Source organism: Hydra viridissima, unplaced genomic scaffold (genome assembly GCF_058129835.1).
Source record: "Hydra viridissima isolate aposymbiotic clone 2 unplaced genomic scaffold, HvirCarnegie_v1 scaffold_1, whole genome shotgun sequence".
NCBI classification, from domain to species: domain Eukaryota; kingdom Metazoa; phylum Cnidaria; class Hydrozoa; order Anthoathecata; family Hydridae; genus Hydra; species Hydra viridissima.
The window spans coordinates 27,284,417-27,339,743 of record NW_028324300.1 but is presented as its reverse complement, the minus strand read 5'-3'; the positions used below and the strand labels follow the sequence as shown (position 1 = coordinate 27,339,743).

The window sequence follows — 55,327 nt, the reverse complement described above, 5'->3', positions numbered from 1 at the left end:
GAATTTAAGATTTTATTGGTATTATTAATCGACATTATTTTATTCAGTGAAAAAAAAAAACATGACACGTTCGGAAAAGAATACATCTTTTAATCAGTAACTTTTTATTACACAGTTATTAACCTATCTGTAATGAAATATTATTTTTATCATTAATTATTATTGTTATAACCTTTTTTTTTTTTTTATAACCTTTTTTAACAGCAATATTTCACGAGATGACCCTCACAACAATTTCATTAAAAATATAGAAAGATGCAATTTTTCTGCCGTGTTGCAAGCAGGTCAAACAAGAAGCGATTTGTTTAGCAAATGAGATAATATTGGAGGTAGTTTTAGATATAGCGATTTTACTAGTTTCCAGAGATAATATTGGAGGTAGTTTTAGATGAATCGAGTGTAGGGGAGAAATACTCCTATTGAATTATAAAAAAACCGTATCCGCGTCCCGCATTGCGCATAAATCTGTGATAATTTTACATAAGTTATTTTTTGTAAACAACATGCGTAATTTATTCAATGATATATTAAGAATATCCTTATTCTTATTATATCATTTATTTAAAATATTTTTCAAAATATAGCCTAAACCATAATAGTTCTTTAATTATAAAAAATATCCACATTTATATTGGATATTTTATTGAGGAGATTTTTTAGAATTAAAAAAAAAAAAAATGCAAAAAAACTTTTTTTCTCTATTATTTTGTAGAACCTTTTTTTAAGAGATTATTTTTTCTTTAGGCAAAAGTTTTGTTTATTTGTTTGTTAGAAGGGGTGGATAGGGGGGAGATAGGGGCGAACGTTATACCGTGGATACTCTACTTTTTGTAAATCTATAGAAGAGAGTGGTCTAAAACGGGCCTCTCGGTTGAGACAGACCCCCATCTCATCTAATCTTATGCTTAGCCAAATATTATTAAAATTTAACATTAGTATGTTGTTCAGCTAACCATAAGAAAACTATCCCCGGAAAGAAAAAAGCCCTGTTCCACCCTCACTGTTAAAAATTTTTTTAATCTATTCTTTTATTGAAAATATTGTCTTTAACAAAATGTTGATCAGATATTATAAAAAGGTAACAACTAGAGGAGTACCGGATATGATATCCGACCGGATAATCCGCTCAAAATACCGAATAATTGTATATCATATATCTGGCCGGATATATCACTATAATATCCAACCGGATATATCATATATCTAAGATAATCTCTCATCCCACCTGTACACCACAATGAACCACAGTGACCGCCAGGTTTGAAGTCTCCCCACATCAGATTTTGTTTTTATAAATACTTAGTTGTGTATATGAAAATAAATATTTGGTTAGTAAAAATTTCTAGGGGAATGGAAAAATGTATGAAAATCAAAAAATAAAAGTTATAATTTTTAGTTAGAAAATATCCGCCTTTTTTAAAAAAAAAGGCTATAATATGCTAATCAAATACCGGTGTTGCGTTAAAAAAGTTAGTCGTTAAAAAAGTTACAAATAGTTCTGCGCATGCATTACGCATGCGCAGTATGGTCAAAAAGCGTTCGTTAGGGAATGAAATTAGACGTTAAAAAAGTTGCATTGTTTCATTAGGGTATGTAAAATATTAAAAATTAGTTTATACTTTACATTAAAAATGGCTGTCCATGTTTACTCAGTTGCTGAATTCATAAGCTTTACTACTGATATATGGACCAGTAGTTCAAATGAAAGCTTCATGAGCCTGACAGGTCACTGTTTAGACAACACATTTAATCAGAGAACTGTTGTACTTAGAGTAGCTCCATTTCCTGAGAGGCATACAGCAGCAAATATTGCTGAATTGATTGAAGATATTATGGCTGAATTTAAAATATCACCTTCAAAAATTCATTTAATAGCTAGATAATGGCACAAATATTGTTAAGGCTATTAAAGATAGCCCATATGATAGTATGGCTTGTTTTTAAACACACTGCAAGTAGTAATTAATGAGTGTATTTTTGAACGAACAGTTGTCAAGAATGTCATTGCAAACTGCCATTCAATTGTTGGGCATTTCAGCCATTCTCCCCAAGCCTGCCCTAAACTTAAAGCTCTTCAAGAAGCAAACAATTTTTCTAAGCACAAAGTTATTCAAAATGTTCCAACAAGGTGGAATAGTACCTGTCATATGTTAGAACGAATTTATGAACAAAGGAAACCTCTAACCATATATGCACTTGAAAATGGTAAGCTTCCTTTATTAAATGCAAAAAAATGGATGATTATTGGACAGTTTTATGTTTTGCCAAAAGATTTCTACAAAACAAGAGTTCGCTTGAGTGAAAAAAATTCTATTGCCTTAGATATTATACCACAGATACAGCTTTTGAAACATTTCATTAATAAAGCTTTAATTGATGACAACTAATTCAATGGAGAATAGTTCCAAACAATATACTGATAACTATAACATCATCTTGTCAACATTTCTTGATCCCAGATTCAAATTAAAAATGTTCAAAAATGAAAACACCTTTTCAGCTGCCAAAACAAGTATTGAGAACATAACCATTCAACTTATTAAAACACATGAAAATATAGCTTGTGATATTGAAAATATTGACTCAGAATATGAAAATAATGGTACAGTACTAAATGATTACAAAGATATAGTAGAAATGGGTTTTGACAATTGCTTCGAAGAACTTGTAGGATTTAATTCTAAATAAATTGGTCAACCACAAACTTTAATTTCAAATGAAACTTTATTAAACAAAATTCAACTCTACTCAAATGAAGACATTATTGATAAAGGAAGCAATCTTTTGTTGTGGTGGAAATCACAGAAAACCAAAATGTGACTATTAGCAAAGCTTGCTTTAAAGTATTTAAGCTGCCCACAGTCTTCTGTGGAGAGTGAAAGACTTTTTAGTATTGGTGGAAATATATATACTGCAAAGAGAAATAGCTTAACAGGAGTTCATGGTGAAATGTTAATATTTCTGAACTATAATATGAGAAATTAAAAATATTTGATTTTGTATATATTATTACAATTAGTATAGTATAATTCTTTTAGGAGTATCCATGTTCTATTTTTTCATGAAATATAATTTATTTAGGAGTTTAAAAGCTTTGATACTATGAGGAGGTCAAATGAAAAAAAAAAATGTCATGAAAATTTTATAAATTTGTAGAATTAGAAAATTACGGGGAAAAAAAATTTGGAAAAAATAATTGAAACTCTCTTTGAGAGCTTTTGCTCAAAAATAAAAAAAGAATGCCTCCCAATGCCTTAATCAAAATTTCAAAGCACATTCTGTTGTGGATTTGAGGGTTGCGCAAATTAAAGAGTATTGTTAGCCAGGGTAACTTTGGTCAGTTTTGGCAGTTTTTCTTAAACATCTCTGAATCTTATTTTTTACAGTTTTCTCTTGTGGTAATAACATTGTAGGTCTTGGCTATAGGCCTCTATATTTATTTTTTTAATTTTTTTATTACAAATATTTATTTTTAAACACAGAAAAGTGACCAATGTTACCCCAGGTTTTTATCATGTTTGATCAATAATACCCCTGCTATGGGGTAACATTGGTCACTTTTTGGAGTTTTAAAAAATCATCAGTTCTTAAACACTTAGAGAAACAAGAAAAAAACATTTAAATGGATAAAAAACTTTGCAACTAGCTCCTTGTCATTTTGCAAAAGTCATTAAAAGTCATTTTCTAGTAGGTCATTATCGTCATCTGAGGATGATGAGACTTGTTCAACTCTTGCCCTTTTCTTGTTATTCTTGGTATTACTGTTATTCTTTGATGTGGTAGGAGTTGTGTTACTCACCAGATCTTGCGGTGTTATTGCTTTGCAAGGTGTGATCTTTTTTCCTCTGGTGCGTTTTGTTTTCCCATCCTGTCCACAATGTTTCACTAATAGACCTGCTATATCTTCATTGAATACTTCCTTAACAGTACTACCGGTACCTCCTCTAATGTCTTTGTTAACCTGAGGCAAACGCTTCATGACCATTTCGTTATCGAAGGGAAATATTCCACTAGCCTTGAAGTCAGATCTCAAATTATCGCTTTTCAATTGACGTTCCAGTAGAGCAAGAAGACCGAGGAACTGATTTTTTGGTATTGATTCTTTGATGCGCGTTTCTATCTTTAGCGGACGGAAAACAGCAACGTCCAGCGGTTGAAGCAAATGGGAAGCGTATATTCCGAACTGTCGACTAGCCTTTCTCACGCTCATTCTTCCAGTTAAACATTCTTTCATAGCATTGGAAAACGTTTCTTGACTGTATGAAGTTGCATATGCTCTTGAACCACGCTTTCGCTTATATTTCCTCGGCATTTTTACCGGCTAAGAATTCAAATGGTTCAATAAATGTATCAGAAATGTCAAAAAATGCCAAAATAAACTCAATGTAGTTTACGAAGTAACTGTGCTATATTCACAAAAACTGTTGATATACCAAAACTGTTGATATAATAGTCGATATATATTGTTGGTATCTCTAACAAAATTAAAATATGTTAACTTTTAGGAATTTAAAAAAAAATCAACAATTGACCAAAGTTACCCCGTAGACCAAAGTTGCCCCGGTTGACGGTACCATTTGGAATACTTTTTTAACGGGCAAACTTTTTTAACGCCGTAAGGCGTTAAAAAAGTTGTAATTATTTCGCGCATGCGCAGATTTCACATTTAATAAACTTTTTTAACGACTAACTTTTTTAACGCAACACCGGCGTATTTTGATTTTAGACATACTCTGGTACACAACGACTTGAGTTTTATTAAATGGCGGTCAGCAATTTATGTGCTTTTTGTTTTAAAATCTTTGGTAAAAAGTCAGCAAAGCTTCATAAAATATCTAAAGCTATTGAAGAAAAAAAACAACCTTTATTTGGGATAGCTATGATCAAAATTTAGCAAACCATCCTAAAGTTATTTTTAATTTTTAAAAAAGAAAGAGCTGTGTCTCAATGAACTTTAATAAACTTGAAAAAAAAACAACATTTAAACAGCTTGTTTTAGGAACTAATATGTCATCGATGTGTTTATTTTTATTGTGTTATATTTTTTTATATTACTAATTTATATAGTTTTAGATTTTTTTTTTGTTTAGATAAACCGTCAAGATATCAGAAGAACTTCAGATGTTTCAGAAATATTATGAGATATTAACATTATTACTTCTGAGTTAAATGAAGATAAAAATGAAAGGATGTGCTTAAAATGTTATGGAGTTGTTAAGTCAGGCATTATTCATCTTTGTAGTGATGTTCAAGCTGTGAAAAAATTTAGTTAATGCAGCATATGCATTGGGATCAGCAAGTGCAGAACGTGTCGCTTCAAGTATTTTAAAAACAAAAATGGAAAAGGAAAATATTTTTAGAGGTGAAAAATTCACAATTGCTACTCATGGGAAACCGTTAACTATTGTTGCCTGAACTACGGACAATAAATGTGACTGTGCTAATTTTAGTCAAGTATCTTTTGGAACAATCATTAAGCTTATAAAATATTTAGAACTATCTCAGTGTAAAACCAAAAAAATGTGTTCTATATTTAGAAAAAGTCTTGGCTTTCAAAGTAGCATTGAAGGAAATATTGTTAAAAAATTAGAGGCTTTAAAAGCAGAAATGAATGAATATTTTTCATGTAAAGAAGAAGAATTTGTTGAAGCTGGTGATATAGTAAATAAATCAATGCTTTATATTAAAGATATTGATGAATTTATACATGATATAATTACTGAAAGGAATATTGACCCTCTTTCTACAATTGTAAGAGTTGCTGTGGATTCTGGTCATGGTTTTTTAAAGGTCACTATGAATGTTTTTAATCCGCATGATAAAACTAGCAACCAACCTGACCTTGATGATGCTGGAGTTAAGCGTTGTTTTATTGTTGCTATTGTAGAAGGAGTGTCTGAACACAATGGAAATCTTAGAAAATTAGTTGATACTCTTAATCTTCAAAATATTAAGTATTCTGTTGCATTTGATTTAAAGTGTGCAAACTCAATGTTTGGCATTACAAGCCATGCTGGAAAATATAGTTGTTTGTGGTGTGAAGGAGAGAGCCTTTTGGATGGTGGAGAAAAACAAACTCTTGGTTCCCTCATTATCATTACAGTAAATACACAGAAGCTGGAAAACCAAAATCAAAGATGGCTGATTATAAAAATGTTATTAATCCAAGATTTATATATCTTGAAGAGGATCCAGACACAATTATTGAAAATTTAGTTCCAGTACCTGAGTTGCATACATTAATCGGAATAGTTACAACTTTTGGAAAACTATTATCAAAACTATGGCCTGGCTTTGAAAAGTGGTTAAACTCAAATTACATATTTTTCAGAGGTTACCATGGCATTGGATTTGATGGCAACAATGCCAACAGACTTTTAGATAAGTTAGATGTTCTTTCTCGTGATATTGCTGATCAAGGAAAGCTTGATTTACTACCAGTAATTGAATGTTTAAGAAAGTTTAAATCAATGAAGCAAGCCACCTTTGAAGAAAAAATTGGTGATATTGAATCTGTTGCTTTCGAATTCAAGGTGTCTTATGCTAATTTAAGGGATTATATTAATACTTACTTTGAAAACATTTCTTTGAATATACTGTGGAAAGTTCATATTGCAGTTAACCATATTGTACCATTTCTAAAAAGTACCAATACTGATAATGGGCTTGGAATTTACTCTGAAGAAGCAGGTGAATCTGTTCATCATGAGTTTAAAAAGACATGGAATAAATATAAGAGACGACAAAGCCACCCAGACTATGCTAAACGATTAAAGTCAAGTGTTGTGGAATTTTCAACATTTAATAAATAGTTAACAAGTTTACTATTCAATTTAATATATTTTGCTACACAACTATGTCAAAATTATTATTTACAAAGTATTTTAATAGCATGAAAAATACTTTTAATTGAGTATTGATAAAATAGAATGCTATTTTTGTATTTCAAAGCTTAGTCAAGATATTTTTCACATTAAATGCATTTTGTTGTTGTTTTTATACCTACATTCTTTTTCTTTGTAATCTGTTATATAAATGTTCTAACACTTTTTTAATGCCTTTATATTATGGGAGTACACAAGTACAGAGTAAAAATTAGGTTTCTTCATGAAATAATGTGAAATATATGAACTTCAATAAAGTTAACAGTGTACCGCCCCTCCCCTTTTATCTAAAGTTTAGATGTGTAAAAATTTTATTCTAGCCATTCCTATGGAGGTTCTTAATACCTTTACTTAACTTATATACTATGTTACTTCTTAATAAGAAAAAAAAATTGGATGTGGGGAGACTTCAAACCTGGCGGTTATTGTGGTTCACAGTGGTTATAACACTTTAAAATAATAATCCAAAGGCTGATGGAAACCAGGTTTTTTTATTGCGCAATGTAACGGTAATTAAGTCTCGTTAAAAATGAAAGCGTTTTGAAAAAAAATGGCGAATATTAGGGTTTTTACACTGATCTCAAAATATAACTGGATAGCGGATTCAATTGTCTTTTTTAAAAAAATTTGAAGCCAAAATTGGCCTCCCAAGATGGCGGCGATCGGAGCCTTTAGCGGTGATCAATGTACATTTTTTAAGGCTTTTTACAGAAATATGAAAGAAAATAAATAGAGTTTTGAAAGAAAAACTAGACTATGAAATAAAGTTTTAAAAATTTTAAAGAGATGAAATGATTTCTAAAAAAATCAGACAATTAAAGTAATTATTTAGATACTAAGGTACAAAATACTCGAAATACTTTTCAAGTGCAATTTACGATTAAATAATATTTATGTATAATCTATGTACCTTTTAGTTCTTAGTTACCTAATACAGTGTGCTAGAAGGTTGATAACATAACTGTATGGTAAGCGGCAGTAGTGTCTACTTACAATTTTGACAAATTTTATATTTTCAATTTTTGTAGCAAGATACCAGATATGTACATGCTGCATGAACTATTAGCTGAGTGCTGTGAGTACACACAACTCAGGGGTTCCTTCTAGGATTATTTAATACATAAATGTAATTAATGGATTAGTATTTAATAAAAATATTAAATACAAAATATTATTTTTTAATGTTATTTTGCTTATATATTATTCTTTGTAATATTCCAGCTCTCAATGATTGAGTCAATTGTTTTTGACTTGTTATTCAAAACGATTAAGGGAATTTTTTGATAACATATATTTTGTATCTTATCAAACATTATCAACATTATGTATCTTATCAAAAAATGTATGATTTACAATAAACCATCTGCATTAAATGTTGGAATGCATTAGTACTTTCTTATCATTTTGAACATACCAGTTTTTTAAAATTCAAAGACAGAGAAGGAAACCAACCAAAAATGTTGCTATCATTTGCGAAGAAACTGAAAGATGTTTCCAATGGTTGCTTGCCTCAGTAAATGGCCACCTTCCATATGAAATAGGAATTCAAATGCCATTTCTAGTGCTGTTTTGAGATTAGTTATTACTCAAAAATATTTAATGAACAAACTTCTCATATGTTCAAACACGAACAAACTTCTCATATGACTCAGCTATAACTGATAACCATTTATTTGCACTGATTAAACTTATTTCAGAAAACTATGAAAAAATACGTTTTTATCACCTGGGTAAAGAACAAACTGCCCAAATAACTGGAAAAAAGCTTAGGAAGCAATTAACAAAGCTTATCCTATTCAAAAACCAATCAAAAATATTTTTATATGATATATATATATATATATATATATATATATATATATATATATATATATATATATATATATATATGTATATATATATATATATATATATATATATATATATATATATATATATATATATATATATATATATATATATATATATAATAATAATAACTCTAGAAGGAACCTCTGAGTTGTGTGTAATCACAGCGCTCAGCTAATAGTTCATGCAGCATTTATAATTTTGTAGTGCCTATCTGATAAACTAATGCATAAAAAATATTTTATCTTAAAAATAAAATCAGCTGCCTACCATGCTGTTGTGTTATTAACCTTCTAGCACACAGCATTGGGTAGTTAAGAACTAAAAGGTACATAAATTATATAACAAATGCTGACCATTTGAAATTTGAGATTTCTACACAACCAAACAAATACTTTTTCTACACTATTAATAAACAAACTAAATTTTAGCAAATTAAAATTTTTACTTAGTTTTACTGAGAATTATAGAACAACTTATTGTAAGAATATGTTTTGTTAAATAAAAAAATACATATATTTGAACTTTATGTAAATTGTAATATTCCGTTATTTTTATGAAAAAGATATATGTTTAACAAAAAAAACTAGATTTTTATAAGAAACTTATATATTAGAAATAAAACTTGATTATCATCAATTCCTTAATTTTCATGTAACCATTCGTTAATTCCGCCGCCATCTTGGGAGGCCAAAACTGGCTTCAAAAAATTTCCCGAATACGCTATCCAGTTATATTTTGAGATCAGTGGGGTTTTTAGTGGGATTATTTTCAACTTTGACTTCGAAATAGAGCACTTTCCGTTAATTTTCAGGTCCATGTTTTTTTATTTTTCTGAATCAGCATAAAATTCTCTATCATAATCAAAAATAAAAAAAGGGGGGAGAAACTGCAGTAGCGCCGACAAATGCCACTGAAAACCTGAACCAGGGTGCATTCCATATTTATAAGATAAAAAAAAATTTGTAAGGTAATAAAAATTTTATACACCAAAAATAAAATGAAATCAATTAATAATTACATAAAATAACAACATCAAATAAATAAAAATTTTTGTAAAAATATATAAATTTATTTAAAGTCGCTAAACACAGAAAGTTGCTATATTTGAAGATGTATAAAAAGTCTTAAAGTTAACATTCTCTCTTCCTAATTATTGCAATGGTTCCATGAAAGGATTTAGTCATTTTATTTGCTTAGGCTGCATGGGCTGCAGCACACACAGCCTAGCCATGGCTTTATTCTAAAACTCTCCATTTACATTAAAAATGCATACAGCCAGTCTATTCAGACCAGTCTTTTAGCCTGTCATATCAAGTAATGCACTGCAAAAAATGCTGCTCTGGCAGTTTAGCTCTGGCTACCATCAGAAATGGAGCACATTGCCAATAAAATTGGCACAAGTAGAGAGTTTTTAAATTAGGAACATTCTACATTACTGTCTAGTCTTATTTTCATTTCAACTAAGGTTGGGGCCTGGGTTGGTTGGTAAAACTTCAATAGCTATACTTTTAAAGTTTTAATTTTTTGTTTATAGATTTTTCAGTGTGTAGAAGACATACCTTCATCTCTTAAAATGATTCGTAGATTTGTTAAAAAAAATGTATTCACCCATACTGAACCAACCCATACATATTACTGTCATGATTGCTGCACAGCTTTAGTTGACACATGTAATCTAAATCTTCATTGTTCATCACATATCTTTATATTGGATATTATTAGCCAAATGAAACTTGTTTTATCTCAAAATTTGTGAGCAATTAAATCTTATTAAATGGAAATTATATTGGGTAAACGAAAGAATGAATTAATTTCGAGACAAAATTTTGTTGAAAATGTGAAATCTAAAAATGTTTTACATATTCATTTATTGATGTCAACCGATGGTGAAGAACCATACACAAAAAAAAAGACTACAATGTGGCCATTTCATGCAATTATTTTGGATTTACCATCTTATAAACGGTTTCTAATTAAAAATACATTACTTCTTGGTTTATGGTTCTCATCATTAAAACCTAATTGGCATGCTTATTTGAAGATAAATCAATTATTTATAGTTATTTTTTATATTAAAATTATAGTTAATTGATTTTCCTATAGCGGTAGAATTCTTTCACTGTTCCAGCTGTGAAACAGTGAAAGAATTCTACCGCTATAAGTGATGATAATAAACAACAAATAAACAACAATTAGGCATAATTACTATTTTACTATTTTTTAGGAGTGCATTAATGAAAAACTGTTTGAAATACCCCTTGAAATTAACAATATCCAAGTTGTTATTCATATTGTTGGTTTGGTTTTCGATTTACCTGCAGTGGCCTCAATTATCAATCACAAGCAATATAATGGTGAATTTGGATGTCATTATTGTGAACATCCTGGTAGAACAATTGAGAGAAAACATGGTTCATCAAGAATTTATTCACATTCAGATACAAAATATAATCTTAAAACATCTGAAATGTATGCCAAATATGCTAGATTAGCTGAAAAATCAAAAGTATCTGTATTTGGAATTAAAGGCTTGAATATCTTTAGTGAAATGTCATTTATTAAAGTGCCAGATATGATACTTATTGATGTGTTACATCTGTTTTACGAAAATTGCTCAAAAAAACTTTTAACTTGTTTATTTTCTGTTATCAATAAACATGAAGCATTTTTTATTGGTAGTGGTGCAAAATTAAATGCTCTGGAAATCTTACTTGCTGATCAAAAAATGCCACATAACATGCCCAAGCCACCAACTATTAAATCATTTATACATTGGAAAGGCCATGACTTTAAAAACTTTATTTTATACTTAGCAGTTCCATATTTTCTGCCATATTAGAATCCTGACTGCATGATGATGATCTATTCTCTAGTCACTGGCATGCGATTGTCAAGTAGTGAAATATGTTTAGATAAAGTATCAGTTATTAGCCAGCTGTTTAATTTTTATCAAAAATCATTGTCTGAGTTGCTTCCTTTATATATGAATACTATCAATATTCATCTACTTGGTCATGTTAGCGATATTATTAAAATGCATGGAAGTGTGACAAATTACTCAATGTTTTGTTTTGAAGCTCGGCTTAGTAATTATAAAAAAATGATGAAAGGAACACATGGTCACCCACAGCAGATTGTGCAAAAATTTCTTGACTTCAAAACAGCTTCTTGTTTTTTGCAAACAACAGATCATCCTAAAAAATCTGAAATTTGTCAAGCATTAAATATTGGTATTAGTGAACAGGAAGAATTGCAATTGCTAAATCCTGGCAAATTGTTAAAACATGGTATTGTTTATCATTCAAAAACTTATGGCAAACATAACAGCTACACTTGTCAATTTGGACATAATAAGTTTGGTATCATATTGGATTTTCCTTTAGTTGACAATGTTATACATGTTCAGTTACAACTATTAAATGTGGAATGCAAGTTAGTATCTACTTTTGGTGATATGATTGGAAATGTGAAAGTTAACATTGATGATGACTTATTTTTTATTGTTGAACAAACACAAAATATTGTTGTTATTCCGGCTGACAATCTAGTTTGCAAATGCATATTAATTAAAAGTAAACTACTCACAAAAGAAGTAATAATTTTAACACCATTAAAAGAACTTTTTGAATATGCTTAGGGTGGCTAAATGTAAATTTTGTGATAAATAAACATAAATAAATCATGCATGTGTGTTTTTTTATACAAGCATTTTATACAAATTTAGAAATTAATTTTATAAAAATTTACATTATATTTTATATAAAAATTTTACAAAATATTTTAATAATAATTTACAATACTAACAAATTATTTTTATAAAAATTATGCAAGCATTTTATACAAATACATTTTTATCAATTTTATATTTTGATATATTTTGTAAAACTATCGTGATTGTGTTGTTTTTAATTTTTTTTATAGATTTATATTATTAAATAATGGCTTATCCTGGTAGAAATAGAACCAAGAAATTGGATTTTGTAGACACTCAAAAGCTTTCTTCAACATTTGTTCTTTTATGGTACAAGGACTGTGAGAAACATAAGCGTCATACACCTCCTATATCACTTTCAAATACACTTTTTAAGCAATATTCATCCGTTGAATGCCTTGAGTTTCAAGTAGTAAGTGCATTAAAATACAACTACAGATGACAATTACGGTATATACTTTAATAAGTCCACCCTAAAATATAAGCCCCTTATTTTAGATAAGCCCACTTTTTAAAGATGTTGAAAAAATTGAAGCCTGGTCTTCAATTATACTATTTATGGTATGTAGATATATAAATTTAATGTTTTTTTACTTAATAGAAAAATGTAGTGAATGTATTCATTGCAAATAAACAACATTCAGCTGTCATAATATATAAGGGGTCTATTACCCAATGTTGTAAATTTGAAACATCATTGGATAACTTTATGGACGAATTTGGTGATGAAAATCCTAGCAGTGATGAAGTGAGTAAGTTTGCCCTCAATTATATTGAAGGCAATGCTGTGGGAAAAAGAAAACATTATAATGAAGACCCATCTTCAGGTAACTTGTGACAATTACAAGTATAATATTATATTAATTTTGTTATAAATTTACTATTCTGTGTATGTAACTACAACTTTTAATTGTTCTTGTATTTTTCTATAGATTCAGACAATATGGCACCAGTCTCAGAACGTATAGGCCTAAATGGACCTAAATACAAATCAACTCCTAAATCAAAGGTGCTGAAAAAAAACGCATTAATGAAGACCATTCTTCAGGTTATTTTAATAATATTATTACAATTTCGTTGATGTACTTTCTTGAATATATTTTTATTGTCCGTTTCATTTATAGAATCAGACTCCTTTGCATCAGTTTCAATCCATCAAAAAGGATCGTCTAAAAAAAGTGAAGTAGAGATTATGGCTTTGGAAAAGCGCAAGCTTGACATGCTTGATGACAATGTTGATAATGATGCTCCCAAAACCAAACGCTGTGGTACACCAAAGTTGAGCAATCTGTCTTGTTTAGAAGGTTAGTTAAAATGCTGTATTTTTTGAAGCTCTAACATATTGTACTTGTACATAGAAGTACTCTATTGTTTTTAACATTAGCAATTTTGGTTGAACAAAAGAAACTTCTCGTTGAACAAAGGAAGACCAACAAACTTCTGGCTGAAATTTTACACCCAATAGAAAATGAATCTATTAATGATAATGTAAGTCCAATTTAATTTTTGTACTTTAGTTGGAAAAAGCTCATCCAATGAGTGCAGCACTAGCTAGTATTGACCGAATTAAAAAAAGGAAATATTGATTGCTTCAGGAAAGGGTGGAGCATTAAGGTGTTGACTTTTTGGTAAATTTTTGGTATCTCCAGTTTCCAATATAAAAAACAGATGAACTTTGGTTTGAAAGTAAGTGAAAAGTCATTGGTTTTATTTAATTTTTGAAAGGTCACCCACCATGACCCTTGATTACAAACTGGCTCCTATATATCATTGAATTTTTTTTTCTTCAAAAGTATATTAACCTGGGTCTCAAAAGAACTAGTATTTTAAAGTGTTTTCAAAGTTCGTAATCTTTTCTACTGAAAGTTTTAATAAAATAATATTGCAAACAAAATGTCATAAAAAAAGACCTTTTCAATTTTTAGTTAATTGTTTTTTATATATAAAATTTAAGCAATTTATTTTTATTTAAAACCATTATTATTTCTGAAATCTCTATGAAATTCTGAAAAAATCTCTATAAAGTTCATCTGTTTTTATATTGGAAACTGGAGATACCAAAAAGTCAACACCCTAGTGGCACATTTACATATATTAGGTTGCTTAATTTGACCGTGCATTGAACAAAGTTTACTAAACCAGATTGTTTACTAAATCCGAACTCATCTGTATTATAATTTTTAGACCGTGTATCCTGGTTTTGATGGCGATTTTAAATTAAATGACATTCAAAAACGAGACCCGTGTAGCTTCTCAAGAAAATTTATTGTATTGCGATTTGGAAAGGAGTTTGCTTGCACGCGTATTTGTGAACCAAATGGACCAACTGCAAGCATTCATATGGACAAAGAAGAAGTGCAGGAAGTTAAAGGTGCACTGGACAAAGTTTTCAAGACTTACAACTGGCGTGTTGTTCGAGCGAGTATTAATCAATTTTTCCGAGACAATAAAAGTAGTAAAAAATAGTTTGGTAAAGACTTAACAAATTAGTGAAGTTTTTATTGTGGTGCGGGGTCATGAGCGATTTTAGCTGTTTTGTGTTTACAATATGTTTTTGTGTTATTTTGTGCATGTGTTATATTTCTGTGTTAAACAAATACACAATCTATTTTATTCTAAATTTTGTTGTCGTTTTGATTTTTTAGAGTTACCATTTAATATGAATTTAAAGTGTACGTCAATGTTAAACTTTCAGCGCTGTTGTTAAACGCGCTACTGCTGGACGCACTGTTCGTAGACGCTATTCGCTTAACGCGCTAATGTTGGACGCGTTGCCGCTGCTGATTGACGCGCTGCGGCTGGATATATTGTCTACATACTCCAGGAATGTACTTGTTCTCATTTATAATGCTATTTTAAACATTGTTTAGGTGATCCAATGTTTATTGCATTTTTATTGTCAATATTGCAATAATAATAACTTAGTTTTATTGTCAATATTGCAATATATTGCGATATTATTGCCCAATAAATTGTCAATCCATTGCAAGCGATTGGCAATATTGGCCAATTGTAATTGCAATATTATTGCAATTAAAAAAAAAAAATGCCGATTAGTGTGATCTCATCTTTGAAGTAAAATTTAATTGGGGCTCTTCTTTATGCCTTTTTAAAGTTCTACTTACAGTTGATAATGAACAACCAAGCTTTTGAGATATTTCTCTTTGAACTAAACCTTGTTCATATAATGCAGCAATAATTCCTCTTTTTTTACGTGAAAGTTCTGGCATAATATAGCTGATAAATTTTTATACTAAAAATAATAAACGATAACAGTAAAATAAATAAATAAATAATTAAGTTCTAAGTATTTTTTTAAACAACATTCTCTTTAAAAATATACCTCAAACCTTCAAAATTTATACTTTAGATAAAAAATAAATTTTTTTGGTCGTTAAATGTTTTGTTCCACGACTTTTGGCCACCACTGTATGTATGTATGTTAGTTGACAAAAAATGATCTTCTTTTTTTGCATTTGTTTGAATGTAATGATGTAGCATATCACATTTGTTTGCACATAAGAGAAGCAAGTCCATACATTACAGTGTAAAAAGTTGTTGAACATAAGTTTGTCAAAAAATGTGTTAATTGTTATTTTTCTGTTTTTATTCAACATTTTATCTTGATTAAGTTAAATAATATGTATATATTATTAATAAGTTAAAAATAATATATTATTTATTTTTTTTACAAGTTAAAAAAAGATAACCTAAGAAGCTGGAATTTAAAACTTTTAAAGTAATAACTTTTTTTATTTTTTTCAAATTTAAATTTTTTCAAGTTTTGTAATTAATTATAATTACTTTTGTAAAATTATTAACATAATGTTTAAAGTGTGATTTTTCCCTCAATAAATTACTTTTATAAATGTGTGTATATGTAACACCCTTCACACAAGCAAGTTAAACACAGTTTATAAAGAATTTATGTAGAATTTTTTGTTGTTGTTGTTAAAAGTTGCACAAATAATAAGATATAATTTGGTGTATAAGTTGATAGGAAATCATTTAAATTGAGGTCCTGATAGGATGCATGAAAAATAATGAAAAAAAAAATAGAGTACAGAACATGGATGTTTCCTATGGACACAGGAATGTTTGATGTTTGCCCGAGTAACAATTTTATAATTAAATCCTTTAAAAAACGTCGCAAGAAAACAATCTCAACCAAATTCAAGTTATTTTTAAAGAGCATTTTTTATAATAAAACTATTTTTTTAAAATGAGTTAAGTTTTTAAACTATATATATATATATATATGAAATGTAAATGAGATAAAAATTACTATTTTAGTATATGGAGAAAAAATAAAAATGCAGTTCTAGAAAAGTTTGGAAATAACCATCAAAATTTTTTTGTTTCCCAAAACGATGATTATTCGACTGTTTAAGTATCATAAGGCTATTGAAGATAAAAATGGAATTTATTAATGATTTCATTGTACCTCATTTTAACGAGTATTATGAGTATCAAAGGTGCAGACATAGTTACAAGCAAATGAATGCAAGGTATGTTTGAGTTAAAAATATTATATAAATAAATTTTTTAATAAATGTATGAAGCTATTTCTATTCATATTTGAATGAAACAGTGCAACATATCACAGTTATTTGCACATAAGAGAAGCAAGTCCTATTATTAAAGTGCAAAAAGTTGCTAAATGTAGGTTTATTAAAGAATGTCATCTGGTTTTATTAAACATTTTATGTAAATAAAGATTTTTTATCAAGTTTGAAAGTATTTCCAACGTTAAGAAATAATATGTAAAGTTTTTTTTTCATCAACTTTAAGAAACTACACAAGAAGCATCACTTGAATTTATTGATATGAGGAACTTTCATCAGATTTTTTTTTTATTTTATTACATAATCAAATTATAACATGGTTAAAAAAGTTGTTAAATAAACTAAAAGTAAAGTGTAGAATTTACCATGAGTATAAATGTGTTTTCAAGTAACACCCTTTATATGTGCTAGTTGGAATCCATGAAAGATTCCTAAAAATTTTGTTTTTAGAAACACTGGTGTCACATACAACAAAGTTCGATTCGGTCGATAAGTTGAAAATCATTTGAAGAGAGCTCTTGAGAGAATAGCATAACAATTATTTTATTACGTTTTTGTAGGCTTATTTATAAATGTATGCTTTTTTTTTTTGTATGGTTATATTTTAACCATACAAAAAACCATTAAAAAACGTTCCACGGGACCTTTAAAAAACGTTTGCAAAACGTTCTTGTGCCCACTGGGAAATCTGATCGATAAAAGCGAATTAATGGAGTATGTGAAGAAGAAAAGACCTGTGGAGAATACATGAAAAACAAGTAAAGTCTAAGCAGGAAATAGAACCAAAATATGAAAGGTTAAAAAAAATTAGAACTAATCCTTTGATTGTAAAGATGACAAACATTAAAACGGGTGAAGTGACTGAATACAAATCAATTTACAATGCAGGAAAAGAGACAAGACGTACATGGCTATACTTTAAAAATAACAATGGAAAAGTAAGCCGTGGTTATATAATCGAAATTCTGAAAAGTACGAAATATGAAGAATCAATGTAAATTTTCAATTCTTTCTAAAAAATTGAAAATGAGTTTAAAAAATTTTTTTCTTTATATAAAATGGAAAAGAAAACGATCAAAGAATTACGAAAAGACGCCAGAGACCTGGTGATAAAATATTATTACAATATGAAAAAGGCCGAGCTCGTTGAAGCAATAAAAAATACGAGGTTGGTGCCTGCTGCAAGACCGGTGCCTGCTCCAAGAACTGCTGTTGTAAGGCCGGTCCCTGCTCCTCGTTATATTGTTCAAAGGCCGGTGCCTGCTCCTCGAAATTTAATAAATTTTAACGATCCTGTCGTTGTTGCACCTGATTCTCAAAGACCGGTTCCTGCTTCGAGACATATTCTCAACAAGCCTGTTACCAATTCAACGCCTGCGCTTGCTCCTGGTTTGTTTTCAAGGATGACGTCGACTGTTAGAAATGCGGTTGTCAACAGTTTTAACCGCGTGCTTGCGTCTATTGATCCATACGATCCAGAGTCAGTGAAGAGAACAGTTAGCGATGTGGGAAACGAAGTGCGAAAAAAAGTAGACTCTTAAATCGATGGCTCTCAAATCCATTGCGCGCGCAACAGTTTACAAACCACTCATTCATTTTACACTGTCCAATCATGCGCTGAATTATATCACCAAGCAATTTTCTTACATCCCTGAAAGAAATTATCAAGACGCTTCCGCCTTTTTAGACTTGACAGAAGACCCAGCGATAAAAATACTAAGCGAAAACAGAAATACAAAAGCAAACCTTGTTTTGACATGTGAAATGACTCGTGTAAGCATTACCACTGGACAAGAAACAACTCGCTTTTTCTCCTTTCCTTCAAAATATGAAGTTGTGCTCGAGGGAACAGATTTACAAGAAAATCATGTAGCATGGAAAGAAAGAATTTTGGAAAACATGGTCAATTACAACAAGGAAGGATCGAATCGGAAAGTTTCTAAAATTTTAAAAATAGACATTAACTTTATTAATTACACTCCCCTCAGCGCTTCGTCATACATCGAGCTTCCCAGAGACCTGAAAAACAAAAAGGCAATTACTAATAAGGAAAACGAAGACAATGAATGCTTTAAATGGTGCGTTACCAGAGCGCTGAATCTGAAAAATGACCATAATGGAAGAATTTACAATGAGCTCATTGAAAAGTTTGAAGAGTTTAATTGGGAAGGAATTGATTTTCCAGTCAAGCTCAATAAAATTAAAAAGTTTGAAAAAAACAATGAAGAAATTAGCATCAACGTTTTTGGATTCGAAAACAAAAAACCTTACCCTTTACGAATATCAAAATGTTTAGGCCGAAAGCATATTATTGATTTGCTGCTCATTTCAAACGAAGACACCAACCATTATTGTCTCATCAAAAGTTTCAGCCGATTTGCCTCCTCTTCAGTATCAAAAAGTAAAAGAAAGAAATATTTTTGCAGAAATTGTCTTCAATATTATGACCATGAAGAAAAGCTTCAAAATCATCAACCTTATTGTTATAAGCACAGCTCGGTCAGAATCGAACTTTCTAAAAAAGGTACAACCATTCAGTTTCAAAACAAAAACAGGTCGATGAGAGTTCCGTTTGTGGTGTATGCCGACTTTGAAAGTTTCATCAAGCCTATTAATACAGATGTTAAGTACGATAACGAAAAATCTTACACCAAACAATTTCAAAAGCACGCTCCAAGCTACTTCTGTTATTACATCAAATGCTTCGACGAAACCGTTTATGAAGGAAATCCTGTCACTTTCACGGCAACAAACGAAAATGAAGACGTTGCACAAAAATTTGTAGACATGCTTGAAACAGACCTTACAGAAATTTTCAACGAGATTGATTTTAAAAAAGAGATGGCTATAACCTCTGAAAATGAAAAGGATTTTAAAGCTGCGAAAGACTGTCACATTTGTGGAGAAGCTCTAAAAAATGACAAAGTAAAAGACCACTGCCACATCAATGGAAAGTACCGAGGAGCTGCTCACAAAAAATGCAACTTGGATAATCAAATTCCTAAATTCATACCGGTCATTTTCCACAATTTGTCCGGTTATGACAGCCACTTGTTCATCAAGAAATTAAGTGGAGGAAAACTAAAATGCATCCCCAACAACGAAGAAAAATACATCAGCTTTTCAAAAGAAATCAAAGTAAGAGAGTTTGTTGATAAAAATGGTACACCGCGTGAAGTATGGCGAGAATTGCGATTTATCGACAGCTTCAAATTCATGGCCTCCAGTTTAGATAGTTTGGCTAAAAATCTAACCAACGATCAATGCAAAAACGTTGCCAAATATTACTCCGGAAACCAGTTTGAATTATTGCGTAAAAAGGGCGTTTACCCTTACGATTGGGTAGACTCGATTGAAAAGTTTTTCCGAAACAAAAGTACCTCCAAAAGAAGCGTTTTTCTCCAAGCTCAACGATAAAGGAATAGAAGATGAAGACTATGCACATGGTCAAAAGGTCTACACCGAATTTGGCTGTAAAACGTTCAAAGACTATCACGAGTTATATAATGTTTCTGACGTTTTAATACTGGCTGACGTTAATGAAAATTTCAGAAATGTTTGCATTAAACACTATAAACTCGACCCCGCTTGGTACTACACTTCTCCTGGACTGGCCTGGGACGCTTGTTTGAAAATGACAGAAATAAAATTAGAGCTTCTAAGCGATCCTAACATGCTGCTCATGTTTCAAAAAGGAATACGCGGCGGAATAAGTATGATTTCAAACCGGCTTGGAACTTCAAATAACAAATACATGGGTGATTCTTACGACCCCACCAAAGTGTCTAAATTCATCCAGTACTTAGACGCCAACAATTTATATGGATGGGCCATGAGCAAACCTCTTCCCACTCGCGATTTCGAATGGATCACTAAAGACTAGCTTTTAAATTGGAAATCCATGCCATGCATTTTAGAAGTCGATTTAGAGTACCCTAAAAATCTTCACGACGAGCACAACGATTACCCTTTAGCTCCTGAAAGAAGGATCATCAAGAAAGTAGAAAAGCTCGTTCCAAATTTAGACAATAAAGAAAAATACGTTATCCACTATGAAAACCTTAAACTATATGAACGATTAGGACTGGTCATTACAAAAATACATCGAGGCATCACATTTAAAGAAAAACCTTGGATGAAAAAATACATCGACCACAACACCAATTCAAGAGCAAAAGCTCCAAACGATTTTGAAAAGGACTTTTTCAAACTCATGAACAATTTAGTCTTTGGAAAAACCATGGAAAACATTGAAAATCATGTAGACGTCAGACTAAAGAAAAAGAAGCTAATAAATTGTCTAAAAAGCCTAATTTCGAAAGTCGCACCATTTTTGATGAAAACTTAATCGCCGTGCATATGAAAAAAACAAAATTGGTCTATAACAAACCCATTTATTTGGGAATGAGCATCTTGGATTTAAGCAAGACCCTAATGTTTGAATTCAATTACGACTACATCAAACCAAATTATAATGATTGCGCAAAACTCCTCATGACTGACACCGACTCACTAATTTACGAAATAAAAACGGAGAATTTTTACAAAGACATTGCCTATGACGTTCTTGGCAGATTTGACACAAGTGATTTCGATAAAAGCCATCCTGCTATTAACACTGTTGGTTACAAGGTTGGTGTTAACAAAAAGGTCATTGGAATGTTTAAAGACGAAACCGGAGGAAAGCAAATTAAACAGTTTACAATTTTCTCATTTTCCCTCCTCACAAGTCTCTAAACAAATATCAAAATATTCCGTTACTGCCTAGAAGTAACAGGGGTTTATTTATTGGTAAAACTGGATGTGGTAAGACAGCACTTTTACTTAATCTGCTTATTAATCCAGGATGGTTAGGCTATAATGGGTTAATGGTATTTATGGAAATGTCCTTCTTAGCTAGAGCATTGTGTTAAAAAAAAAAAGCTTTAAAGAGAAATAACCTAATGTAACAAAAAGTAGAATTTTTGATAATAATGAAGCTACAGTTCAAATAGGCATATCTATTTCTTCACTTATCGAAGCAACAGCGAAAGAAAAGTAAGCAACTATGGGATATTGAGTTTATTTTTTTGAGTCAGGATTAGATGTTCTAGATCATAGAGAATTATCATCAGAAAACAAAAACCTTGTTGGTCTTTACAATGTGTTATTAGAAAAAGTAAATGCGAGGGTTAATGTACTCGTGGAAAACAGAGAAATGTGGAGTGCATCTAGATTGCACATAATTATTTTATGTTTGTTAATGCATTTCAATTATTGAGTTTTGGAGATTATGTCAAATGACTTGATAGAAACCACATGGGTTTGTCGTTATACATTAATTTACTTAAACAGCAAATGGAAAATATAGATGTGGATTTAATACTTTACAAAGCAATGAAAAATTTGCAAAGCAATGAAAAATATAAAAATGGAAATCAATGTCAAAATGTTAGAAATTTTAGATGAGAATAAATGTACTAATTCTGAATTGAATAATAAATAGTATCTAAAGAAAGTATGCAAATAATATTGTCGAAAAATAAGACACTGTTTAGATCTAAACATAATCCTCCATTATAGCTAGACATAAATAAATATAATAAATGTGGATTGGTTAGTTTGGAAACGTACAACTCATCACCAAACGTTGCTCAACAAATAACTACTTGAAGTGTTCATTAAACGGAGTATCGTGGAATGTCATTTACATACCAGAAGGTAGTTATGAGTCGAAATCTATTTAAAGTGCTATACAAAAGCAGATGGAAATGAATGGTCATTGTAATAGTACTAGCGATCAATACTCTATAACCATATCGGCAAATGAAAGTACATTAAAATTTATGCTGATGTTAGAAAAAAATTATCAAGCAGATTTTCAATTAGATGAACGTGGAACTATAAATAAAATATTGGAACAAGCAGATTACTTTGAGTTTTAATTTTTTCAGCTTTTTTATTAAATGCATAATGTCCGACCTGTAGTAACAGCATTTTTATGTAAACAGATAAATTAGAAAGAGTCTGCAAATATACAAACAATCTTTACGAAAAAAGAAAAAGATTATATTGATGTTTATCCAATCCTAACAACAGGTTGAGTTTGAAACGTGACGATAAAAATGTCAGCGATCCCACAATTGCGCCTAAAGCGCTAATAGAGTTGTTTAAACTTATAGTAAATGATGAAATAACATATAGAGCTTTGCATTTTTGATAAAATTTATCATCTTAGCGTAGGTAATGTTTTAAGTTTTAGACTTGTTGGTACACTAGAAAAAGAAATTGTAAACTCACAGAAATATATTTGTGAGAATAATTTTTTTACTAATATAAATGAATATTGAAAATTCGTCAGCAATCAACCCGCAACAAATTCAAGTGAAAGCGGTGTATCACTATCATAAATAGAATAAAGCTTTATTAAAAAATGTAGTGATATTGTGGTGGCAGAGTTTAAGCATGAATAATCATAAAATGTTAACAATCCAACTTGTGCCTAAGATGCTGCTATTAAAAATTATCTTGGTAATAATACATAGCTTGTAAAAAAGATTGGTGGTAAAATAGAGTGGTCCGTCGGAATTAACAGAATAGCATATTTGGCAAATCTTATTGATGATCAAGGTGGTGCTAATAAAAATTATGTTGATAGTTAAACACTGATTGTGAAAAAATCTGGCTGCACAATAAATGGTATTTTTACAAAAATGTGTCTAAGTTTATTAAAATTTTGATGATGCAAGCTGTTGTACACTTGAAATCAGCAAGAAGATAACCTAAGTAGAATCTTCGAACATTCTTGAACTCATTTCTCTGTATAGAAATGAGTTTTTGTAGTTTTTCCAGTAAAATCTCGCTACTCCACAGTGGGCCAGGTGGTAGACAAAACCTCAAAAAAAAAAGTTCGAAATACTTCCGACTACTTAGTATATTATGTATATAAGAGCATAATATATGGTTTAAAACATTATTTGTAGTTTGATAGTACATCATAAATGTACAATTATCATTTACAACTGAATATATTTAGAAATTTAAATATTAACTTTTATAACAAATATATCATCTATAACTTTAACAACGAATAACTTTTAAATTATTTAATATATGCGAAATTAATTAACACGAAAAATGCGATAACAAGTTCCAAGATCTTGTGTTAAACTCACAGTTTCATTTTGAAATATAAAGGTAAGATTCTTATTTATAATATTAAAATATTATATTAAAAGTGGCGCATATAGTTTAGAACCTGCTGGAACAGCCTATTAATGTCAATAATATTAAACTGGCCTAATTAAAATATAGCTGAAATGAAAATAATGGCCATATTCATGTTATATTAGTTTATAGTGGTTGCACTAATAATGTTAAAATTATTTTTTTGTAGTTGGTATGAAGATAAGTGATGTCCATAAACGTATACGGCATGACCAACTAAAGCCTAGTGATAGATCATTTTCTTTGTCTATAGAAGCTATTCTAGTCCCTATGAATTTGGGTTCTACTGGATGTGCCGCCTTTTTTAAAAGTATATCAAAAGAAATGGAAGGATGCAAACAGGGGAAATAAAAAGTTTGAGAGTAAAAATAAAAATTGGTTGGCTCAGGACTTTAAATCTACATACAGTAATAATATATCTGAATCTGAGAATTCTAGTCAATCACATAAGATTTTTGGAAGACCAAGTTGCTCCATTGAAGATGCATCTGACAAAACCAAAAGAAGAAGAATCAATGATGTTACAAATAACAATTTTACTACTGATGAGTTGCTCCACTCAGCAAGGCTTAAATTAAGAAATGAGTTCAATTATGAGGCTGCGAAGCAAGTTGCTGAGATATCAGAACCTTCTTGTCAATTTAAAAAGTATACACCTAATGAAGGTCTGCCATTAATTATAGATGGTGGCATGTCAAAATTAACCTACCAACTAATCAGAAATGGAGCTGAAGAACATGACTGCCATATATTTGGTCTAGGAATTAATTCGTGCGGTTTGACAAGGGGTTACGAAACTAGCTTATTGTCTCAGCGTTTCGTTTAGCCACGCATGCGTGCAAAGATCACTGTTATTGCGCATCATTTTCATTATAAATCATTTGATTTAAGCGTTAGCAACACTATTTTTAATTTAACTGATAATGTCAATTTTTGTTCCTGATAAAGTGTTTTTGCGGGGGATTCTTCTTCATTACTTTAACATGAAGAAAAGTGCTACCGAATGTCATCGTATTTTGGTTGAAGTTTATGGTGACCATGCTCTAGCTGAGCGAACGTGTCAGAAGTGGTTTGCACGGTTTGAAAGTGGTGATTTTTGTTTGGAAGACCAAGAGCGACCAGGACAGCCGAAAAAATTTGAAGATGCAGAATTGGCAGCATTGCTCGATCAGGATTCTTGTCAAACGCAAGAGGACCTTGCAAAATCGTAAGGAGTTGAACAATCAACAGTTTCCAGACGCCTCAAAGCCATGGGTATGATTCAAAAAATGTCTCGTTGGGTTCCACATGAATTGAAAGACAGAGAAGTGGAAAGAAGAAAGACCATTTGTGAATTGCTGCTTGAAAGACAGAAAAGAAAGGGATTTTTGCATCGAATCGTTACTGGTGATGAGAAATGGATTTATTACGAGAATCCTAAACGAAAAAAAGCCTGGGTAAAGCCAGGTGAACCAGGTCCATCACAACCCAAACAGAATATTCACTGTGCAAAGGTTATGCTGTGTATATGGTGGGATATGAAAGGTGTGGTGTACCATGAGCTTCTGACACCTGGTGAAACTATTAATGGAGAACGTTATCGACGACAATTAATGCATTTGAAGCAAGCTCTGGTCATAAAACGACCAGATATGAATAATAGACATGATAAACTCATTTTTCAGCATGATAACGCTCGACCACATGTCGCGAAACCTGTCAAAAACTATTTGGAAAATGTCGGACGGGAAGTGTTACCCCACCCGCCGTATTCTCCGGATATTGCTCCTTCTGACTACTACTTGTTCGATTGCATGAATAACGATTTGATTGGACAGCGCTTCACTTCTTCATCGAAAAATGGGTCTCTGATTGGATCACTTCTAAGGATGAAGCATTTTTTCGACACGGAATTTGTAAATTGCCGGAAAGATGGGCAAAAGTAGTGACTAGCGATGGACACTATTTTCATTAATGTATTCATCCATTTAGTTTTTAAAATAAACCTTCAATTTTCAATTAAAAACCGCACGAATTAATTCCTAGACCAAATATATTCTTCATGCAACAACATAAGATTGTCCAAAGCTAACTGCTATCCAGAGAGCATCTTTATTGATGATTATTCAGCACAAGTACCACTACAAGAATTTTTTAAACATACAGTAAAAAGACTCTGTGAGATGCAAGCTCCTGTGATCAGCACAATGCTAGGTGGTTTGACCCGGTTGACTTTGCGTTGCAAGGCCGGGTTTGATGGGGCTACTGGGCAAAGCGTCTACAAGCAAGTGAGTAGTGAGGAAGCTGGAGATCGTAACTTAAAAAAAGAAAAACCTTTGTTCATTACTGGCTTAGCACCACTAGAATTCAGTGTGTTCTGCAATAACAAAAAAGTACTATTATGGCGTAATGACAAGCCATCATCTACTGCTTATTGTCGTCCAATAAGATTTTCTTTTCAAAAAGAAAGTAAAGCTGTTGTCCTAGAAGAAGCAAAATATTTAAAATCTGAAATAGAAATATGTGGTATTTTTAATGTTACTTTTGGTGGAAAAGAACTGGTTGTCAAAAGTATTATTAAACTGACCATGATTGATGGCAAAATTCAAACTATTCTGTCTGATGTGACTAAATCAAATCAATGTTGCTCTGTGTGTGGTGTGTCTCCAAAAAACATGAATAACTTAGAAATGGTGCTGAAATTGGACAATGCTAGTAATTTAGAACTGAAATATGGTCTTTCTAGCCTGCATTCCTGGATTAGGTTTTTTGAGATGGTATTACATATTGGATACAAGGTGGAAACTCAAGTGGCAATCTAGAGCTATTGAAGATAAGGAAAATGTTAAGCAAGTGAAAAAACGTATCCAGACAGAATTTAAGAACCAAATGGGACTGGTGGATTTCCCAAAAAGTGGAGGGTCTGGTAAGTGAAATTACATAAATCATCAGGTTAACTATCACATATATGCAATTTGTAGGTACCAGTAATGATGGAAACACCGCCCGACGAGCCTTTGCAAACTATCAATCAACTGCCAAAATTTTTCTTTTATTTTATTTTTACATCATTCTAGTCACTTTATCATCTGGATTTGGAATTGATACTGTCAAATTTAAAGAGTTTTGTATTACTGCTCTTAAACTTTACATATCTAAGTATTCCTAGTATTACATGTCACAATCAGTACACAAAATTTTAGTCCATGGCCATGCCATCATTGCTAGACAGTACTTGATAACTGGACTGATGTCAGAGGAGGCCCAAGAGGGCCGCAACAAGGATTTTTAAAAGTTCAGGGAAGATTTCAGTAGAAAGACTTCTAGAACACAAATCGCGACCTGGTTAACAAACTACTTGTATCTAGTGATTCTGTCATAACATCATTAAGAAAAGGTCATAACAAAAATAGTAAGAGTTTTAAAAAAATTTCCAGTGAAGTTCTGGCTTTGCTGAGGGAATCAGCTCCACCTTCTTCTTATTCTTATTAGCTAAACACAATTTGTTGTTTGATATTTGAAAAGACGGTTAATTAAAAAAAAAAAAATTTACTAAGCTTATTAATTGTAATTTTGTTATCAAAAATTAAAATATTCTTAATAAAAATAAATATTATTTCATAATTAATGATTATTTATATATCTAAATGGGTTTGGGGAGCAATTGGGTAATAATTAGGTTTTGTCCACCATGTCCCATATACCTGGCCCACTGTGTACTCCTTAAAAAATTAATATTAAGACAAAAAAATACCTTAATCTTGGCCACTTTCGCCTTTTAGGACAAAGTTCTGTTATATCATACATTTTTTAAATGTAAACTTTTTTTGAACGTTGTGAAAAGGCAGTTAAATAAATCGTGACGTCACAGAAGAAAAAGAGCACAAAAAATATGTAACTTACTTGCCATTTATCAAAAGTGAACTTGTCAAAACAATTTCAAGTTTCTGTATGTATTTCAAAAATAAATAAAAAAAGACAATTTTGACATCTCGCAAATAAATAAGCAAATATTCAAGTTTCACTCGTCCGCCTTTCAAACTCTGACAAAAAGAATTTGTGAAAGAATGAGAAATCAAAAACGTGCAAGTACAAAATAATTTACAAAATTATGACAAAAATAAAAGAAGTTATTGTAATGAAATTTGAACAGAAGAATTTCAACGATGACAGTGATGATAAAGCGAACGAGTAAACTATTTAATTTTTCCACAACAAAAATTACATTAAAGTAAGTAAACATGTATCTTATCATCTTTGAACAAAGGCGTAAGAGAGCAATTCTGTTGCCGTAGGTCGTAACGTTGGGTCTCTAAATGAGAAATTAAAAAGTTTGCGTTTTCATTAAAATTTTGATAAAGTATTTTAAAAACTTTGAAAATTCAAAGTTTATAAAAAAAAAGAAAAAAAAAAAGAAAAAGAAACGGTCATTTTTACCTATTTAAACAGTCATCTACAAACTTTTTGCATGCAGCTGAGGAACCATCTGGGAGAATGGGTATTGTTGGCCCGTATCCAATCTTGAAAATGACAGCAAATGGTTCAAGTTCAGACCAAGGTGGTTTTGCTGTTAGCATCTCTATAACAGTACATCCAAACAACCTATAAAGAAAAAGGAAAAACATGCAGTTACAGTACTTATGTAGTTTTTGCATTTAACTAATGGTCCATAGTTGTACTCACCATATATCAGTCTTCATACCATATACATCACCTTTTATAACTTCAGGGCTTACCCAGTAAGGTGTCTCAAGAAAAGCCGCGTATCTTGTTTTTGAAAAATATGCCTGAAAAATATTATTAGAAAATAAAAAGATTTTTACTAAGTAACTATACTTATAAAAAAAATTTACTCGTATAAAATAATTTTACTTCAAATTCTTTCAAAGCGCCAAAATCAGCAAGTTTGCAGTTACCACCTGAGTCTAATAGAATGTTGGCACCTGTGTAAGTACAAATTAATTGCAACTCACAATAAAATTACATATTAAAACTAATACTTTACTTCTAGCCTTAAAATACTACTAGTGTCTAGTACTAAATTTGATACTAGTAGCCAGTTATAAAAATTTATACAACTTTGAGTTCACGTTTGGTTAAACGTACATTTAGCATTATAAACAAAGAAAAGACCTTTAATATTCCTGTGGATGATGTTTTTAGCATGCAAGTAGACAATCCCTTCAAGAATTTGATAACAGTAAGATGATGTCACTTTTTCCTCTAAAGCACCATCTTTTAATATTTTATCATGAATAGACCCCTAAAAAGAAAGTGCGATTTTTAAATAACTTTTTCTAAAAACATTCAAAAGAAATACAGTAACTCAACATCTGATATTCTTCTTCCTACTTTACTATTTATGTAAGTTTGCTAAAACTGCAACTTTGCTGCTGTCTCAAAGCAAACAAATCAATCTGTAATTACAGAAACTCCAATCATAAAAACTACATTTTACGTTGAGAAATTTAAAGTTTAACTTAGGGGTATCCAGAAGTTTTTGTTAAAGAAAAAAGATCTTTCTCAAAGAACTAATCATGTGATGTAGAATTAAAGCATTAAGTAAGCATATTATGTTTTCTTTTGAAACTTGAATGCATACGTAGTTAGCTTTTTAGGCTTTCTAGCAAGAGCACTTTCAAAAGGAAAAAAAAAACAACAACTCATTAACAATGATTCTCTACTATCTTTACATCAACATAAAGTCTAAAAACTGCTGTCTAATGATCCCAATGAAAGAACCATTCATGATAATCTTTGTCTTTAAAAATTTATATACCCAATCAGTCTAAGACAACTCCAAAAGCAACACATGTAACCTTTTGCCAACAGAATTTGGCCAGATTCAACAAAGGTAAATGGCATTTGTCTGCATTTTGATGGAGAGCAAATCCCGGATATACTTGACACTTTGGTTGCAAAAAATTTAATTTATCATGTGCGGGTATTATAGAATCTCAAAGAGCAGTTATCTGGTGAGGCCAATTTGAACCTACATGGTCACCGCCATGTTTAAATCAAAAGGTCCCCTTCTGATCCACTGCATGGATAAAGGAAAAACCATGTGCTCAAATGTATCAAAGACTTCCTCTAACCTGTTGTTAGTGTCATTGAGAAGCAATGACTAGTTAGGCACCAAAAACAAGAAAATCTTCCATGAGAGGACAAAACCTCATCTCAAAAAAGATGTTTGAGAGCCTACTCGAACAACGAAGTCATTTCAATAATCAAACATTCACTCCACTAAATTATTGGTCACATAAATATCAGAAACTATTATATGACAAACAGCTACATGGGTGAAGTAAAACAAGCAAAAAAAGTCAAAAAAGACAATTAAACAAGAATTTTTTAATGAACAAATGTAACTCAATAATACAACATTAAAGAGATTTTTCTATTTGGGAAAACTACAAAAATATAGTAAAAAATTTAATCTTAAAAAAGTGAATTAAAATTGATTAAACCTATAAAATCCACTCACCCCTTCCTTATATTCCATAAATATAGAAAGCAATGTTTCACCTGGAAATGTTTCAGCTTGAGATGTGCCAAAATATTTTAAAATTCGCTCATGATTCAAATTTTTATAAAGGTTGATTCCATATTGAAGTTTTTCCACCTCTTTCAATATGATATTATTAATGACTCCAATGTCAATCCATTTAACAGCGCGTTCTTTGCCAGTATTTAAATCTTTGCAATGATAAACCTAACAAACAAAAAAATATTATTAATCATTTCTGGAAAAATTTGTTAAATAATAAGTTATTACACAGGCCGACAGAACTTTTCTTCTTCTAGTTGTAAAGAAAGTTAGAACTGTTTGTGGACAATTAAATTTCAAAACTTACCCCTTTTTTTATTAGACCAACTTTTTTTAACAATTCTAATTTTGAAAGCTCCCAAGATTTTTAATTTACATTTTAATTTACAAGCTTTGTTGCAATTTGTTGAAGAATTAAAGGGAACAGAATTCAATAGCTTTTTTATTTCTTTCTGAAAAATCTTTTTCATTAGGAATAATAAACTTTTTTGAAAGAAAAATTTGTCATGAACTCTGCACTTTTGTTGATGGCAAAAAATTTAAGTACTTATTCAAAATATTTTTGTAATAAGGAAAAATGCACTCTGAACAAATACTTTTTTGACAGGCTAAGATTTTACCTAATTCCTAACTTATCCAGTACCTGTTAAAAGAAACTTTGTGAGCCCACTTTTTAATGATAGCATACAAACTACCAAATTGAAAGCTAATTCATCTTGCGTTCTCCAAATAAGAACAGCAACTTTCCACCAAAAGATGGTTGCCCTAACATATAGTGTATGCAACCAATAATGTTAATTCCATTAACTGATTTTGTCTTAGTTGTTGTAGAAGGGTAAGTTTGATCTTGAACTAACAGATTTCCATTTGTATATATAAATCAACAATAACTACTTTTGTTAAAATAATTATTTCAAAATTAGTAGTGTTTAAATGTTAATTTTGATTTAATATTAAGAACAAATTATTGAGACTTAAACTTCAAGACTTTCAATCAAAATTGACCTCTGTTATCTAGTGTTACTGAAAACATTTCGCCTCTAATCCCTTGGCTCAATGTGATGGCACCATGAGGCGATTTTTGCTTACTGCCAATTTCTGATGATCCTATCTGTTAAATAGGATCATTTGAAATAATGCTTGCAAGATATGTCGTAAGCCAGTTTTACAAAAGTGACTCAGACCTCAAGCAATAATTGTAAAGCATTTTGTAAATCTTTTTTTCTTTTTTTTTTTTCAAAGCTTTCAATCCTTGTTCACTGAGTTTTAACTTCTTCATGAGGATAAACTTGAGAAATCAATAAAAAGATGCTTTTTTAAATTATAAGAATAGACAACTTTTCAAAGAGACATAAACCACACAGAATTTTAACATCAAGGCATTTAGGAATCAAAGTAGACTTGTGAAAATGGTGCATTAATCAAGCATTTTTCTTTCCTAAACAAACAAGTAATAAGAAGCAATTGATTACAAATATTGCAAAGTGCAAGCATCAAAATCACACAAAATAGTTGATAGCCTTGTTCTGATACTAATTATACATTAAAAATGACAACTTTTATGCTATTTAGGAAATGATTGTGTGAGGAAAAAAAAGAACTGAAATGGGAAAAATAGGTGTCATTTTTGAACTTTACAAAACCAAATTACCTTAAAACAAGTGTCTTTTTGTGTTGAATTGTGTTTATTAAAACAAAATAAAAGATATTACCCTTCCAATTTCACCCCACCCAACTAGTTTTATTTGCTTCCAATTGAAGTTAGCATAGCTTTCAGTTTCATTTGACATCAGCAAATCATATTCATTAAATGGCAGCTTGTTGTCACTATTAAGATATTCACAATCAAGTGTTGTGGCATCACTACTAGAACCACTGCTATAACCAAGACTTGACACAGATGTTGCTGGTTGAACGTTTTCAGACGTGTTTAATGTTTCCGTCGGACTTAGTGCATCTGAAAAGAAAGATGATCAAATAAATTTATAAAATACTCTGAAAATCTGGCAGCATATCTAAACTAAAGTGCAAAAAAGCTTAAACACTTGATAACAAAAAAATACTTCTGATGAATTTATGAATTATTTTCTTTTAAATAATGATAGGTTTTTTTTTTTGCAAGGTAAATTTAAAAGAAAATGTTCTTAACTGTGAAAATATTTGCGTGGGCTTGAAACTTTTCAACCTCTAAAATAATTGTCTTTTCAATAGTTCGTCATTGTTTTATTAAATTACTTAGTTGAACCATATAAGTAGTAGCATATTGCGGGTTCTAGCGCATTGATACCCTATTATATTGGTACCCTTGCTTATTGAGCCTTTGATGTTATGGCTTTTATTCAAAAAATCTGTGTAGAAGTTATAAAAAAATTTCTTGCCACAATATATTTTTGTGATGATTCTTTTTGTTAAGTTCTAAATTTTTTTTCTTATTGAAGTTTTAAAAATATTTCTTGCCATGATTATGTTGTCATAAAAAATTTCTTACCGCAATGATTTAATTTTATTTTCTTCTTTTAAAAAAAATGTGTTTAGCGAGAACAAAGCATGCAGGTGAATTGAAAGCGTTATTTGATCTTTTGTTCAATAATATGAGGATGGTGTGTTTGAAGATAAGTAAAGAAGGAATTTGTGTGAAAACAAAAACAACGATAAATTTAATGTTTGAAGTGGAACTTTTTGCAGATCGGTTTGACGAGTACGTGTTTGATTTTGAGGAACCGTTGTATGTGGGTATTGAGAGTTATATGAGCGAGGTGTTTAAAACGGTGAAAAGTGGTAGCAAGTTGACTTAGTCGATTTTGAATGCGGGAAGTTTGAAAATCGCTGTGAGATCTTTAGACCAGTTTGCGTATAATATTAAGGTGAGGACGGAAAGCGTTCAAAACGTGAATTTGAGTGAGAGCTATTCTTTTCGGTCAAAGAGAAGAATTTTGGCTTCGAGGTTTAGCTATATGTGTAAGATGATAAAGCCGACCTCGGAATTTAGAGTAAAGGGTGTTGATATTTTCAATGGAGACAAGCGGTGTTTTTTCTGAGAGCTTTAAGTTTGGAGAAGAAACTGAGGACGAAGTGAAATTTGATTTGGTGAGTAAGTCTGATCAGCTGTATCGAGTTTCAAAAATAGTTTCTTTTTCGAGCGTGTTGGATGTGTTTGTGGGAGAGACGTTGATGATTTCATCCACAGGAGAAACGGGGATGGTAAAAGTGTATTTTCTATGAATTTTTTATTCTTGTCGAATAAAAAATTTTAATATTCTTTGAATCCAGGAAAATCTGCGATTTTTTTCAAATTAGAGAATGGCACCTAAGAAGGGAATGCTTGAGAAGGGTGAATTGGGTCCGAGCAGTAAACCGGATCCAATAGATTCGTAGCCTATGTCAGTTTTTAAGAAGGGCCCGTCTCCGTTGACGCTTTTAGCCCATGGTCTTAAGTATAAGCCAGAGCCAGCTGCGGTTAATTTCATTCCTTTTCCGTTTTTGTTTAAGTAAACTATTCCGCGTCCAGCGATTTTGTCGACCATGGCAGAACCGGCAGAAGCTCCAACACCTGAAAGAAGACCAGTTGCAAGAGCAGGGACGACTCTTGTGGCTAGAGTGCTTCCGAGCATGCCGAGCAAAGGGAGTAGCGCACCGATGAATCCTCCCTCTACTTTAGAATTGTGCATGAGTTGTTTTTTGCTGAGTTTGAGCGTGACTCCTTTTCCGTTGCAGTAGGCTTTTCTAATTTTGTTCAATTGGGAGTTTGTGTCTGCGATGATGTGATTTCCTTCTAAATCTGAATGAGTGAGTTTTATGCTGACTTCGGTTTTGTCTTGAATGGTTTTTTAATTTTGTCAGCTTGTCCTTGCGAGATGTTTAGTCTGATATTTTGATAATTGCTCATTTTTAATAGAAAAGGAAAAAAAAAAATCACCGATTGAAAGCGCTTCCAGAGAAAAGTTCGGATAAAGTTGAGGAAATTCTTTCTCTGATGTGATATCTGACGATGATGTCTGCTCCTCTAAAATCGATCAAGTTTCCATTTTGGTCGACAATTTGCGTTTTCATTCTTGAAATTTTGCTTACAACGATAGATAAGTATATTAAGTGAAAAGGTTTTTCAACAATTATGTAGCCGGGTTCAACCTGTGAATAAAAGGAGTAAATATCGTTTGTCGTTTTTCCGTCTAAATAAGACAAGCCGATAATGTCGTAGGTTACTCGGATCACTGCAGTATCTTCAATTCTTACTATGTTTTCAGACTCGTAAGTGTCGATGACGCTTGTGACTTTATTATGGTCAACAGTAAGGGTCTGCGTATCGTTATCGGTATATCGGTATGAACAGATATTTTGAACCGATAACGATATAAAATGATAACGATTTCAAACGATATGAGTTTGTCTATAAAACGATAACTTATCGTTTGAAACGATAACCAAACGATAACTTATCGTCTGAAACGATATTAACCGCTTTTTTTTATCGGTTTATCGGAATATATAAAAATAACGAGAGTACCGATATTTATCGGTATAATAACGATATTTTTTACAAATATTCCAAACTTTTTTTTTTTTAAAATGCCAAATTTTAGTTTAAATATATAATAAATCTTCAAGTCGAGTCAAGATGTCCTTTTGCCTATCTTTACCGGTTTTACGAGTTAATCCTTCCCAACTGTATATATTATCTAGATGTCTAACTTCACAAAAATTCTGTAAAGAAAAAGTGAAGCAACACTGTTCTCCAAAATGAACCCCAGGTTGAACCTCTCCCCACTCCTGATTTTTTTACATTTAATCAATCATATGCATTAGTATGCACAATATATGTTGTCAAAAAAATCTGAACTAAGTGCTAAATATGTATACTTCCAAAATTAAAACGCATATATTTTGGCTTTTTTTCTTCCAAAGTTTTAATAAAGTCAGCCAATATGGCAGTCAAAATAACCCAATAATATTTATTTATTTCATTTACAAAAAAACCATAATATAAATACATTTGTATCACAAATGATATTTAAGTTAATGCTTGTTTAAATTAAAATTTACCACAGCAGATTTTAGCTTTTCTCCAAAACTTTTTTGTCCTATGTTTCTTTTATAGTTCATCAAAGTTTTTTTAAATTTGTGATGAACTGATTCACCACATTGTTCTGCATAGCTACCTAAGCTAATATTATTGCAATCTACTAAGGTGAGAATGTGACACACTAAAATATGTATTTTCCATTAAACTGTTAAGTCATAGCCAAATACATCTTTTGTATATAGTTAAGAAAATGAACTTTTGAAATCTTCAATTTTAACAGAAATATCTGTACCCATTTCCAAACCAAACACAGCTGATTTTACTAATGAAAATTTACGCAAACAATTATTGGTAAAATATCGATTTTTAAAGTAAAACCCCTCTCCAACGTATGTAACTGGGGCATAAATGAATTATTATTGTTTCCACCTAAACCTACACCATGATACCCTCTCAATAATATGTAATGTGTTTTCAACCAGCTTTGAAAAGCTGATTAAACATATTAAAGCAAAGTACAAAGTTTATCCACAACTCCCATCATAATGTGAAGCTCAGGTGGAGGAACAATGTATTCAAGAAAAGTTTCTTGATCTTCTTTTAAGTAAATGAAACGAGGAGCTATTACATTTTTGTATTCCTGCATTTTCAATCTTTTTTTTCCACCATATACATATTGATCATAAAATAAGTCTATGTAGCCCAACGTTCTTAGTTTCTCTGCTTCAAGGGAGCATTCTCCTTCACAATACAGACAGGCATATTTACCAGAGTGACTTGAAAGTTCTAAAAACACTATTTGCATACTTTAGGTCAAGTGCCATATTGAAGTTTACTTCAAGTTGGAGAAGTGCCAATAATTTTTGGAGATTTCCATTATCCTCTAAGACCTTCTCCACAATGGCAAGAATATAGCATTCCTTCACACCAGAACCTTCATATATTTCAAAGGCAGAATAATGATTTTTTGGATAGAAAACATTAATAATAACTTTTAAGAAGTTTTGACCACCACTTAAAGATATACAGAGTTTCCTGCAATTCAGTCATTTTAACATTAATAATCGATTCTACAACACTTGTTAGGTTCCTGTGTAGAGTAGAACATGATTTTTTGTTTTTATTTTTAGAGAGTTCAAATGCATTTGATAGCTCCATAACATTTTGAAACAAGATATGATTTACTTTCTTTCTTTTTGACTTAATTTCATTTACTCCAGCTGTAACAGAGAGAAGATTTCTACCTGTAGACATCTTGAACTGCTCTACACTTACAATGCTTTCACTCTCCATTTTATGCTTAAACAATCCAGATGCTACTTGTTCCGCATGTTTATCTCCAAGTGAATTACTAATATCTACGATATTGGTTACAGCTTTACTTTTGCAACGCTCATGAGAAACTCCTCTAAAATTAATAGTAAGAATTTTGTAACAGTTTTTGAAATAAGTAAATACAGTGAAAAATATACTGAAAAAACTATAAAATAACATAAAGAGAAAAAATGTTTTAACTGATCTTATTTTAACCTTATTTTTAAATTATAAAATCATAAATATAAATAATCTATACTAAGATTTAAATAGCAGAGTCCACAGATTTTTTCAGCTACATTTAAAGTATTTGACCCTGGCTAATTATTTGTCTGGATACATATCAGAGGTTCGCCTAATAGTACTTCTATTTACCTGAAATAGATTCTTATTATGATATACATTATTCTACCTGAAGTATATTATATAATACCAATATGTATGTGTTTGTGTTAATATACACACACACACACACACACACACACACACACACACACACACACACACACACACACACACACACACACACACACACACACACACACACACACACACACACACACACACACACACTGGCTAGAGAGTATATCAAAGGTACTTTGAACTATATACATATTAATGGGTTATTTTGACTACCATATTGGCTGACTTTATTAAAACTTTGGAAGAAAAAAAGCCAAAATATATGCGTTTTAATTATATACATATTTAGCACTTAGTTCAGATTTTTTTGACAACATATATTGTGCATACTAATGCATATGATTGATTAAATGTAAAAAAATCAGGAGTGGGGAGAGGTTCAACCTGGGGTTCATTTTGGAGAACAGTGTTGCTTCACTTTTTCTTTACAGAATTTTTGTGAAGTTAGACATCTAGATAATATATACAGTTGGGAAGGATTAACTTGTAAAACCGGTAAAGATAGGCAAAAGGACATCTTGACTCGACTTGAAGATTTATTATATATTTAAACTAAAATTTGGCATTTTAAAAAAAAAAAAGTTTGGAATATTGTAAAAAATATCGTTATTATACCGATAAATATCGGTACTCTCGTTATTTTTATGTATTCCGATAAACCGATAAAAAAGCCGATAATATCGTTTCAACCGATAAGTTATCGTTTGGTTATCGGTTCAAACGATAACTAAACCGATACTATCGTTTCATAGATAAACTCATATCGTTTGATATCGCTATCGTTTCATATCGTTATCGGTTTAAAATAATAACGATACGCAGACCCTTAGTCAACAGGATCTTCTTTTTTCTCAACGTAGGTGTATTCGTTTTTGTCGAATCCAAGGAGTGATCCTATGCTGTTATTTACGTTAAAATTGACCCAGTATTTTGTCGTTGCTGTAGGCTTTCCAAAGATCAATACGGCTTTCAACGAAGACTCGTTTGCTGTAATGGTGACTCCGTCTACTCTGTACAAGCTTCCTGTTTGTTTTTCCATTTCAGTTCGAAGGTATTCGTTGATCTGATTGATGTCATAGGCCCCTTCTTGAATGTAAATGGTGTAGCTGTTTGAGCCAGCGTTTGGACTGTATCTGAAAACGTTATTTTTAGAGATGATGTTGGGGTAGCTGCGATAGGTTTCGAGTCCCACAAGAGCCATTTCGTACTGTTTGTTTAAATCCAGCTCGATAGGTCTTTCAAAGTATGTTTTGATGGAGCTGTTTGATACGGTGGGAAGATCTTTTTTAGATTTAGCAAGCAAATAAAATCCAGACATGTTTTTTATATGTTTGGAAAATAAAAATCGTCCAACCCGCTTCTATACTTTCCATGGTCTTTTTTGGAGGACAAATCAATGACAGCAAATCCGTGAGGTTGAGACCAGCAATACTTGCAAAACTTTTTAAATTCTTCTTTTTTCATGTCGCTGGAAACGTGATCTTGATAAATGTGGTTGATGTTTTTATCGTCCTGAGGAAATAGACAAGTAAAGTTGGCATTTTCTCTAATGGTTTGTCTTGGGAGTAAGAAATAGTTTTGAGAGAGGTAAAAGCAGTCCACGTTGGAGTGTCTTCCTCGGATGTAATATTTTTCGCATTTGTTTTGTTTGGTGAGTTGCAAATCGTCAAAGATCATCAAATTGTTTTTGGTTGAGTTTAAGGATTCAGGTTCAGGCACGTCTTCTTCACTTTCAAAAAAATTGGCATTCCATGTCTGTTTCTCCGTCCCATTCTTTCGATATTTCATCAATGACGTCTTCAGGACTGGAGTTTAGCTTTTCAATTTGGCTTTGAATGTTGAATAATCGTAGAATAAGTTCTTTTGGTAGTTTCTTCTCAAAGGCTTTTTTGAGTATTTTGTATTCGGGTTGGAAAAGGGATTTGCCAAAGACTTGCAAGTGGTTATAATCCAACCATCCAGGTCTAAGCAATAAATTGAGCAGTAAGGTTGTTTTTCCGCAACCAGACTTTCCGACGATGATTCCTCGAATGCTTCTTGGCAAAAGCTTGTTGTTGTATCTTTTGGTTTTTCCGATATTCCATGACAAATCAATGACTTCCATTTTGTATTGAGATAAAAAATATTTTTCTTGTATTTAAAGTGTACTGCGTTAAATGCAAAAGAGAAACTGAAACCATTCACTTGAAAAAGGAGATGACAAAAAACAATAGACCTATGTTGAAAGGGACTTGCGACTCTTGCGGAACGACCAAATGCAAGTTTGTTTCTTCGCATGGGCTTAATGGATCATCTTCAACAAAAGGAGGTGATTTGGTGGAACCGATCAACAAGTTTTCGAGCAAAGTGAAGCTTCCGTGGGCAAAATTTCCAGGAGAAATGCACATTCCGGGGATGAACTTTGCAGGACCGGGCACCAATTTGGATAAGAGAATGACTTTTGGATAAGAGATTGACTTTTGGATAAGAGATTGACTTCCACGGACATGTATCAAGATTGGAGCAAGCCGGTAGACAGAGTGGACAATGCAGCGTATCACCATGATTTGGCTTATAAATATTTTAATGACAGGCAAAACAGGAATGTGGCAGATCAAAAATAAGAAACTTATTTTCAGCTCGAGGAGTTTTTGATAGAAACACATTGCCGAAAAAATCAAGAAGAAAAGAATGTGGCATCGTGAACACGGGAGACTCATGCACGGGAGGATTTCATTGGGTGTGTTGGTTTAAAGAGGGTGATAAGAAATATAGTTTCGATTCTTTCGGTCAACCCCCTCTCGTCGAACTGGTTAATTATTTGAAAAGCCCAGTTTATTACAACAGCAATAGGGTTCAAAAAGGAGACACGGTTTTTTGTGGTCACTTATGCCTTTACGTCTTGAAAAAAATGGATGAAGGAAACGACTTTCAAGACCTCATCAATACCTTGTGGTAACCAAAAAATAAAATCTGGGGTATATAAAAAATGATTGACAAATTTGGTAGATCAGAATTGGGTCAGTATTTATACAACCCAACCTCTCTTTCAATCGATCTGTATGTCAGAACAGATGGAAACAGCACCATCACTGCAGATTTGGATTTCAACTCTCACAAAATCATCAATTTAGCAGAACCGACCACTTCGCACGACGCTGCCACAAAAAATTACGTGGACACACATTCGTCTGGAGGAGGAACGGCAATTGGAACCGCAGACTTGGATTTGAATTTTCACAAAGCGATCGATTTGACCGAGCCAACCAATCTTCATGACGCCGCCACCAAAAATTACGTCGACGTCAGCTCAAGCATGCACGTTAAAATAGACGGAACGAGCACCATCACTGCGGACTAGTATTTAAACTCCCACAAGTTAAACAATGTTCTTTATCCTTCAAACGCGCAAGACGGTGCGACAAAAAGTTACGCAGACACTTTGTTACAAAGCTCCAACTTTTTAGGTTTTGTTCCAAATTCAAGCTTTTCGTCCTCGGGATTAAAGTCTCAAATTGTGGCAGGAGCCACCACGTCAACAGTTTTCACTTACTCGGACGGACCTGAAGTTCTGAGAAGGTTATGGTTGGTTCTCAATGGAAACTTTCCTGGAAATGTTTTCATTCGAATATTTACAGATGGTGAAATTAACGTTGGAAATTATTCAGACACCACGGAAGGAATAGGAGTGGACAACACTGGACTTGCTTGCGACTTGCTTTTTTGTCCTATTGGAGGCCCTTTTTACGCCAATTCTATGCAAGGATGCAACGTTTTAAGCAACACTTCGTTGGGAGGATATTTTACTCTTGACATGCCGTTCAGTACAAACATCAGCATCCAATTGGTCAAAAAAAATACCTCATCCATCACTTACTGGATTCAGCCTTTCATTTCCACATTCACCTTCATCCCTCCTCTCCCTTCATCCGTTAAATTGTTCGGCAGGACGTTCAGATATTTAAGCACCACTTACGGAAACGAGTATGTTTTGCTGAACACCAATGGAAAAGGAAATGGCGTTTTTCTAATATGCATCAGGATGCACATTGTTGGAGCTTCTGGAAGCTGGTGGGAATCGAGAGTCAGAATGTACGACGGCAATTTGCCTCCTGGAATCGGAACCGTTCTCAGTCCTTGGACACCTTATAATACAAACAATTACGCTATTTTTTCTGGATATGACGGTGACTGCAAATGCTTCTTTTCCTCTTCTGGATTGGAAGATTTTTATTTGTCTTCGTGGAACGGATCAAACATACCCTCGTTCAACAACACATCAACGGGACTGTTGTACCAATCCAACTCCACCATCGGATCCACCACAACCATTTCCTTTTACAGAAATTTTGCAAATGCAGATTCCATGCCCAGCGTTGCAGCCGGAAGAAGACTCGTCGTCACGCTCAACTCCGGCGACGCACAAGTCGGTCAATCCGGAAGCTTTTACCTTCTTCTCGGACAAGCATATTATTACGCATAGGTTTAGCTGAACCATGAAAAATATTATGCAAAATGTCATAAATAAATTTCAGCACAAATAAAAAAAATGCCGTCTCCTATTCGTGAAAATTATTGCGTTGAAGAGTTTAATCCAGTACTTCAGAGAAATGTCTTTCACGTTTACCCTACAAAAGAAGGTAATTTTTTGCGAATGATGAACACCAAAGAAAGGGTTTTTTATCGATGGTTCCTTGAAATGAAAAAAGAAGAAGAAGAGCAGAAAAAAGAAGACGAAGAGAGAAGAAAAAGATTGAGAAAAAAGTTTCCTTTATTGTTAAAAAGATGAGAAGGATCGTTTATTAGGACGGGAAGGAGTTGAAAGGGATGGTGTATTTTAACGAAAATTTGAATCATCCTCCTAGGAAGATGCGTTCCAAATGCGAAATATTTGCTCAAAGAGACATTAAGCTGAATTGTTCTTCAAAGCAAACGATTGTTTTTGTGTTATGGAATTAAATAAAAAATGTTTGGAATTAAAGTGGACAGCGGGATGGCTTTGGTGAATTTGAGACATGATCTAAATTTAAAGCTGAATTATTTCAATCACTTCCTGTTTTTTTCAGAATTAGTGGATAACGTCGTCATGGAAATTTATAACAGAAGCGACAAGGACGTCGTGATTAAAAAGGGGGAGAAAGTCTTTGCCTCGTGAATATCTTTTGAATCCTTTAGATCCGGGATTCTAAAGATCACCATGAAAAAGAAATTTTTTATTTCTCCTTAATAAAAAATGGTTTATAACAGTTACAAAGAAATATACCCAACTCTTCCAACGGCTCCTGCAGATGAAGGAGGACACGTTTACCGTCTTCAAAAAATAAGCGAAATCCAAAGAGATGGACAACGAGAGGAAAAAGAGAGTTCATCTCAGTAAAAAGTACCATCGCGTTTTTAGGATCATATCCAATGTGGACAATACGATGCAAGCGATGTGTATTGCTTTTGGTGCGACTGGAATTGGGCTTTTGTCAACCATTATTGCCAGTCCTGCAGCGATTGCGCGTGAAGATGTGGCTATTGGAATGGGTTTTTTATCGATTGTCGGAGGTCATGTGAACAAAAAGATGGCGTTGAAAACGGAGAAGGATGAAAAGATAAAAGTGTTGGCAGAGTCGAAATTGAACACGATCAGCGAGTACATTTCCAAAGCGTTGATGGACGGAAAATAAGCGATTCAGAGTTTCAATTGATTCTTGGTGAGCTTCAAAAATTTAAAGCCTTGACAGAGGAAATACGAACCAAAACCAAAAACGTAATGGACGAATTGGCTAAAGAGATACTGATCCAAAAAGGTCGAAAAGACGCCATTCAAGCGTTCAACAATTTGTTCAAAAAAGGATCTGAAAAATAATTTCAAGCGTATTTTAAAAACCATGTCTTTTTTAAAAATACAAGACCTGAACAAAAGGGATGAAATTGTGAAAGAAAATGATGACAGAAGAAAGAGGATTTATCAGAACAGCATCAACGACAACATTTCAGATGCTAATTTTCAGACGGATGTGAGCAAGTTGTTTAAACCGCTCATCAAAAGCAACGAAAAGATGCTCAGTAAGATAAAATCCGAGGTTAAAAACGAAGTTAAATCTGAGCAAGAGAGCATCAAGTCTGAGTTTAAACCTAAATATGACTCGACAGGAATGGAAGAGCCGTCAATTTTTCCTGAGGGTGATGATCATTCGAAGAGTTTGTTTTAGCTGGACGCAAGAGCAAAATATAAAAGAAGTTTTAAGAGCAAGTTTGAATTGAGCAAAAACGATGGTCAATATACAATTGGAAAAATGGAAGTGATGTTTGAAGGTAACGATATGATTGTTGGAGGTGAAAAATATGAAGGAACAAAAGGTCTTTGGGAGCTCATGACCAATCCGAACATTTCAAATTTCGACGTGACAGCAGAAGATGTGGCTAATTACTTGAAAATTTTAATGGAGAGTGAAGCTGTAAAGCCAGATGCGAGGTATAACAAACAAAGAGCTTCAGAGATTGAAAAATACAATCAATTCATCATTCCTATTGAAAAAGAGCTTAAGTCTCACAAGAGCTCTTTAATAGCTGAAGATACTGGTAAAAAAGGTTCTATTTCAGCTCCTACTAGTTATGATCTTCAAATGCTTGATCAAATGCGTGCTGAAGAAGAAAACAGGATAAGAAAAGAGAAAAAGAAGAAGTTAAAAAAGGATTATCGTGAAGGCACGGCACAGATTGAGGAAGAGAAAGATAAGATGGGAATTGATAAATATAATGAGTACAAGGAGCGCATGAAAAAAGCTTATGATAGGAAGAAGAAAGGTTTAGGAGTCGTTGTTCTTCCCAGCGATCCTAATGCGTTCGTGGAAAAGCTTGAATTAAGCGTGGCTGCTTGTTGTGCTGGGAATACGGGATCGAGAAATGAAGCTGTGACCATTTGCGATGAGCAGTTGAGACAAAAAGTGATTAGCAAAAACCAGTACAAATCGATGATGAAGGTCATCGAGTTAAAATAGGTTCTGTCAAAAAAATTTTTTTTGCTTATTAAAAAATGATCATTTACAGAAACAGATATGTTAAGAAACACGTCGTTGGAGGAGGTGGAATCATTGACACGTAAAGAAATTTTTTAAAAAGAGCAGCAGCGACGAGCGCATCGAGAGCAGCGTCTACTTTGGCTGGTAAAATTGCAAAAAGCGAGTTGGGAAGAGAAGCGATTACAGCTGCAAAATCTACTGGAAAAGAGTTGGCTTCTTCGGCGATTGTGATTGCTAAAGATGTGGCTATTGATAAAGGCAAAAAGGAGCTAGAAAAGGTGTATGCTAAGACCGGAACTCCGAAGCTTCCGCTCACTCAAAAAAGCAAAGACATTATTTCAGGAATGGTTGCATCAGCAGCTCCAACGATCAGCAGCGATTATTCCTCGCTCGGGGGTTCTCTGCGTCCTAAAAAGTTGTCCAGGAAAAACGCCATCCGAATCCAAGACCTTGTGAAAATGGGAAGCGGGATAAAAGTCGCATGATTTTTAGAGACCTGAAAATTTTTTTTCTTTTGTATAGAAAAATGGCAAATTCCGATGTTTTAAACATTACAGAAGAAATCATTGTTGATGAAGAAATTGAGAGATTTGAATTTCACGAATACGAACCGGTGAGCACCAATTTAAACACGGCCGGGGAGATAAGAATTAACATTGAGCAGCAAGATTTGTTCACGCGTCCCTGTGATGCATACCTTTTGGTGGAAGGAAGACTGACAAAAGCAGACGGGACTTCCTATGCGGATGCGGATGCGGTTGCAATTGCAAACAACGGCATCATGCACCTGTTCAGTCAGATTTCTTACCAGTTATCGAACCAAGAGATTGAAACCATATACAGCCAAGGTCAAGCCTCCACCATGCTGGGTTTCCTTAAATATCCGGTGGAGTACCAAGTGTCGGAAGGAATGAATCAGCTGTGGCAAAGAGACAGCACTGCCAATGCCGATCTTGCAAACAACACAGGGTTTAGTCAAAGGCAAGATTACATCATTAAGAAGCCTGCTGATAAAGGCACATTTTTTTGGTTTTTGAGAAGATTACGAAAAAGTTCTTTACGGATTCAAGCACACGATTACTCTTGTGAGAAAGAGCGACGTTGATGCGATTTTTAAGAGCGAAGCAACAGCCGCAGGAAAAGTGACCTTGAGCAAACTGTCTTTGTTCATGCCTCATGTCACTCCCTCTCTTATGGCAAACAACAATCTTTACAAACTCATCGAGTCCAAAGTAGACGTGCCGTTGTCGTTTAAATCCAGACAGTGCGACACCATTGCCGTGCCAATGTCCAATACGTTCAGTTGGAGGTTGAGCGCTAGATCTGCCAGTGAACGACCGAGGTACATCATTGTTGGATTTCAAACCGGAAAAGACGGAAGTCAAGATTTAAACCCTTCCGGGTTCGACCACTGCAATTTGAAAAACATGTAACTATGTCAGATTAAACAGAGAAAGGTATCCTGCCGTCGATTACGACTTGGACTTTAATAACAACAAATTTTCGAGGGTTTACAGGGACGCGAGCAAGTTTGACAACAAGATTTTTGGAATCAGCGAAATTATCGCTCAGCCGAATTTGATAGCGCTGAATTACAGATACATTTGTCCTCTTTTCGTTTTTGACGTGAGGAAGCAGGCTGAGAGGTTGAAATCAACCGTGTTGGACGTGCAAATTAAGGCCACCTTTAATGCAAACGTTCATGCAGACACTCAAGCCTTTGCCGTGGTGATCTCTGACAAACTGCTCAGAATCAAATCTGACGGAAACCAAATGAACGTTGTGTATTAAGATCCACATGTGGATTTAATAGGAAAAAATAAATTGGTCCTTAATAAAAGAATGAATTATACGAAAAAGGATTTGAAAAATTTACTTATCGAAAATGGCGTTTCCAATACGTCAAAAAGCAAATTGGATTTGGCGATGATTGCGCTGGAGAACCATCTGATTGACAAAAATGCGATGATGGAGGACGTCAAGCCGGTAGATTCAAAATATGAAAGGCTCCGTTTGATCCGAAAAAATCCCGTGGCTTTAAAAATAACTCACGCTGAAACGGGAAAAGTGATCGAATACGGCTCTCTTTACAAAGCGATGAAAGAGACGGGACATGGCAACAATTATTTGGAGAAGCAAAACGGCAAAGTGGATGAAAACGGATTTAAAATAGAAATTCTGAAATAAAAAAATGCCGTTTCACCCGTTTTTTCTAGAGTGTAGCAAAAGAGAGTCTGATGAGGTTAAAAAAAAAAAGCTCGAGGTTCTTGCGTTTAAGGCTGAAAGCGGCTCGTTCAAAATTCCTGAAATGTACAGCGATGAAAAAAGAGACGAGCTTTACGCGATTTTGTGGGAAGAAAAAGAGGATGACTTTTCGCGAATGGAAAAAGAAATCAAAGAGCACAACAGAGAGTGGAGCAATTGGAAAAAGCAAGAAAAGCTGAGAGCGATTGACAGACGCGTTCTTGAATTGGACTGCAATTTGGAAGAAAAGAAAAAAATGTCTGAAGAACTGAAAATGGACGCGCTGCTCCAAAAATTTGCTGAAAATAAAAAATGGAATTCGAGTTAAATAAATTCCACCTCAAATAAAAATGATGGGTAATAAATGCAAAGTAAATTTGTCGCTGATGAAATTTGCAAACTAATTGAGAAAAAAAGAGAGTTGATTAAGGAAAGAAAAATTTTGATAATAACGAGAAAAGAGTTGGCAAAGAATAGGGAAAAATTATTCCCATGGAGAGGGGCTGCAAACAGAAAGTCGTTAAAAAAAATAAATGAGCTAGAAATGGAAATATATATGGAAAAGAATAATAGAAAATTTAGAAAAATTATAAAGTTAAAAGAGGAGTTGGAAAAGGAAAGAAGAAAAATTTTGACATGTAAAGAAAGAAGAAAAAATAAAACATGTGAAGAAAGAATAAGAAAGTGGGCTGAAACAAAAGCGTTGGCTCAAATAGAAAAAGATTTGGCAGAGAAAAGAAAAAATTTGGCAGAAAGAAGAAAAGAGTTGGTGGAAAAAATGAGAGAGTTTAAAAAGGAAGGTGAAAATGAAGTTCATAAACTCATTGAAGAAATCAGACAGCAAAACAAAATGTTTAGAAAGATTTTCAATCTCAAATATAGGGTTCATGCAAATTTGTGTAGACCGTTGATGAAAGATGAGCTCAAAAATAATTACATGCCAATTCACGAAATGATTCAAAACCTTTCCCTTCACAGAAGTCAGACGATCATGAAATTAATGGAAATTCCTAAGGATCAAATATGTAAAAAAGACGAGCACAAGATTAAAAGACTTCTTCGTGGCAACCTATATCTAAATAATTTTTTAATAGGCATGCCAACAGAATTTTTTGAAGAATATGATGAAGAAAACATACTTATGAGTGACGAACACGCTATACAATGGATGAATATTCAAATTGACTTCATGATGTTTTCTTTTCCATTCTCTGAAAATAATTTTAATTCTGAATTTTTGATTGAAATACAAAAAATTGAATTCGAGTTTAAAAAATTTCATCTCAAATGAAAAAAAGATGTATCCTGAGGTTAATGAATTTGAAGAACCTGGAGTTCTTGCAACGTTGTTCAATGGTGTTATCGAAAGTTTCATTATGGTGGTCAACACGATCAATATGTTTTTAATCCTCTAAATTTTTTAATTCTTTTTGAAGAATTGAAAAAAATTGAATTTGAGATAAATGAAATATTTCAGTAATAAAAAGATGATTTACACAAAAAAGGTATTGAAAGATTTGCTGATCAAAAACGGTATTACCAAAACAGCACACACTTTGGTAGCTTTGACACTGATCGCGATTGAAAACAATTTGATTAATAAAGATAATTTAATGGAAAATATGAAAGAAAAGAGACCTGTGGGGAGACCGAGAATACATGAACCAAAAGAAAGAAAACCTGTCGATCCTAAATGGAAAAAACTTGTTGACATTAGAACTCACTCTTTCACTTATAAAATAACCCATGTTGAAACTGGAAAAGTGACTGAATATGGTTCTTATTACAAATTAAGAAAAGAAACGGGACACTATTGGAAATACTTTGACGATAAACACAGATATCAAATAGAAGTGATTATGCCATGAAATTTAAATTTGCTGAAATTTAAATTTTTCAAAAATTGAAAATGAGTTAAAGAAAATATTTTCCCTATATAAAATGGATAGAATGAATGTGAAAGAATTAAAAGTGATGGCTAAAGACCTCGCCATTAAAGGCATCTCAAAAATGAGAAAAGCCGAGCTCATTAAAGCAATAAAAAATACAAAACCTATCATTGGGTATGGACCTGCAGCTCGTAGACGGACGACTGATGCAAGACCGTTGCCTGCTCCTGTTAATGAAAGACTTACCGTAGTTAGGTTTGTTCGACCACCAATAAAATTTCTGTGAAACCTGCAAAAGTACGGTTTGTTGTTGCACCTGATGTAACAGCTGCTCCAAAACTGGTTCCTGCTCCTAGTCCTGTTTCCAATGACTTGATTTCGTTCGGACCTGCTCGCTTGCAAAATCGGGTAACAAGAGCTGAACCATCCATCCTTGACACACCTGTTACCGATTCGACAAACGTTATTACACCAAGGCCGGTTCCAGCACCAAGACCTGGGTTGTTTTCAAGAATTGCAACGACTGTCTACAACGGTTTTAACAAAATAAATGCTCTCGTTGATCCATTTATTCCGCATACGGTGAAGAATGCAGTGAGCAGCGTGAGAAATGGAGTGGAAATAACGATAAATTCTCTCAAAGACGTTGTGTTTGGTAAACCTGTTCCCGCTCCAAGACCTGTTAAGATAAAGTTTGTATTGACTGAGCATGCGCTAAATCACATCACTGAGCAATTTTCTTACACCCCCTCTGTTCGATATGAAGATCCTGACGCCTTTTTAAACATGGTTAAAGAGGCTGCGATCAAAGTCATTAAAAAAAACACAAAAACAAACCTTGTTTTAACCTGCGAAATGGTTCGCGTAAATATTGCTACTGGAGAAGAAAATCTTCGCACTGTGATCTTCCCGTCCAAATACGACATCGTTCTCGATTCAACAAACAAAAGAGAAAGCTTTGAAACATGGAAAGAAAGAATTCTTGAAAATATGACCAATTACTACAAGGAAGGATCCAATTGGAAAGTTTCCAAAATTTTGAAAATAGACGTTAACATGATCGATTGGGTACCTTTCAGCGGTTCTTCCTACATCGATCTCCCTCCTAAGTTGAAAAGCAAAAAGGCCATCATTAACATGGAAAACGAAGACAATCAATGTTTCAAATGGTCAGTCACCAGAGCGCTGAATCTAAAAAATAGAGACAACGAAAGAATTGATGAAGACTTGATTCTAAAATCAGAAGAGTTGAAATGGGAAAGAATAGAATTTCCTGTCGATTACGATAAAATCGACAAGTTTGAAAAGAACAATCCAGACATGAGCGTGAACGTCTTTGGGTATGATGAAAAAATAATTCATCCTTTACGAATATCCAAAATTTTAGATCGAAAGCATAATATTGATTTGCTGCTCATTTCAAACGAAGACACTGACCATTATTGCTTCATTAAAAGCTTCAGTCAATTGGTTGGTTCTTCAGTAACAAAAGGAAAAAGAAAACAACGTTTTTGCAGAAATTGTATGCAAGCTTATGACCAAGAAGAAAAGCTTCAAAAATATCGAGTCGACTGCTATAAACACATCTCGGTTCAAATTGAACTTCCTAAGGAAGGGACAACCATTCAGTTTAAAAACTACAACATGTCCATGAGAGTTCCGTTAGTGGTGTATGCCGACTTTGAAAGTTTAATCAAACCTGTCAACACTTGCACCCCTGACTCAAAACAGTCTTACACCAAACAATACCAAAAACACGTTCCAAGCTCTTTCTGCTATTACATCAAATGCTTCGACGAAACCATTTATAAAGAAAAACCTGTCACGTACACAGCAGAAAGCGATGATGATGACGTTGCTCAAAAGTTTTTAACCAGTCTCGAAACAGACCTTACAAAAATTTTCAACAAGATTGATTTATTACAACATTACTGGGAGAAAAAGAAAGTTGTAACTGATGAAGATGAAAAGAATTTTAAAAATGCAACCCAATGTCACATTTTCAAAAAAAAATCTTAAAAAAGATAAAGTCTTAGACCACTGCCATTTGACTGGAAAGTATCGAGGAGCTGCTCACAAAAATTGCAACTTAAATTATAAAATCCCAAAATTCATACCCATTTTTTTACACAATTTATCTGGCTACGACAGCCATTTGTTCATCAAGAAATTAAGAGGAAAATTAAAATGCATACCAAACAATGATGAAAAATACATCAGCTTCACAAAAAGAATCAAAGTGAGAGAATATATTGATAAGGAAACTGGAAAACCAAAGGAAGTGTGGAAAGAATTGAGGTTTATTGACAGCATCAGATTCATGCCCTTCAAGTTAGACAAGCTGTCTAAAAATTTAAACAACGACCAATGCAAAAACGTGGCTGAATATTACTCTGAAAAGAAAAAGTTTGACCAAGTAAGAAAAAAAGGCATTTACCCTTACGAATGGGTGGACTCCATTAAAAAGTTTTCCGAAACGCAATTGCCACCTATCGAAGCATTCGACTCCAAACTGAACGATGAACCAGCAAAAGTTGAAGATTACAAGCATGCTCAATACGTTTGGAACGAATTTGGATGTATCACGTTTAAAGACTACCACGAGCTGTACAACGTTTCAGACTTTTTGATTCTGGCAGATGTTATTGAAAATTTCAGAGACGTGTGTTTGAGTTATTACAATTTCGATCCCGCCTGGTATTACACCTTCCCTGGACTTGGTATAGACGCTTGTTATAAAATGACTAAAGTCAAATTAGAACTTCTAAGCGATCCTGATATGCTTCGAATGATCCAAAAGGGAGTACGCGGTGGAATCAGCATGATCTCCAACCGATATGAAACTGCTTATAACAAATACATGGGCAAATATGATCCTTGAAAACCATCAAAATTCATTCAGTATTTAGATGCTAACAACTTGTACGAATGGGCGATGAGCAAACCTCTTCCCGTTGGAAGATTCAAATGGATGACTGATAAAGAGCTTTTAAATTGGAAATCCATGCAATGCATTCTTGAAGTCGATTTAGATTACCCTGATCACCTTCACGATAAACACAACGACTACCCTTTAGCTCCTGAAAAATGCCTATTGGGAAAGTAGAAAAACATGTTCCAAATTTAAACCCTAAAAAGGAATACGTCATCTATGATGAAAACTTAAAATTCTATGAACAAATGGGATTGGTCATTACCAAAATTCATCGAGGCTTCACCTTTAAAGAAGAACCTTGGATAAAAAAATACATCGACTTCAACACCGAGAAGAGAACAGACGCTACCTGCGAATCTGATAAGGAATTTTTCAAACTCATGAACAACTCCGTCTTTAAAAAAACCATGGAAAACATCGAAAATCATGTTTACGTTAGACGTATTACTACAGAACAACTACATCAAATAAAAATACGGTGATCGAGCAAAATTATTAATGACTGACACAGACTCGCTCTTTTACGAAATTGAAACTGGAGATTTTTACAAAGACATTGCTGATGATGTACTTGAAAAATTTGACACGAGTGATTTCAGCAAAGATCATCCTGCCATTAAAAATGTTGGGTTCAAAGTGGGTGCAAACAAAAAGGTCATGGGAATGTTCAAGGATGAGACTGCAGGTAAGCAAATTGAAGAATTTGTTGGGCTTAGACCTAAGCTCTACTTTTACAAGATTCTTAAAGATGAAGAACACAAAAGATGCAAAGGTGTTAAGAATAAAATCGTTGAAAATCACATCACTCACCAAGATTACTACGACTGCTTAAAGGATATGAAAGAAAAGCTTGCAACCATGAACGTTATCCGATCTCATCTTCACGACGTTTACACCGAAGAAATCAACAAAGTCGCACTCAGCGCTAACGATGACAAAAGATTCATTTCGGAAGACGGCATTCACACCTTGGCTATTGGATACTATAAAAACAGACCTCCAAAATAAATTTAAATCATTGCGGTAAGAAGTTTTTTATGACAACATAATCATGGCAAGAAATATTTTTAAAACTTCAACAAGAAAAAAAATTTAGAACTTAACAAAAAGAATCATCTCAAAAATATATTGTGGCAAGAAATTTTTTTATAACTTCTAAACAGATTTTTTGAATAAAAGGTAAGTCATCACATCAAAGACTCAATAAGCAAGGGTATCAATATAATAGGGTATCAATGCGCTAGAACCCGCAATATGCTACTACTCATATAACATCATCAAAATGATTAAGGATTTTGTAAAATATTACTTTGAACAACAAAAAAGGTTTTATTTTTTAATAATTCAAAACAGTAAAAAAGTAATTATACTTGAAAAGACATACTGTGGTGTGACCTAACAAAGTCCTATGCTTTAAGAAAGTCTTATTTAAGAAATGACAAATTTCAAATATATAAAAGAAACATTTGCGGAAAATAACTTTGTTGTTTTAACTAGATATCTAGTTAGATAAAATAACTAAATTTTTTTCTCTAAATGTTTATTTTATGTATACGAAATTTGTCATTTCTTAAATTAGGACTTTCTTAAAGCATAGGGCTTTGTAAGATCACACCACGGTAATTCTAAGGGATAAATCCTTTATGAGAATCAGCAAGAGCATATATTTTTAAATATAACTCTCAGAAAACAAAAAAAGGATAGGCGGTTAACTGAAATGATAAGCTTTTACCATAATGTAGAAAATAAGCAAAAAATAACAGAAAATCAACACAAAATGAATAATATTCAGCAATGAGCAACAGCTGCATTTGGTACAATCAGTTCTATTTCAGTATTCACTGGTAACACTGAAGCATTATTATTTCTAAAAGCCTACAACCGTCTTCATTTAAATCAATTTTAGGAGCAATCTAAGAATTAAATTCAACACTAGGAAAAAAACTTAAAGTATTGAACCTTGAAATATTCTTAAAATCAATATCACTGATGTTTAATTCTAGTAAATCAAAGCTCTATAACTTCATTTAAAAGTACAAAGTGACTTTTGCCACAGTAGATAGAAACCTTTTTATCTCACAACGGAATGATCTCATGAAAGGTTTAAAGGGACATAATAGATTTTAAAACTCAAACAGATATACCCTTAACAAACTACTTGGGTGTCCCAAATGAAGGAAGAAACATTTCTTTTTTTTTAATTGTTATGCATACCCTCCTGAAATTTCACCTGCGTTATATGATAACACTCAATTTTTTTACATCAATTAATTGACCTTTAGGAGTCCCCCTAGGTTCATGAATTTCCATCAGTCACTGCCCTACTGTAGATTGTTTGTAACCACTAGACAACTTTTTATCAGTAGAATTCAAAGATGTTTTATATCTATTCCCCACGGGATATAGTTTGATGCCGAAGCAAGAAAAAACCCTTGTAAATACAAAACTATTTAATAGTAACCATGCTAAATTCATTGTGTCCGTAGCACAAATTCAATTGGAAAATGGTCAATTTCTTAATAATGATTTATCTTTTGATCATAAGAGTTTGTTCAGAACCGCAAAAAAACTCACTTCTAAATCTGTAGAAGATTGCAACTGTTGCACTTTAAAAAGTCACTCCTGTGTTTTTCCACAACTTACAAAAGAAACTGTTGCCTTTTGTTATTGTAGCATTTAAATTCTGCATAAGAGCAACACCACATTTGACATAGTCATTAACACAAACCAAATTAACAACCAACTCATATGCAGTCTTGTATGCACTCTCTGCAACTGGAATCTTTGGTGGTTTCAATTTGTAGTTGTTTTGAAAAAACTTCTAGAGATAGATAATTCATGCAATGCATGGGGCAAAGTCTTAAGTAGATGCAGTCCTCCATAATCTCCAATTGTTATTGTTGTTAGGCATATGTTATATCTTTTCCTGATAAAAGAGATATCAAGAAAACAAAGAGAGGATCACTGGCTATAGGTTCAAGTATCATGAGTTACACACCATCATCTTGAGACCAAAAGTCTCAAGATGATGGTGTGTAACTCATGATACTTGAACCTATAGCCAGTAACTCGAGATGATGGTGTGTACAGCATCACCATAAATAGCAAGCCATTAGATGAGTTGAATAACATTATATGGCACATCAACAACTACTCAAAATGTGAACCATGCCTGAAGGGAGATGCTAACCACAAATCTGTTAAAGCGTAGATTCTCAACCAATTTGTTGTCATCAAAAAGCAATTCCATGTACATTGTGTAAATTTTCCCGGCCATCTGATGCAGTCTATGAGAGGCACCAGGTTTTTGAAGTTTTGTCAACAAAGCCAAGTAGACTTGCAGCTTAAGAAATTTTCTATAATCATGTCTTGGATGGCCCAGTTGATGTACCAAAAAAGCACTGCAAAAACATCAGATAAACGCGCTTTAAACATGTGATGGCAACAAGCCATCTACACCAAGCTCCTACCAATAGCTGTCTCTAAAAGTGTGCAGGCTTCTTTAAGTCTACCAGCTTCTGAAACCATTATGCCAAAGCACATCATAATCACAAGCACATCATAATCAAAACCGCATCACATTTCCATGACTTCAAAAGTTCCAGAACTATTGCTATAGCTGACTTTTCTGAACCCAGGGTTGGAAAAACCCTGGGTTTTTTAAAAAAACCCAACCCAAATGGGTTTTTTTGGGTTTTATGGGTTTTATGGGTTTTATGGTTTTTATGGGTTTTATGGGTTTTTTGGGTTTTTTCAAAACTGACCGTTT

At 32.7% G+C, this 55,327-nt stretch overlaps 2 protein-coding genes, 1 long non-coding RNA gene and 4 pseudogenes across 6 annotated transcripts; 5 read left to right on the top strand and 2 right to left on the bottom strand.

Moving 5' to 3' along the window:
- The first annotated feature begins 5,140 nt into the window (after nucleotides 1-5,140).
- On the top strand, nucleotides 5,141-6,381 carry LOC149894237 (uncharacterized; annotated as a pseudogene).
- A 3,916-nt stretch (nucleotides 6,382-10,297) lies between these two features.
- LOC149894236 (uncharacterized) lies at nucleotides 10,298-12,372 on the top strand (annotated as a pseudogene).
- Nucleotides 12,373-12,537: 165 nt separating this feature from the next.
- LOC149894235 (uncharacterized) lies at nucleotides 12,538-15,067 on the top strand (annotated as a pseudogene). Its single transcript, XR_016449023.1, has 7 exons — nucleotides 12,538-12,859; nucleotides 13,049-13,274; nucleotides 13,380-13,495; nucleotides 13,572-13,751; nucleotides 13,832-13,859; nucleotides 13,890-13,935; nucleotides 14,632-15,067. The product of XR_016449023.1 is annotated as an uncharacterized LOC149894235 (transcript).
- A 1,091-nt stretch (nucleotides 15,068-16,158) lies between these two features.
- LOC149894234 (uncharacterized) lies at nucleotides 16,159-17,597 on the top strand. Its single transcript, XR_016449048.1, has 3 exons — nucleotides 16,159-16,186; nucleotides 16,741-16,955; nucleotides 17,463-17,597. It is a non-coding gene; the product is annotated as an uncharacterized LOC149894234 (long non-coding RNA).
- Nucleotides 17,598-18,557: 960 nt separating this feature from the next.
- On the top strand, nucleotides 18,558-20,429 carry LOC149894233 (uncharacterized). Its single transcript, XM_090077697.1, has one exon. It carries the CDS (start codon nucleotides 18,558-18,560, stop codon nucleotides 20,427-20,429), a length of 1,872 nt encoding a protein of 623 aa, XP_089933823.1.
- A 7,920-nt stretch (nucleotides 20,430-28,349) lies between these two features.
- On the bottom strand, nucleotides 28,350-33,281 carry LOC149894232 (uncharacterized). 3 transcript variants are annotated; one of them, XR_016449027.1, is made up of 8 exons: nucleotides 33,233-33,281; nucleotides 32,457-32,701; nucleotides 30,723-30,909; nucleotides 29,331-29,460; nucleotides 29,070-29,140; nucleotides 28,881-28,984; nucleotides 28,635-28,799; nucleotides 28,350-28,509 (listed from the first exon to the last, which is right to left on the bottom strand). XR_016449027.1 is itself a non-coding variant. In XM_090076221.1 (7 exons), the coding sequence occupies exons 5-7, from the start codon at nucleotides 28,895-28,897 to the stop codon at nucleotides 28,449-28,451; spliced, it is 243 nt and encodes an 80-aa protein (XP_089932347.1). In that variant the 5' UTR covers nucleotides 28,898-28,984; nucleotides 29,070-29,140; nucleotides 29,331-29,460; nucleotides 30,723-32,701; nucleotides 32,894-33,239; the 3' UTR covers nucleotides 28,350-28,448. The 3 variants fall into 3 exon arrangements, 1 of the variants encoding a protein (XP_089932347.1); XR_016449026.1 differs by having other exon boundaries at nucleotides 32,894-33,239; XM_090076221.1 differs by having other exon boundaries at nucleotides 30,723-32,701; nucleotides 32,894-33,239.
- A 2,422-nt stretch (nucleotides 33,282-35,703) lies between these two features.
- Nucleotides 35,704-37,057, bottom strand: LOC149894231 (uncharacterized; annotated as a pseudogene).
- Nucleotides 37,058-55,327: the final 18,270 nt, after the last annotated feature.

Bases quoted from the DNA above. Each gene is read 5' to 3' on its own strand.
- LOC149894233 (XM_090077697.1), top strand. From the start codon at position 18,558: ATGGCTCTCAAATCCATTGCGCGCGCAACAGTTTACAAACCACTCATT.
- LOC149894232 (XM_090076221.1), bottom strand. The intron at 28,510-28,634 runs GTAAAAATGACC...TTTCTCATTTAG, and splicing joins GTAGATGACTGTTTAAATAG to AGACCCAACGTTACGACCTA.